At 42.4% G+C, this 71,596-nt stretch overlaps 4 protein-coding genes across 7 annotated transcripts; 2 read left to right on the top strand and 2 right to left on the bottom strand.

The window, feature by feature from the left end:
- The first annotated feature begins 14,135 nt into the window (after positions 1–14,135).
- Positions 14,136–47,205, top strand: cers4a (ceramide synthase 4a). 3 transcript variants are annotated; one of them, XM_021603682.2, is made up of 14 exons: positions 14,136–14,306; positions 20,750–20,920; positions 27,862–27,979; positions 31,202–31,320; positions 31,439–31,496; positions 31,609–31,659; positions 33,329–33,421; positions 34,199–34,327; positions 35,391–35,497; positions 35,822–35,978; positions 36,435–36,694; positions 43,641–43,796; positions 45,675–45,801; positions 46,398–47,205. In XM_021603682.2, the coding sequence occupies exons 2-11, from the start codon at positions 20,751–20,753 to the stop codon at positions 36,627–36,629; spliced, it is 1,197 nt and encodes a 398-aa protein (XP_021459357.2). In that variant the 5' UTR covers positions 14,136–14,306; position 20,750; the 3' UTR covers positions 36,630–36,694; positions 43,641–43,796; positions 45,675–45,801; positions 46,398–47,205. The 3 variants fall into 3 exon arrangements, with proteins under 3 accessions (XP_021459357.2, XP_021459356.2, XP_021459355.2); XM_021603681.2 differs by having other exon boundaries at positions 45,675–45,852; XM_021603680.2 differs by having other exon boundaries at positions 45,675–47,205.
- Positions 47,204–48,888, bottom strand: LOC110524226 (mitochondrial import inner membrane translocase subunit Tim13). Its single transcript, XM_021603683.2, has 3 exons — positions 48,630–48,888; positions 48,273–48,341; positions 47,204–48,119 (listed from the first exon to the last, which is right to left on the bottom strand). Exons 1-3 carry the CDS (start codon positions 48,747–48,749, stop codon positions 48,021–48,023), a joined length of 288 nt encoding a protein of 95 aa, XP_021459358.1. The 5' UTR covers positions 48,750–48,888; the 3' UTR covers positions 47,204–48,020.
- A 1,456-nt stretch (positions 48,889–50,344) lies between these two features.
- Positions 50,345–52,635, bottom strand: LOC110524224 (vimentin-type intermediate filament-associated coiled-coil protein). The gene is made up of 2 exons (XM_021603679.2): positions 51,943–52,635; positions 50,345–51,788 (listed from the first exon to the last, which is right to left on the bottom strand). The coding sequence occupies exons 1-2, from the start codon at positions 52,131–52,133 to the stop codon at positions 51,443–51,445; spliced, it is 537 nt and encodes a 178-aa protein (XP_021459354.1). The 5' UTR covers positions 52,134–52,635; the 3' UTR covers positions 50,345–51,442.
- Positions 52,636–60,224: 7,589 nt separating this feature from the next.
- On the top strand, positions 60,225–64,410 carry ndufa11 (NADH:ubiquinone oxidoreductase subunit A11). Of its 2 annotated transcripts, none has more exons than XM_021603677.2 (4): positions 60,225–60,540; positions 60,925–61,017; positions 63,719–63,841; positions 64,232–64,410. In XM_021603677.2, the coding sequence occupies exons 1-4, from the start codon at positions 60,462–60,464 to the stop codon at positions 64,342–64,344; spliced, it is 408 nt and encodes a 135-aa protein (XP_021459352.1). In that variant the 5' UTR covers positions 60,225–60,461; the 3' UTR covers positions 64,345–64,410. The 2 variants fall into 2 exon arrangements, with proteins under 2 accessions (XP_021459352.1, XP_021459353.1); XM_021603678.2 differs by having other exon boundaries at positions 60,402–60,486.
- The last annotated feature ends 7,186 nt before the right edge of the window (positions 64,411–71,596 follow it).

Genomic DNA, 71,596 nt, shown 5'->3' with positions numbered 1-71,596 from the left:
CCAGAGCAACTTACAATTAGGAAAATTCCACCGTAAAACTATCTTTCGGTATTTGTTTCATTAGTCCATTGTTGATATAGTGGGGCGGTAGGTAGCCTAGTGGTTAGAGTGTTGGACTAGTAACCGAACGGTTGCAAGATCAATCCCTGAGCAGACGAGGTAAAAATCTGTTGTTCTGCCCCTGAACAAGGCAGTTAACCCACTGTTCCTCGCCTGTCATTGTAAAATAAGAATTTGTTCTTAACTGACTTGCATAGTTAAATAAAGGTTAATTGAGGTAGTTATATATAGGTATAGGTAAACTGACTAGGCAACAGAATAGATAATAGACAATAGCAGCAGTGTGGGTGGGGTCAGTATGCATGTGTGTGTGGGCATATGTAGTGTAGGTGTGTGTTGGGATGTCAGTGTAAGTCTGTGTAAAGCAACACGACACAACGCCTCTCTCCTATTTGACCGAGATATTTTATGTGTATGTATTGATATGTAGCAATGTGTGCCATTTTTAAATGTATTTCTGTCCTTGTGTTGTTCTTGTCTAATAATGTTCTGTATTATGTCATGTTTCATTTTTTATGTGGACCCCAGGAAGAGTAGCTGCTGCTTTCGCAACAGCTAATGGGGATCCTAATAAAATACTAAATACCAAACTCGACAGAACATCTTCGTTTTGGCGAAAACACCGCCACTTAAATGCATAGCAGAGGTGAAAGACACACCTTCCAGCACTGATTGTTGATTTGCCTGGCAAGAAAACCACAAATTAGCAAGAGTGCTACAGAAATATGTCTGAAACTAATCTATGTGTACAACTAAGAGTCACAAGTACTGAGCAATCAGACAGTTCAAACAGCAGTGATTAAGTAGGCTACTAGGTAAAAGACAGCACTAAAATGAAATTGCCCTAGCAAGAAAATACCAACAGCTACTTACTGAATAAAAAAAGAGACTTGCTACCCTTGTTGGATCTGATGTTCTTCCAAACTATAGATGACACTTTACAACTACTGTAATTCCTGTAAATCCATTCATATCTGGCCTAGGTGGAAACCCATTAATATCTGACCTAAGTGGAAACCCATTCATATCTGACCTAAGTGGAAACCCATTCATATCTGACCTAAGTGGAAACCAATTCATATCTGACCTAAGTGGAAACCCATTAATATCTGACCTAAGTGGAAACCCATTCATATCTGACCTAAGTGGAAACCCATTCATATCTGACCTAAGTGGAAACCAATTCATATCTGACCTAAGTGGAAACCCATTAATATCTGACCTAAGTGGAAACCCATTCATATCTGGCCTAAGTGGAAACCCATTCATATCTGGCCTAAGTGGAAACCCATTAATATCTGACCTAAGTGGAAACCCATTCATATCTGACCTAAGTGGAAACCCATTCATATCTGACCTAAGTGGAAACCCATTCATATCTGACCTAAGTGGAAACCCATTCATTTCTGACCTAAGTGGAAAACCATTCATATCTGACCTAAGTGGAAACCCATTCATATCTGACCTAAGTGGAAACCCATTCATATCTGACCTAAGTGGAAACCAATTCATATCTGACCTAAGTGGAAACCCATTAATATCTGAACTAAGTGGAAACCCATTCAGATCTGACCTAAGTGGAAACCCATTAATATCTGACCTAAGTGGAAACGCATTCATATCTGACCTAAGTGGAAACCAATTCATATCTGACCTAAGTGGAAACCCATTAATATCTGACCTAAGTGGAAACCCATTCATATCTGGCCTAAGTGGAAACCCATTCATATCTGGCCTAAGTGGAAACCCATTAATATCTGACCTAAGTGGAAACCAATTCATATCTGACCTAAGTGGAAACCCATTAATATCTGACCTAAGTGGAAACCCATTAATATCTGACCTAAGTGGAAACCCATTCATATCTGACCTAAGTGGAAACCCATTCATATCTGGCCTAGGTGGAAACCCATTAATATCTGGCCTAAGTGGAAACCCATTCATATCTGACCTAAGTGGAAACCCATTCATATCTGGCCTAGGTGGAAACCCATTCATATCTGACCTAAGTGGAAACCCATTAATATCTGACCTAAGTGGAAACCCATTAATATCTGGCCTAAGTGGAAACCCATTCATATCTGACCTAAGTGGAAACCCATTCATATCTGACCTAAGTGGAAACCCATTCATATCTGACCTAAGTGGAAACCCCGAACTGACTGGAAACACTGATACCGGCTCTCTCAGTCTGTGTCCTGGTCTGGGGGAGATAGAGAACCAGGCATGTGACATATAGGACATGGCAGGGCCAGAGATCTGGCAGGCATGCTGAACCGAGGGAAGAGAGAGAGAGGGGATCCAAGGAGCCAGACAGACGAGAGGAAAAAATGACTAGCTCTCTGGGAAAGCCATCTGAGCAGTGAAAGGAGAGATATAGAAACAAAACAGAGGAGAAAGAATGGGATATCATTCATTTAAATAGCATTGAGGGTTATTACCTAAAGATGTCGTTATACTGTATGTATTTACTTGTGTCATGACGTTACCATCAATTGAGTCTATTAACCATTTTAATATTTCTGCTTTGTGAAATGGATGTTGTCATTTCTGGATTCCTTTTGGAACCACTTAATTTGATCAACTAGATTAGAGTTGAATTAAAGGTTAAGTTGAATTAAAGGTTTTAAGGTGGAAAAACATTTCAGTTCAGATTTAGGTAACGTTTTAGAAAAGGAGAGCCACCTACTGGCCAGTCAGTCAACTGAACTGCTTTGGGTTACTTTATGTGAAGACAATCAGATTCTGGACATTACATTTACATTTTTGTCATTTAGCAGACGCTCTTATCCAGAGCGACTTACAGGTAGTGAATGCATCTTAAGATAGCTAGGTGGGGCAACCACATATCACAGCCATAGTAAGTAAAATGTTCCTCAATAAAGTAGCTATCAGCAAAGTCAGAGCTAGTAAGGGGGGGGGGGGGTCAAGTGCGAGTGTTCGTTTTTATTATTATTACTTTTGGCCAAAAAACATAGCCAACCACATGTTTTCACTTTATAAAGTAACCTTTAGAAAAAACATGACAATACCTAACTTTACCATCCTGGGTTTAGTGTCCTTTTAGCTTCCAATACATACCACCATTTAAGCACTGAGACAATGTTATGGAAAATGCACAAGAATGCAGAATAAACTCACATTTATATTTACATTCCAAACAGATGACACACAATGTCTCCATTGTGCTTGCTGCCTCACAGTGAGTGTGTTCTATTATCTCCACTGAATTCCACTGTGGGGACAAAAACAGAACTCTTGGGCTCAATTCAATCAAACCCACATTGCAGTGTTTACATAGTAACGAGTAAACATATTTTTTCTCCCTTGTTAAAACAAATTTCGAAATTGGTTTGATTGCAGAAATAGCAGGTACACAACACTTCCCTAGCAGATAGATGCTTCAGGTTTCTGAATACGATGAGTGTATATGTGTGTGTGTGGGCACTGATGTACATAAACAAGTTGCCTAGCCTGAATTCACCCCTACTGTAATCAAGAAGTCATAAATCCAGAGGTCAGTCAGAGCAACACCACACCCATGCCCTTGCAAACCGATAAGATGATCTGACCACCTACAGTGGCTTACAAAAGTATTCACCCCCTTGGCATTTTTCCTAACCTGGAATTAAAATTGAATTTTGGGGGGTTTGTATAATTTGATTTACACAACATGCCTACCACTTTGAAGATGCAAAGTATGTTTTATTGTGAAACAAACAATAAATTAGACAATAAAAACAGAACTTGAGCGTGCATAACTAACCCCCCCCCACCCCCCCCCCCCCAAAGTCAATACTTTATAGAGCTACCTTTTGCAGCAATTACAGCTGCAAGTCTCTTGGGGTATGCCTCTATAAGCTTGGCACATCTAGCCACTGGGATTTCTCCAGCTCCTTCAAGTTGGATGCGTTCCTCTGGTGTACGTCAATCTTTAAGTCATACCACAGATTTTCAATTGAATTGAGGTCTGAGCTTTGACTAGGCCATTCCAAGAAATGTAAATGCTTCCCCTTAAACCATGCAAGTGTTGCTTTAGCAGTATGCTTATGGTCATTGTCCTGCTGGAAGGGGAACATCCGTCCCAGTGTCAAATCTCTGGAAGACTGAAACAGGTTTCCCTCAAGAATTTTCCTGTATTTAGCTCCATCCGTCATTCCTTCAATTCTGACCAGTTTCCCAGTCCCTGCCGATGAAAAACATCCCCACAGCATGATGCTGCCACCACCATGCTTCCCTGTGGGGATGTTGTTCTTGGGGTGATGAGAGGTGTTGAGTTTGTGCCAGACATAGCGTTTTCCTTGATGACCAAAAAGCTACATTTTAGTCTCATCTGACCAGAGTACCTTCTTTCATACGTTTGGGGAGTCTCCCACGTGCCTTTTGGCGAACACCAAACGTGTTTGCTTATTTTTTTCTTTAAGCAATGGCTTTTTTCTGGACACTCTTCCGTACAGCCCAGCTCTGTAGAGCTTAAACTGGTCCTATGGACAGATACTCCAATCTCCGCTGTGGACCTTTAAATCTCTTTCAGGGTTATCTTTGTTCTCTTTGTAGCCTCTCAGGTTAATGCCCTCCTTGCCTGGTCCGTGATTTTTGGTGGGCGGCCCTCTCTTGGCAGGTTTGCTGTGGTGCCATAGTCTTTCCATTTTTTTTATAATGGATTTAATGGTGCTCCGTGGGATGTTCAAAGTTTCAGATATTTTTTTTATAGCCCAACCCTGATCTGTACTTCTCCACAACTTTGTCCCTGACCTGTTTGGAGAGCTCCTTGGTCTTCATCTTGCTTGGTGGGGCCCCTTGCTTAGTGGTGTTGCGGACTCTGGGGCCTTTCGGAACAGGTGTATATATACTGAGATCATGTGACCGATCATGTGACACTTAGATTGCACACAGGTGGACTTCATTTAACTAATTATGTGACTTCTGAAGGTAATTGGTTGCAACAGATCTTATTTAGGGGCTTCATAGCAAAGGGAGTGAATAGATATGCACGCACCACTTTTCCGTTTTTGTTTTTAAATAATTTTTTGAAAAAAGTAATTTTTTTCATTTCACTTCACTTCACCAATTTTGACTATTTTGTGTATGTCCATTACATGAAATCCAAATAAAAATCAATTTAAATTACAGGTTGTAATGCAACAAAATAGGAAAAACACCAAGGGGGGTGGATATTTTTGCAAGGCACTGTAAGCTCAAAGTAGCAGCCAGACAGACAGAGGTTGGTAAAGAACTGCTGAGGCAGGGAACACAGCCATCTCTTCAGCCTCTCCTCTGCCTCGAACCCACCCACTCCTCTAATAGAACCGATAAGGATAACCAGAAGAAAGGTTCTGCATTGTTTCAGATGGAGGAAACATGAAACCAGGGTGAAAGTCGATGGAAGGACAGATAGGTCATTCATTGCATGATGGGAACTGTTTTGGCATTTGTCCAAGTAGGGTTCATTACAGTAATACAGCAGTATCAACACCAGCTCAGCTTTTCTACTTATACACTATATATACAAAAGTATGTGGACCGCCATTGGACTCTGGAGCAGTGGAAACATGTTCACTGGAGGGATGAATCACGCTTCCCCATCTGGTAGTACGAAGGACGAATCTGGATTTGGCGGATGCCAGGAGAACGCTACCTGACCCACTGCATAGTGCCAACTGTAAAGTTTGGTGGAGGTGGAATAATGCTCTGGGGCTGTTTTTCATGGTTTGGGCTAGGCCCCTTAGTTCCAGTGAAGGGAAATCTTGACGCTAAAGTATACAATGACATTCTAAATGATTTTGTGCTTCCATCTTTGTGGCAATAGTTCCGGGAAGGCCCTTTCCTGTTTCAGCATGACAATGCCCCCATGCACAAAGCGAAGTCCATACAGAAATGGTTTGTCGAGATCGGTATGGAAAAACATGAATGGCCTGTACAGAGCCCTGACCTCAACCCCATCGAATACCTTTGGGATGAATTGGAACGCCAACTGCGAGCCAGGCCTAATCGCCCAACATCAGTGCCTGACCTCACTAATGTGCTTATGGCTGAATGGAAGCAAGTTCCCTTAGCACTAGATGCTGCAACATCTAGTGGAAGCCTTCCCAAAAGAGTGGAGGATGTTATAACAGCAAAGGGCGTACCAACTCCATATTAATGCCCATGATTTTGGAATGAGATGTTCGACCAGTAGGTGTCCACATACTTTTGGTCTTGTAATGTACCAGACATTCCTTAGAATACAAAACAATGGCATGCAGAGCCAAGTTGATAAACATTTTCTGACAAATACTGTGTGGCAGTACAGGATATATTTGGACACATGAAATAATTTTGATTCCACTTATTGCATTCTAAATCTGAAACACCTATTACAACAAAGTCCATTCACAAAGTCATGCATAGAAAAGCCAAATGGGTTCCTTTCCTATGTAACACAATATAACAATGATAGATTTCAGCAGCCAAGGGGTTTTAAATAATGTGTTCATTTGTTTTTGTCGAAGAACCATTTTCCATGTCATTAATCTCAAAGAGCTGTTGGAGAGCCACAATGCATCAGCCCAAGGCTCATACTCATGTGTGCTCTCTGCTGGACGATGAAGGTATAGCAAAACCGTAATGTTATTCACAATGGAATGAGGTCAATTTCTGAGCTCTGTCAGTGAGTGCGATTTTCAATTAACTGGCCCCAGAGCAGCATTCATGTCTCCCAAGTTGTTGTGTTATTCTTTGCCTTAGAGTGTGTGTCTTAAGGGTTAGTGCTGATTTTTTTTTAGCTCAGTGTTAGAGTGCTTCCTCTGGGGGTCAGAGAGGGTCCACGCCAAAAACAACAGGATGAAAAACAACACTGGGTGGAAGGGTTGAGCAAGGAAGGAGGGGGGTCAGGGACAGTGGGGGTTAGAATTTAGGAGATTTTTCTCTCTGAGTGAGAAAAGTACCCAGCAATGTTTTATAGGCAGTTTGAAACAGTGGTCCTGTTGTGTAGGCAACCAGGGAGCAGTCCAGACACCTGGCACACACAGACAGAGACATTGCTCAGCTTGCCTCTGCCTTGTTGGGGGCAGGACTGTGATACTTCGGGTGGACAGTCATAGGAGCATGCGGACTGGCAGTGAGGAAAGATGGAACCAGGCCTGAAGGGTTTGTGTGTGTTAGCTTGCATACATGCTTGCTTGCGTGTGTGTGAACCTGGGTCAAAAGGATCCTGTGGGAAAGCAGTGTGTTTCCTGGAGGACCTCTCTCTCGGTGCAAAATGTGACTCCATTAGGGCCAGGTCTTCAGCAACTCAGCGGCGATGTGAAATATTGGTTTCCTGTCCACATTCCCTACCTCCCCGGCTGTGTTATCGTTGGCCCTAAGAGAGGTACCAGGCTGTGAGGCTGCAGCCTAGCGGGGCCTCCCCAACCTCCCCACGGCCCCTCAGGACTGCCTGCCTGTGGTATTGCTTAACCAACAGAATCCTGGCAGCCAGTTAGGTCCACTTTATTTTATCTGACCCCTTTCGACTTGTTTCACACCCTCTCTGTCTGTTTAATTGTTGTTTCCTCTCTGAGGGTGAGGCTGGGCTGTCTGAGTCTTAGCTGGATCCATGTGAAGTCCAGCCAGAGCAGAACAGCTTGCATCACTGGGAGACTAGAGGTGTCTCCTCCATTAACAAAGGCTATGAGAGGACAAGAACTATGGTCAGTTTTACCTTCCACCACACATCACACCATCATTTGTAATAGTCAAAAAACTTTATTCAGAAAGGTCTCATCACTGTCTACAAGGCAACACACTGAAGATGTGGAAAACAGTGAACTATGTTGAAATGTTACCGATTGTTTCTGTACTGTATTCCAGCTCAGCTTTGTAATGGCTGGTATTGATGCCTTTGACTTTGAACGCGAAAGCATTAATAATGAATGTAAATGCATTTCTCTGCATATTGGGTGACTTTGTTTTCTTTTCCCTACTCAAGATCAGACAGATGGTCTGAGACAGGTTCACTTTGTACACAGACATTAGTCATCGCTGCAATTTTGTAAATTTGATCACTTTGGTTCATTTTAGAATCCCAACTGTATTTTTATATCTATTTTGTGATTGGCTGTGTAACAGGACATGAGCTCATGAGCGCAGGGCTCATATGCTTGGACACTGGTCCCTGTCGGTAGTAAAAACCATCTAACAGGCATACACCCACACCCGCCGGCCCGCGCACACACACACACACAAACACACACAACCCCTCCGAATGACACACTGTTTTCACAAAGGTTATTGGCCATGTTGATCATGAGAAAGCCACACTATAAAAAGCTCTCTGGCTTCATGTCAAGACCAACACCAAGCAGAGTTGTTTCCCCCTCCTCTCCCTACAATGTTTCAAGAAGTTACAACCTCCAGGCTCGACAGGGGGAAATGTCCATCTGTCCTTCTCAGGTTGTTTATTTTCCCCCTCTGCCTCTGTCTGTGTGTGTAATGACTCAGGCCTTCAAAGGGTGCTTTGATAATTTTTTCCCTGATGCTGTCTGCAGGCCGGCTGGTTGGCTGGCTGGCAATGGAGGCTGCCTGAACACCCCAGTCCAAGTCAGACTACATTCCAGTGTGGGTCTAATAACACCATTACGTCTCACAGATTCGCTGATTGCTTTGAGGGTATAAATCACATCGCTGCAGTCGGGGCTCCATGGCAAACATGCCCTGTGACAGCTTAACCATCGGACTGATGGCCCAGAGCGATAGCAGTGTGAAAAAGGAAACACAGAGGAGGAGGTGTGTGTGTTGTGTGTGTGTGCGTGTGCGTGTGCGTGGAGGCATGAAAAGCATTATACGAATGTACCAGGCAATTTCCCTCCCGGTGGAGATGCAATCGAGGTCTCAGCCCTACAGTTCATACTGACGTAAACCCGTCAACAAGAACAAGCAGCACTATCATGTTTGCTGTGGTCACAGTGCCCCCACGGTGACCTGTGTAGCTGATGACTTGGGGACAGTAGTAAAAGAAACATAAATCGTACTGTTGCAAACAAATCACTGTAAATCACATTTAAAGCGGTTGTGATAACAAAGGCATTTAATGTTTGGTTAAATTACATGTGTGTCGTGTTAAATAAACACAAGGATTTGATGTACATCTAGTCTAAAAACTTGGTCCATGAGCTTGTGTTTATTTAGTGGTGATTCCATTTGAACTGATAGTTTCTCCAAAAAGATCTCCCCAAAAATATAGCTATTATACTTAATCACTATGCAGCATCAACCTGGACTCAGGGGTAAATGTAACATAGTGAACGAGACACTTCAATTAGTATGATATGTTACAATTTGTATGGTATGTATTCATTTGTGGATGTACAGTCGTGGCCAAGAGGTTTGAGAATGACACAAATATTAATTTTCACAAAGTCTGCTGCCTCAGTTTGTATGATGGCAATTTGCATATACTCCAGAATGTTATGAAGAGTAATCAGATGAATTGAAATTAAATACAAAGTGCCTCTTTGCCATGCAAATTAACTGAATCCCAAAAAAACACATTTCCACTGCATTTCAGCCCTGCCACAAAAGGACCAGCTGACATCATGTCAGGGATTCTCTCGTTAACACAGGTGTGAGTGTTGACGAGGACAAGGCTGGAGATCACTCTGTCATGCTGATTGAGTTTGAATAACAGACTGGAAGCTTCAAAAGGAGGGTGGTGCTTGGAATCATTGTTCTTCCTCTGTTAATCATGGTTACCTGCAAGGAAACACGTGCCGTCATCATTGCTTCACAGGCAAGGATTTTGCTGCCAATAAGATTGCACCTAAATCAACCGGCTCATCAAGAACTTAAAGGAGAGCGGTTCAATTGTTGTGAAGAAGGCTTCAGGGCACCCAAGAAAGTCCAGCAAGCACCAGGACCATCTCCTAATGTTGATTCAGCTGCGGGATCTGGGCATCACCAGTACAGAGCTTGCTCAGGAATTTGCAGCAGGCAGGTATGAGTGCATCTGCATGCACAGTGAAGCGAAGACTTTTGGCGGATGGCCTGGTGTCAAGAAGGGCAGCAAAGAAGCCACTTCTCTCCAGGAAAAACATCAGGGACAGATTGATATTCTGCAAAAGGTACAGGGATTGGACTGCTGAGGACTGGGGTAAAGTTATTTTCTCTGATGAATCCCCTTTCCGATTGTTTGGGGCATCCGGAAAAAAGCTTGTCCGGAGAAGACAATGTGAGCGCTACCATCAGTCCTGTGTCATGCCAACAGTAAAGCATCCTGAGACCATTCATGTGTGGGTTTGCTTCTCAGCCAAGGGAGTGTGCTCACTCACAATTTTGCCCAAGAACACAGCCATGAATAAAGAATGGTACCAACACATCCTCCGAGAGCAACTTCTCCCAACCATTCAAGAACAGTTTGGTGACGAACAAGGCCTTTTCCAGCATGATGGAGCACCTTGCCATAAGGCAAAAGTGATAACTAAGTGGCTCGGGGAACAAAACATCGATATTTTGGGTCCATGGCCAAGAAACTACCCAGACCTTAATCCCATTGAGGACTTGTGGTCAATCCTCAAGAGGCGGGTGGACAAACAAAAACCCACAAATTCTGACAAACTCCAAACATTGATTATGCAAGAATGGGCTGCCATCAGTCAGGATGTGGCCCAGAAGTTAATTGACAGCAGGCCAGGGCGGATTGCAGAGGTCTTGAAATGGAAGGGTCAACACTGCAAATATTGACTCTTTGCGTCAACTTCATGTAATTGTCAATAAAAGCCTTTGACACTTATGAAATGCTTGTAATTATACCTCAGTATTCCATAGTAACATCTGACAAAAATATCTAAAGACACTGAAGCAGCAAACTTTGTGGAAATTAATATTTGTGTCATTCTCAAAACTTTTGGCCACGACTGTACATCATCAATTTTGTATGATATGTTACGCATTACAATTTGTAAGATATGTTACAAAATGCAATTCATACAATAGGTTATGAATTTGCAAAATGTATGATAAGTTACGAATTCCAACTTGTTGTTGCTTACGTTAGCTAGGAGGCTAGGTGGCTAACGCTAATGTTAGCTAGGTGGCTTACATTAGCTAGGCTAGGGGTTAGCGGTTAGGGTTTAGGTTAGTTTAAATGGTTAAGGCTAGGGTCAGGGTTTGGGGAAGAGTTAGCCAACATGCTAAGTAGTTGCAAAGTAGCTAAAAAATGGGAAGTAGTTGTAAAGTTGCTCATGATGAGATGTGAATGTGCAACCTTTGGGTTACTAAACTTCACGTTATATGCCTATCCATCCACCGCAACCAACTACCCTACTTTCATTTTTGTTTTATTAAGTAACTTTCTGTCTCATGTAATCATACCAAACGTAACATATCATACTAATTTGAGTTTCTCGGATTTAATGTTTCGTCTAGTCTATGACACCAGGCTGGCAACATATTAAGAATATACAAATCCAAACACTAATAACATCTAATCTAGTCTCCAGGTTATTATTTGGAATCTGATAGGAGTATAAATATTCCCTAGACAGTCAGGTATTCGGAGAGTAGACAGTACACACATGCTGTATCCCCATCTCAGGTGCCTCGACTCACAGTATATATAATCTGAATTCCTGAGGAGAGCATTTTTACAGGGGAGGGGCTATCTTTAACAGTGGAATATGAACAGACGGAGCCATGCATTGTAGAGCCATGGTGGTCCTCTAAGGAAACTCTGGAGAATCCCCTCCTGTCAGAAGACTGTTGGTTTTGGGCTGAAGCCACCTATAATCTAGAAGCATGGGGAAAAAAGCTGGTTGTCAGATTGGCTAGGTTATGTACTGTACATAATGCTGTACTGATGTCATTAGAGTGGGTAGTAGTAGATCATATGAAGGCAGGGCGTAACTCAAGGTTTATTCTAGGACAGAAAAACGATTATTCACTATTAGCAAAGGGAAGCTCCTTATACAGTGCATATACAGTTCAGAATATGTATAAAGTGTTTCTATACAGTATATATGTAACGTGTTTCTAAATCCCTTTTCCTGCTGCCTGATAGTTTCATCTGTATGACTAAACCTATCTAGTTCTGCAAACTTTCACTGGGAATTGTGTAATATTACTCACTCTTTCCTGGGTGAGTATGACTTGAGTCATCCTTTTCATTGATTCCTGTGGTTGTCCTTGGAGTTCCCAGGGTTTGCTGTTGTGCAAGTGCCAATTTATTTCATGCGGTCATAAGCTGAAATGATAGTTACACAGCCATGTGCTTATTCATTAGTGCGCATGCTCAAGCAAGGCTACAGAAGGTGGGCACTCTGGAGGTATAACAAAGTGAAAAACGAATCAATTGCAAAGAAACTATTCACATTTGCATGCCACATCTGTATGCCCATATGTTTCTTCAGATTGGGAAATTACACTGAGTTTACAGAACATTAAGAACACCTGCTCTTTCTATGACATAGACTGACCAGGTGAATCCAGGTGAAAGCTATGGTCCCTTTGATGTCACTTCTTAAATTCACGCCAATCAATGTAGATTAGTTATATAATGGTTTTAAAGTGGAGGAGACAGGTTAAAGAAGGGGTTTTAAGCCTTGAAACAACCGAGACATGAATTGTGTATGTGTGCCATTCAGAGGGAGAATGGACAAGACAAAATAATTTAAGTGCCTTTGAAAGTAGTTGCCAGGCACACCGGTTTGTGTCAAGAACTGCAACACTGCTGGGTTTTCCTAATGTTTGTTATGCTCAGTGTATATACCTACCAGTAAAAATAGTTGCCTAGGATTACAATTTTTTTTTTTTTTTTATTCAAACCCAAAAGAAATCCTATCAGATTCTGGAACCTATCCTATTTAATCCTATCTAGTCCAATAGGACTGGTTCCAAAATTGGATAGGATTTTCTTTTGGATTATAATAAGATTTTTTATTATTGGAATCCTGTAGGATTTTTGGACTAGGTTCGAATGATATTATTATTACATGTTTTGGGAGAGCTGATTTATTTTGTTTTTCTGACAGGACAGATGTAAGTACAGGTAGGAAGACAGATGCAGAAAGTGATTAAGGGCACAGACTCCAACACAATGATGTTTTCAAATAGATTATTGTATATAAAATCCTTTAGGATAGAATCTTATGGGAATCCAAAAGAACTGGTTCCAAAATCAGACATAATTTTTCTATTGGATTCTAATTGGATCCTTGTATTAGAATGATATAGGATTCTATAGGATTTCAACGTTTTTTTTCTCCTATGTTTTTTTTTCTCTCATTTTGTCAATGGGAATTGTATAGATATTTACATCAAATTCTAAAGGATTTATCCTCAAGACTTGGCTGTAAACTATAGTTAAATTGGCTGCTTAACTTATGGAGCACCCACCCTCCAAACCTCTTAGACAATTACCTATGAAGGTGGACAGTGAACATGTGAACTATAATAACATCATAAGCAACCAATATTGAACTGTCACTTGAGATGGTACAACCTCCGGCCCAGTAGCTACCTCATAAGGGACATAATGTGAGTAAACATTTGCATCTGGTGCATGTGTCACACATTGAAATTATTGTGCCAACTGCAACACCAATAGCTGTGAAACGTACTGAAATTGTCTGCACGGTTATTTACATTTGTGCCAAAAAGGATTCTATTGGAAAAATCACTAATCCTATAGGATTTTTTTTACTAGTGTTCTATAGAGCTCGCCATTGTAGTCCTAAAAAAGCAGAAATTATTTACCTCTGGTTCGTTCAGCCATTCCTATGGGCAAAATTAATGGGGAAAGAATACGGTTTTGGAATAAATGCCGAAAATAAGTTTAACACAGAGATGTTATAAAAAAAATATATAAGATAATATCAGTCAGTTAACATGACCTTTATGAATTATGAATCCTTTTTTATTATTACATGATTACTTCAGAAATCACAAAAAGTGACGTTAACTGATGAAGATAATCTCATTGAACAAAACATAGGTGCTCTTCTATTTTCGACGTTTATCCAGAAACCCTACAACGAACCATGGCGGAGTTCGTGCCTACAAAAAGACGCCATTACTATTGCTCTCTATTGCCTAGATGGGAAAAAAGGGGAAAGCGCCATATGCCTTATGTTCAGCGTGTTGGTGTGAGCAGTGCTTTTTCCCGTGTTCGGTTTGAAGGATACGTGGCGCGCGCCCGCCACAAACAGAGGCAGGTTGCGTCAATCGGCTCCTGCTTGCCGGATAACCGCTGTGACAACACTGTGCTCCCCATCCCATTATTCGAGAGTGGACAGGTAATCTCAATGTTGTTGTTAATTTAAATCAATTTCAGTAACACCGAACGTTTTCCATGATGCCTTTTTGCGAATGGATGTTGTAGGCTACCCAATAGATTGCTATTGTTGATCTATTATCTATTTGTTGTAGGTTATTGAGACAGGTTTGTTGAAGATTGCGGGGCTGAACCAATGGGCTATACATCGTTTTATTATGTAATCGATTTAAGGCGTATCCTGCGCTTACTTTCCATTTGACTGAAACCGTTGCTTTCTTTGACTGGGCCTTGTTTTGGTCTCTATCTCAGACAGTAGGCTACATTAGGAGCGATTTATAAATTAATCAAAGGGCCACGCCAAATGTTTAATTTAGTAATTGAGTCGTTATGGTAGGAGAATGCATTGGTATTTATCACCACGCTGATAAATGCAGAGAAATTAGCTGAATAAGGCATATTAAGGCAAGTGATCTCCAATCGCGCAAGGTTGATGGAGGGATGTGCGCAAGAATACTGGAACTGTTTGCATTGCTGTTCAGTGAGGGGAGGTCCATATCCACACAACAACAACTATATCAGCTTGATCAATCAAAATCAAATCAGTTTATCGGTCAGCTAAATGCTTATTTTATTAGCTCCTAACAATGCAGTAAAACAATTAAAAGGGGGGGGGGGGGGGGGGGGTACAAGAAATCAAGAACCACGGGACTAATATGATTAACAACCCAAATAGCGCTGAAGCAGGAATCAAATGCAATCTTTAAGTATGTGTAAAATTAATCGTGGTCTCCCATGGGGAGCAAGTTCCAATATGACCATGAGACCAAGAGGAAATTCCCCGATCTGGCAGACACTGGTTTTGAAGTTTGCAGGTGGGGCTGGCTACCTCATCACTTGACAATACTCATGTCCGCTACATAGAGCCCCACAGTGGAGGTATCATAATACCCATAAAACATAATGGTCAAACCAGGAAATGGTTCCAAACGTTTTTTCCACCATTCATTTTTCATATAGGGGATTTTAGAAACACTTAAAATAAGGGCTAGGTTTTGTTTAAGGTTACCCTGGCATGATGTTTTAATAACCATGTAAATATTTCTCGGACAAGGTGATGTCTAATATTAAGGTAGTATTGAGGTATTGCTCGCCTGAGGTAGAGTACCTCATGATAATCTGTAGACCACACAATCTACCGAGAGTTCTCATCTATATTTTTGTAGCCGTCTATTTACTACTACAAACCGATGCTGGCACTAAGGCCGCACTCATTGAACTGGAGAAGTCCATGAGCAAACAAGGAAATGCTCGTCCAGAAGCGCCGCTCCTAGTGGCCGCGGACTTTAATGCAGGCAAACTTAAATCTGTTTTACCTCATTTCTACCATCATGTCACATGTGCAACCAGAGGAAAAACAACTCTAGACCACCTTTACTCCACACACAGAGATGCGTACAAAGCTCTCCCTCGCCCTCCACCATAATTATATCCTCCTGATTCCTGCTTATGAGCAAAAACTAAAGCAGAAAGTACCAGTGACTCGCTCAATACGGACCTGGTCAGATGATGTGGATGCTACGCGACTGTTTTGCTAGCACAGACTGGAATATGTTCTGGGATTCATCCAATGGCATTGAGGAGTATACCACCTCAGTCACCAGCTTCATCAATAAGCGCATCGATGACGTTGTCCCCACAGTGACCGTACGTACATATCCGAACCAGAAGCCATGGATTACAGGCAACATCCTCACTGAGATAATGGCTATAGCTGCTGCTTTCAAGGAGCAGGACACTAATCCGGACCCTTATAGGAAATCCCATTATACTCTGACACTAACCATCAAACAGGCAAAGCGTCAATACAGGACTAAGATTGAATCCTACTACACTGAAGTTCTGATGTGGCAGGGCTTGCAAATTATTACAGACGACAAAGGGAAACCCAGCCGCGAGCTGCCCAGTGAAGCGAGCCTACCAGACGAGCTAAATGCTTTTTATGCTTGCTTCGAGGCAAGCAACGCTGAAGCATGCATGAGAGCTGTTCTAGACAACTGTGTGATCACGCTCTCCATAGCCGATGTGAGCAAGACCTTTGAACAGGTCAACATTCACAAGGTCGCGGGACCAGATGGATTACCAGCACGTGTACTCAGAGCATGCGCGGACCAACTGTCAGGTGTCTTCACTGACATTTTCAACCTCTTGAGTCTCTAATATCTTTCAAGCAGACCACCATAGTCCCTGTGCCCAAGAAAGCGATGGTAACCTGCCTACCTACCGTCCCATAGCACTCACATCAGTAGCTATGAAGTGCTTGAAAGGCTGGTCATGGTTCACATCAACACCATCCTTACGGAAACTCACTCCAATCCGCATACCCCCCCAGCAGATCCACAGATGACGCAATCTCAATTGCACTCCACACTACCATTTCCCATCTGGACAAAAGGAACACCTATGTGAGAATACGGTGGTAGGTCTGAACACCGACAACGACGAGGCAGCCTATAGGGAGGAGATCAGAGATCTGGCAGTGTGGTGTCAGGACAACAACCTCTCCCTCAACGTGAGCAAGACAAAGGAGCTGATCGTGGACTACAGGAAAAGGATGGCCAAACACGCCCTCATTCACATCGGTGGGGTTGTAGTGCAATGGGTCAAGCGTTTCAAGTTCCTTGGTGTCCACATCACCAACAAACTATCACGGTCCAAACACACCAATAAAGTCGTGATGAACGCACGACAATGCCTTTTCCCCCTCAGGAGACTGATAAGATTTGTCATGGGTCCCCAGATCCTCAAAAAGTTCTACAGCTGCACCATCGAGAGTATCCTGACCGGTTGCATCACCGCCTGGTATGACAACTGCTCGACATCCGACGTAAGGCGCTACAGAGGGTAGTGCGTACAGCCCAGTACATCACTGGGGCCAAGCTTTCTGCCATCCAGGACGTATATACTAGGTGGTGTCAGAGGAAGGCCCAAAAACTTGTCAAAGACTAGTCACCCAAGTCATAGACTGTACTCGCTGCTATCGCACAGCAAGCAGTACCGGAGCGCCAAATCTAGGCCCAAAAGGCTCCTTAACGGCTTCTATCCCCAAGTCATAAGACTACTGAACAATTAACCAAATGGCCACCCGGATTATTTTCATTGACCCCACCCCCATCCATTGTGTTTACACTGCTGCTACTCGCTGTTTATTATCTATGCATTATCACTTTACCCCTAGCGACGTGTACAAATTACCTCAACTGACTTGTAACCCCGCACATTGACTTGGTACCAGTACCCCCTGCCTCATTATTGTTGTTTTATTGTGTTACTTATTTTTAGTTTAGTTTATTTAGGAGATATTTTCTTAACTCTATTTACTTAAAACTTCATTGTTGTTTAAGGGCTTGTTGTATTCGGAGCATATGACCAGTAACATTTGATTTGATCTCTGTCTTAGACCGTTAGACCAAGAGGAAATTCCCTCGTAGGTCGTGGTGGGCTACCTCATCACGTGACCATGAATGACTCATGTCCGCTACATATGTACAACGGAAGAATTTACACAAGATCATTTAAGAATGATATGTACAGCAGTAGATACAGTATATTAGATTGAACTATGTCAAGAATCCAGTGTATAAATACATGTCTGGTATATATAAACAGTCTAACTAAAATAAAATGTATAGTAGTAGAAATATTATGATGAGCTATGTCGGGGATACAGTATTTAAATACACAGTGTGAAACAGGAAATGACCATGGTTCAATTTCTCTACAGCAGTGGTGAAAACTTTTTTCTGAATCAAGATCACTTTCTGTGTCAAAAGCCGAAATTTTTTTAAATGACTTAAAAAACATAAGCTTATGCAACATTAAACAATTAAAAACAGTTCTGTAGGCCAGTGGATCCCAACCTTTTTTGGTTACTGCAACACCAAGTACATTTAGCTCTGCCCAGAGTACCCGTGAAGTACCCCCTCATGTGCATTTTACCATTAAGCCAAGTGGTGCAACTTTCACTGGGGACGAGGGGCACGCCCCCCCCCCCCACATTCTGAAATTGCATTTCTGTCCCCCCCAGTTTTATAATTGGAATGTGATACAAGACAAGGCAACGGTGTGCTTTAGGACCATCCGGACGCCTTCGAGCAGTCGAGTAGGCTGTTTTGAATGTTTATCCGACTGGATAAAAAACGTGGTCCCCCCACTTCAAAAAACAAAGTTGCAGCCCTGATTAAGCCTATGGTTTCATGAGTCTTCTCAAGTACCCCTTGTGGAAAGGCCAAGTACCCCCGGTTGCAAAATACTGCAGTAGGCTATAAGCCCAATACATTATCACTACGCTTGAATTGCCCTGTCAAGGTTGTTCTTAGACCATTTTGAAATAATATTTTTTTACTGGACTGATGGCCTTCATCTGGTCAGTCTGAGGGGAAGGAGGGAGCAGCAATGAGGCCTCTCATCCGACTCACAGTCCCCCCCCCCCCCCCACCCCACGCTAAAAAAAGGGTACTCAGTCTTCCAGTTGATGCTGAAACTATGTGAAAGTGAAATATTCCTCAATATTAAAAAAGGGTAGCAAATAATAACAACGCAAGCTTATCTAAATGCACATTTTATGTCTTTTAAAACAAACTGTTGAACAAAGTGTTGACAGTGCTGAATAACAACTTAAACATGAACTTATTCATAAAAACAGCAGGTATTTGCTGTATTCGTTGAGTCTCTCTCTAGTCATGGTTTTATACGTTTTGGAATCTCGCATTATCAACTTTGCTGTGTGTTCGAGGCGTCTTTTTATAGTCTATGGCGCAAGGAAACTATGCAGGCAAAGTGATTTGAGTTATCTGATTGGCCAACGGTAAGTCTATAGGTGCACTTGAAAAATCCAGAAAATCACACTGTAGGATTTTTAATGAATTTATTTGCAAATTATGGTGGAAAATAAGTATTTGGTCAATAACAAAAGTTTATCTCAATATTTTGTTATATACCCTTTGTTGGCAATGACAGAGGTCAAACGTTTTCTGTAAGTCTTCACAAGGTTTTCACACACTGTTGCTGGTATTTTGGCCCATTCCTCCACGCAGATCTCCTCTAGAGCAGTGATGTTTTGGGGCTGTTGCTGGGAAACACGGACTTTCAACTCCCTCCAAAGATTTTCTATGGGGTTGAGATCTGGAGACTGGCTAAGCCACTCCAGGACCTTGAAATGCTTCTTACGAAGCCACTCCTTCATTGCCCGGGCGGTGTGTTTGGGATCATTGTCATGCTGAAAGACCCAGCCACGTTTCATCTTCAATGCCCTTGCTGATGGAAGGAGGTTTTCACTCAAAATCTCACGATACATGGCCCCATTCATTCTTTCCTTTACACAGATCAGTCGTCCTGGTCCCTTTGCAGAAAAACAGCCCCAAAGCATGATGTTTCCACCCCGATGCTTCACAGTAGGTATGGTGTTATTTGGATGCAACTCAGCATTCTTTGTCCTCCAAACACGACGAGTTGAGTTTTTACCAAAAAGTTATATTTTGGTTTAATCTGACCATATGACATTCTCCCAATCTTCTTCTGGATCATCCAAATGCTCTCTAGCAAACTTCAGACGGGCCTGGACATGTACTGGCTTAAGCAGGGGGACACGTCTGGCACTGCAGGATTTGAGTCCCTGGCGGCGTAGTGTGTTACTGATGGTAGGCTTTGTTACTTTGGTCCCAGCTCTCTGCAGGTCATTCACTAGGTCCCCCCGTGTGGTTCTGGGATTTTTGCTCACCGATCACCGTTGTGATCATTTTGACCCCACGGGGTGAGATCTTGCGTGGAGCCCCAGATCGAGGGAGATTATCAGTGGTCTTGTATGTCTTCCATTTCCTAATAATTGCTCCCACAGTTGATTTCTTCAAACCAAGCTGCTTACCTATTGCAGATTCAGTCTCCCCAGCCTGGTGCAGGTCTACAATTTTGTTTCTGGTGTCCTTTGACAGCTCTTTGGTCTTGGCCATAGTGGAGTTTGGAGTGTGACTGTTTGAGGTTGTGGACAGGTGTCTTTTATACTGATAACAAGTTCAAACAGGTGCCAAATAATACAGGTAACGAGTGGAGGACAGAGGAGCCCCTTAAAGAAGGTCTGTGAGAGCCAGAAATCTTGCTTGTTTGTAGGTGACCAAATACTTATTTTTCATTTTTGTAATTTTGATGAATTATCCCTTTTGTCCTCACACACAGACTTCATGTTGGCTCTAATTATGATTCTGTCTGTGAAGTGTGAATCAAGGACACATACCATCTTGTTCACTCTCTTTAACTTGTCATATTTCATTTGGAGCTTCCCAGCTGCTGTCTTCTCCATAAATATGAATAACAGCAGCATCAATGTTTCAGCAGGCACAGACACTTCTGAGGATCGAGCTCTCAAACATTATCCTCTCCTTTCACCCTCCCCTCTCCTCTTCTCTGTAGGATGGAAGGACTGCTGGACCAATGGCTTTGGAAGGAGGAGTACTGGCTGCCGCCGGGGGTCACCTGGAAGGACATAGAGATCGAGGGGGACCGCTACCCTCTACCCCGGGACCTCTTCTACACCCTGCCGCTGGCTCTGGGCTTCATCGTCCTGCGCTACGTCTTTGAGAGGTGAGGGGGCGCGGGGGTCCTCCCCCCTTTTTTAAAGGAACTCAGTCCGGCTTTCAACTTATTCTTAAAATATTTAATAGAAGAATGCACAAGGTGTAATTTCGAAATTGGGTGGTGCATCATCAGTTTTCCTCTTGTCGTGTTCGTCATTTCATACCTTAGAGAGAGCTATTTCTAACTTGTCAGAAATGTGTTCATTCAAATATCACATGACTACATGTTAGAAATGTCTAAACTTATGCAAGAAAATGAGCATTAACTGCAAAAGTATGGGAACCCCTGTCTTATTGGATAGTACATCCCCGTTTTGTCCCGTTAACTTTGTGTTTAGTGACTATGACCCTGTCTGCTGTCAGCTTTTGCCCTTTGAAAGTATTCCAAGTCGACTACATGCCTGATGAGTAGTCCGTTTTTGCTGGGGCTGTAAAATGTATTTTTGTTAGGTTCACATTGACTCAGGCTGTGGCAGAAGGCTGATGGTGTGTCTGTCTGTCAGGCTGATGGACAGTAGATAGACATGGGTTGGGTTACAGTAGACGCTGAGGATGATATGCACTCAATGGTTTCCCAGAAGCCTCTGGATATCAAAAATACGATTCTTCCTCATCTTAACTTGTATTTATTCAGGGGAGCCCAATTGAGACCAGGGTTTCATTTTCAATGGTGCCCTGAAAACAAACCGTTCCCAAATCAACATATTCATTCAATTAAACAGCAAAACAAAGAAACTACAAGATACAAGAGAGACACTACATTTCAACAACACAAATAAATGATTACAATCAACCAAAACACTTGCAAACTTCAGTGAATTAATTCCTCTTCAGCGTTCTAAACTGGTCTATTGCCACCAGGGATTCAAGATGTAATGAGAATGGTAAATTATTCCAAACTCAAGGCTGGTTTACCTACTGTAGGTTGGTAGAGACACGAGGGACCTCAAGAGTTAACCAACACTGTGAGTGGGTTTGGTGCCTCGTATAATTATACTTTAACAGAGAAGTGAGATATTTTGGAAGCTTGTAGAGCTTTGTAAACAAAAAGGAAGAAATTAAGGAATTTAGAGCGGTCTAGTCGACCTTCTGATAAAGGATGCGGTGATGAGCGAATCCACACTACTTACGATAGAATTCTGTAGTAAACTATAGTATACTGTCGAATACTATACTCTACACTGTAGTAATCCTCAATCATGTGTAGTACTTAGTATAGAATGTTGTAGTATACTATAGAATACTATAATAAATACTACAGTATTATCCACCAAAAAAACACTATTGTAAATACAACAGAAATGTTCACACAAACACTACAGTCTGAAAAAAACGTTTTTTTTTCAACTCTAGTAAATACTACAGTATTTTATTTGCATATACCCTGCCTATCCACACACACACACACACACACACACACACACACACACACACACACACACACACACACACACACACACACACACACACACACACACACACACACACACACACACAAAGATTCCATTGGTTGTATACTTATGAGGGGTGTTTGTCAGAATGATACCCCCCCCCCCAAAAAAGGTTTGTGTGTTTTAAATTGGGGCGGGTTTTGTTATCAATTAATTTAAATGTAGCTCAGTACAAATATCTTTCAGTTTCTCTGATACTGGCATCAACTGATCTGATCTGATACTGATCTCACCAAGTTACAGTTTTTTTCGATTGCTAAACGACAGTGGGCACAACTGGAGTCACATGTGCAAAACTCTAACTACAGTCTGCACTACCAACAGTCACCTGAGCTAAACAGTTCACATCACCTGCAAAACTCATTCCAAGCAACACAACTCTTAACACATGGCTCAAAACACGCTCAGTGCAGCCAAATACTATGCACAACCCTCACTGAGATAACACACACTGTCACTCAGAACACACTGAGAGTAAAAACACTAGCATCAAACACCAATACAGAAAATACAAACTTTTCATCTTTACAGTTTGAACAATTTCAGTGACTTCATACAAAGTAATATTTTCTTCAAAGAAAAGAGTGACATTCTTTCACATGATTTATTAAAATTTTTAGAACATAACAATTCTTTAAGGTAAATGAAAATTAGCAGTTTGCTTCAATAGTCTGTAGTAATTTTCGGAATTACAATAATGAGAAAAAAAGGGTAGAACCTAAAAGTACATACTGTAATTCGAACAAATAATTGAGGGGCTAATCCTGCCTCTCTCTAGCATCAGGCCACAGGTTTTCTTCAACATCACATCTAATGTTTTCTCTTGCCATGCACCTGGGGAAGAACCTTCTGGAGTGCCTTATCCATCCCTGGCAGTCCTCTGGACTCGTGTCCTCACATCCGGCACGCATGGTTTCCAAAAGAGACATTTGGTCATGTGGGTGGTGACCAAACACTTTCCACCTCCAGGCAGAGAAAAACTCCTCTATTGGGTTGAGGAAGGGTGAATATGCAGGCAGGTACAAAACCATAAATCTGTGATGTGCTGCAAACCAATCTGTGACAGCTGCAGAGTGGTGAAAAGCAACGTTATCGCAAACTATGACAAAAACTTGGGGGTTTCTTACTGGCTCCCCCTGTTCTGCTGGCACTAGCTGAGCATAGAGCTGTTCTAGGAAAGCTATACGCCTTTCTGTGTTGTATGGGCCAATGAGTGGTGTGTTGAGAAGCAAACCATCATTGGCCATTGCAGCACACATGGTGATATTTCCCCCCCTTTGGCCTGGGACCTCCATAGTGGCCCTTTGACCTATAACATACCTTCCTCTGCGCTGTGTTTTGGCAAGGTTAAATCCAGCTTCATCGATAAATACAAATGAATGTGGTCTCTCCAGTGCTTCCACCTCCATTACTCTCTGAAAAACAGTAAGTCCACAGTTTTACTGTAGAAATGCTAATGTTTTTTTTTACTGTAAATATTTTGTATAGCTGTGTACGTAACCTCAGACGTCTTACTTGGACATATTGGTATCTTTGCTCTTTTACCCGTTCACTGTTTCTCTCGAACGGTACAGTGTATAACTGTTTCATTGTAACTTGGTGTTTCTTTAGGACTCGAGCAATAGTTGTTGTGCTGACAGAATTAACATTTTCAAATATATCATTATCAGCCAGCACTCTATCTTGAATCTCCCGCAGTTTTATTGCATTGTTGACAACAACCATGTCAACAATAGCATTTTCCTGCGCATCTGAAAATATTTTTCCTCTTCCCCCTGTTGGGGGCAGCCTTTGGGTCCTGTTGTAAAAATATAATTTACAGTCAAACTTACTGTAATATATATCTGTGTAAATATTCTATAATGTCAAATCGGAGGGTCTGCTGTCCAGACCTCTGGCAGTCTCTATGAGGGTGCCACAGGGTTCAATTCTTGGACCGACTCTCTTCTCTGTATACATCAATGAGGTCGCTCTTGCTGCTGGTGAGTCTCTGATCCACCTCTACGCAGACGACACCATTCTGTATACTTCCGGCCCTTCTTTGGACACTGTGTTAACAACCCTCCAGGCAAGCTTCAATGCCATACAACTCTCCTTCAGTGGCCTCCAATTGCTCTTAAATACAAGTAAAACTAAATGCATGCTCTTCAACCGATCGCTACCTGTACCTACCCGCCTGTCCAACATTACTACTCTGGACGGCTCTGACTTAGAATACGTGGACAACTACAAATACTTAGGTGTCTGGTTAGACTGTAAACTCTCCTTCCAGACCCATATCAAACATCTCCAATCCAAAGTTAAATCTAGAATTGGCTTCCTATTTCACAACAAAGCATCCTTCACTCATGCTGCCAAACATACCCTTGTAAAACTGACCATCCTACCAATTCTCGACTTTGGCGATGTCATTTACAAAATAGCCTCCAAAACCCTACTCAACAAATTGGATGCAGTCTATCACAGTGCAATCCGTTTTGTCACCAAAGCCCCATATACTACCCACCATTGCGACCTGTACGCTCTCGTTGGCTGGCCCTCGCTTCATACTCGTCGCCAAACCCACTGGCTCCATGTCATCTACAAGACCCTGCTAGGTAAAGTCCCCCCTTATCTCAGCTCGCTGGTCACCATAGCATCTTCCACCTGTAGCACACGCTCCAGCAGGTATATCTCACTAGTCACCCCCAAAACCAATTCTTTCTTTGGCCGCCTCTCCTTCCAGTTCTCTGCTGCCAATGACTGGAACGAACTACAAAAATCTCTGAAACTGGAAACACTTATCTCCCTCACTAGCTTTAAGCACCAACAGTCAGAGCAGCTCACAGATTACTGCACCTGTACATAGCCCACCTATAATTTAGCCCAAACAACTACTTCTTTCCCAACTGTATTTAATTAATTAATTTATTTTGCTCCTTTGCACCCCATTATTTTTATTTCTACTTTGCACATTCTTCCATTGCAAAACTACCATTCCAGTGTTTTACTTGCTATATTGTATTTACTTTGCCACCATGGCCTTTTTTGCCTTTACCTCCCTTCTCACCTCATTTGCTCACATTGTATATAGACTTGTTTATACTGTATTATTGACTGTATGTTTGTTTTACTCCATGTGTAACTCAGTGTCGTTGTAGCTGTCGAACTGCTTTGCTTTATCTTGGCCAGGTCGCAATTGTAAATGAGAACTTGTTCTCAACTTGCCTAACTGGTTAAATAAAGGTAAAATAAAAAAATAAAAAATAATTGCAATACAAAATAGATTCCTGTAATGTTTTCATTTACTGTAAGGATGTAACTCTCACCTGTTTGCATGATGGAAAATTCGCATTACAGATGCCACTGTGGATCTTTGCAGATTGGGTTGCACCCTCAACCCTGCCTCTCTCAATGAGAGACCATGGTTCACGACATGGTCTATAAGTGTAGCCCTTATTTCATCTGAAATAACAGGTCTTTGTCTTCTTTGTCTTCCTCCACGCATCCGCCCTCTCCCTGCCACCCTTCTCCCTCCACAAACCCATCTTCCTTGTTCCATTTCCAAAATGAGTCTTTCTGAGCTCTACCTATATATACTGTAATATGTGTGTGCGTGTGTTCACTAACAAGTCTAAAACAAGACACCTGCTTAGCCTTTCAGCTGAAATTGCAATCAGCAGTGTTTGAACGGCACAAGGCTGAAATCTATTCCGTTTTGAATGTGTGGTTCACAGTTTTGACAGCAGTGTGTTAGCATTTGAACAAAGTGCTGTAAATCCACAGTGTTGTGCAGGTTGTGGTTAAAGTCATGGGATAAGTGTGTAGAGTTTTGAAAACTGTGTTCAAGCAATGAAAAACAAACTAGAGTTTGGTCCACATGAACTGCTGCTGTGCAGACTGTAGTTAGAGTTTTGCACATGTGACTCCAGTTGTGTCCACTGTCGTTTAGCAATCGAAAAAAACTGTAAGATCACCCAATATTAATAATTCAGATTTAGCATAGTTAGACAGCAAGTCAGACAATTTGCTAAGAGCAATTGGGAGCAAAACAGGAAAACACTGCACACAGAGATCTGTTTCCCAGGTGTGTTATAACAACATTATTATAACAACGTTTCAACGGTTTAGAAAACGTTTTCTAAAACCTGATGACGATCATAGGGTCGAAACATTGTTATAGTAAGGAGTTCTATAATAGGGCCAGGAGTTCTATAATAGGGCCAGGAGTTCTATAATAGGGCCAGGAGTTCTATAATAGGGCCAGGTGTTCCATGAGTTCTATAATCCTGACACAGATCCTTTGCAGTCAAATTTGCTAATAAACCCATGGGAGCATTCTAACAATGCGATTAGATGTAGATGTTTGTACTGTACACTACATTAGAGCTGGGAGCCATGTAGAGGCAGAGGCCAGAAATGTAAAGTGGAGGGCTCAAGCATGGAGACAGGAAGAACAGAAGTCTGATGGAGCGATCGATAGGACACTCATTTTTTGCATGTTTTTCCTTATCAGTTATTTCCTCATGGTTTTTTGGTGTACTGTACTGTACCTGGGCAGGGCTGAGCTGTGTGTCAGTCACAACACACACACGTGCAGGCATATGTGTTTCACGAGGTGAGGTGAGATACGCAGGGCCAGGGAAGGGAGGGGTTTGTTTACATGCGAGTACTAGTCATCAGTGGGGACTTCATTGCCAGCAGGTGTTTCCTTTGGGGTTCCTGTAACTGGAAAGCCCTGGAGTCTCCTAGCTAAATTACTCTGAACTTCCATCACTTCTAATCTCCCTGCCTGCCCACTTACCTATGATTATCTCTCAGGTAGAGGTGCACACACTTATACTGTACACACATACTGTAGAAATACACACACAGGTACGCACACACACACACACATGCACACACACACACACACACGCACACGCACACACACACACACATACACTCTTACCTGTACCCTTTCCCACCCATGCGTATACACACGAGCACATGCACACCCCCTCACTCAGACACACAAACATAGATCTAGTGTCCCTGGAGGTGTTGTATCAATTAAGCACAAAGATTGTCTGGCCCAATGTGACACTAAGTGTATGGGAATGGAACAGGCTCCAGCGGTTGTCAGTTCATTTGTTATGTTATGTTGAAGACTGACATGGAGTGACATGAGGAGCTCTCGTGTTCTTGCTCTTTGTTGTTGAGGAGATAATGGTTATGCCTTAAGTGATATTCTATTCCAGGAATTTTTCTTAACCACCTGACTGTTTCTCACCCCACCTGACGTATCCAATGAAAACTCTGGGGCCTGTTATAGGCTATAATATCACTAGGGCCTGGTGTTTTTTGTAGTACGCAAAACACCCGGTCTTAAGCTATTCACCAACAGTGCACTTCCTTTGACCAAAATACTGCAGCTTTGGTCAAAAGCAGTGTGACATATGGAAAATAGGGTGTAACTGACATTTGCCTTTGCATTGAACTACTGCAGAACTCTATTTTCTGTCTGTCTTCTCTACAGGGTCATAGCCATGCCACTAAGCAGACAGCTGGGGGTGAGAGACAGGGTGCGGGTTCGAGCCCTGCCTGTCCCAAAGCTGGAGACATTTTACAAACAGAACAAACAGCAACCCTCACAGGTCAGTTATACATCTCCTTCATCCATCGCTGTCACTCTTTTAGTGGGATATGGAATATTCCTTTATAGAATTGTAGAAACATATATGATTGATTCTGAAATTGATAAGTATGTTTAGCAGAGATCTTATACAAGCCTATAGCATTACAGATATTGCAGCTAGCACTCATGAGATAAGATGAGAGATGAGATACAATTTCTCCCCTGGAGAATCTATATTGCTTCATTAGTATAGCCCTCAAGTAGATTTATAAACTGGGTGGTTTGAGCCCTGAATGCTGATTGGCTGAAAGCCGTGGTATATCAGACTGTATACCATGTGTATGACAAAATATGTATTTTTACTACTCTAATTACATTGGTTACCAGTTTAGAAATATAAACTCTATTGCTTCATGAGTATAGCCCTCAAGTAGAATTAGAGCACTGGTTGAGTTGTAATTATATGGTTTACTGGGTGAATGGGGATCAGGTTGAAGTTAAAGTAGTTTCTGCTATAATAGGGAACCGTTATGTGGAACTCGTTTAGGGGTGTCAGGTTAGGGTTGGGTTTAGGGTCTACTATTGTGGGTTGTAGTACACCAGGAAATGATAAGATAGTTGTTTATTAGCCAGGTATATTTGGTGGAATAGGATAAATAGTAGAGTACATCCTTGGGTAAAACCCTTAAATGCTTTGGCAGGCATTGTTCTAGTGGCCTATCCCTTCCTTGTCAGTCAGGTAGGTGCAGGTGCAGGTAATATTTTATGGCCAGGCTCTGTTCACATGGAAATGTTCCACCCTTTTTACTCGTTAGGAGTAACAAGGCAGAATTTGCAAATGTTGACGTGTTGGACTGTACATCTGCTGAGGCATGTGTCTCCTCGTTTACATGTACAAATCTCTGATAGTAGAAATACCATAGTATATGGATATGCACAAATCCTATTCTCTCTGTGCATTTAGACATTGTCTTCTGTCTGAAACAGCTCATGTTGTTGGTGAAGTATTACCTGGCTGTCAGTCTCTGTGTTAGAACTTCTTCCTGCCTCATTTGTAAACCTCACATTTTCATGAAGCGCACGGGCTCCCTATAGACGTTCCCCGGATTTTCCATGAAGGTTAATGCTCTCAACATATGCAATCACCAGGACTGCACTAGCCACACCCATATTGTGTAACCACCTCATTGGTATGTCACGATGATCAAATCAAAACAAGTCAGTTCCAAACAAGGTTTAGGTGAGCAGTTTGTCCTTATCTGTGTGCTGCCGTTACTCAGGAGTGACATACTCCTACTAATACTAGGAGCCCTCTAGAGTAATTAGGTATCTCCCCACACAAGAACCATTCTACAGTACAGCAGAAGTATGAGCCTAAGGTAGTGTAAAGTGCCACCCACATGAAAAAATGCTATACTATAAATACTGTAATATTCACTCGTGTTTTTGCTGACTTTACTGTAGTATTCACTGTAGTAGTTTTGCAGACTAGTGTGTAAGTGTGTTTACTGTAGTATATGGTAGTATTTACAGTTAACTATAGTATAAATACTGTACTAAAAAGGAAACTGTAGTATATACTTTAGTAAATCCTTGTAGGTTTTGTGCAAACTGTAGTATACTGTAATATTTACTGTAGGGTTTTTGCAGACATTACTGTAGTATTTACTAGAGTTCTGTACATTTGTATTATATTTGACATAGAAATGGAGGCTTTCTCTTTCAGGAAACCTACTGGAGAAATACTAAAGACCACATTTTGCATAACCTGTAGGACTGGGATCTGAACCAATAGTTCAGCGCTTCTGTGCTTTTCTATGACCTGTAGGGAGCACAATATGGTCTATACTTGGCATGTAGATTTCTCACTTATGGATTGCACAAAATGTTGTATGGGGAATGGGCAGGGTATATGCAAATGAAATACTGTAGTATTTACTATAGTACAAAAAAAGTGTAGTGTTTTTGCAGACTGCAGTGTTTTTGCGGACATTACTGACAGTGCAGTGTTTTTTTGCAGATAATACTGTAGTATTTCCTGTTGTATTCTATAGTATACTACACCATTCTATAGTAAGCACTACACATGATTGAGGGATACTAGCGAAAGAGGAAAGGGGATACCTAGACAGTTGCACAACTGAATTCATTCAACCGAAATGTGTCTTCCTCATTTAACCCCAATCAGAGAGGTGCTTGGTGCTGCCTTAATCGACATCCACGTCATTGGCACCCAGGGATCAGTTGTTGTTAGGGGTTAACTGCCTTGCTCAACTGCAAAACGGCAGATTTCTACATCTTGCCAGCTCAGGGATTTGAACCAGGGACTTTTCGGTTACTGGCCCAACACTGCTAAGCTACCTGCTGCCTGCTGCAACTGCTAAGCTACCTGCTGCCTCCACAGTGTGTAGTAGAAAGAAAGAGGGAAGATGTCCCCCCTACCCCCCCCCCCCCTATCCCTCCCCCCCCCCAACTGCTCGGGTGACAGGGCCAGCACATGCTGCCCAAAGGTAGATTAAGATATTACAATTGAGAGTGCGTTAATAAGTACAAATTCACAGCGCCGACTGGTCCATGGTCCAAGTAGGAGAGGAAAGGCTGCCAGATTTGATCAAATGTTGATAATTTATTGTTCAGAGTATATCTAATTCTTTCTAAGTGTACAGTGTTTGCCAATTCACTGAGCCATAATTTGGTAGAGGGCGCTTCCCTCATTTTCCAAAATAACAAGATTAGTTTTTTTGCCGAAATGAGACCGTACGAGATTAGTTGTTTTTGGGGGTTGGTTAATCCGTTTAGGGACTCAGATACTCCCAGGATTATCAGAAGCGGGTCTGGATCTATTGAAGTCTCCAAAACCTCAGAGAGGATCCCAAAAACTCCACACCAATAGCCATGCAAGCTAGAGCATAGGGCAAAGCAGTGGAGTAGTGTACCCTGCGCAGCCTGACATTTATCACATGTAGGGGATGTATCAGGAAATATCCTATGCAGTTTAGTTTTGGAATAGTGTAATCTGTGTAATACCTTGAATTGAATGAGACGATGTCTGGAATTAATGGAGCAATTCTGCTCTAATGAAGCTGTGATAAAACACCTATTGAGATCATTTAAGGTGCTGAAGAAGGTAATGGATTATCTCCCTGACAAATCTGTATATGAAAGATATGTTGAGGGTCTTCTTGGGAAAGGAACAGCGGAGCTTCTCTCTCTGAGGTGATTTGGTCCTGTCTGTGTTCAGAGTGAGGTCCTGGGCCTGGGGAAGCATTGTGGTCTCAGTCAGCGCCAGATAGAAACGTGGTTCCGCCAACGCCGCAACCAAGACAGGCCGAGCAACACCAAGAAGTTTTGTGAAGCCTCGTGAGTCAGCTCTCATTCAGAGTTCTATGTATTCGTGCGATCTGTTTCATTTCAATGTATAGTTCATAGAAAGCATATTAAGTTATCTTATGACAAATATTTTGTTTTGTTTTTGCAGTTGGAGGTTCGTTTTCTACCTCATTGCATTTGTAGCAGCGCTTGCCTCCCTGATTGATGTGAGTATATTAAGCACATTCACTTTGGCTACCTTTACCCTCAACAGTGCTACTGCTTCTTGTATTACTACTACCTCACTGTGACTATTTGTTCTGTCCCTCCATCCCTCAGACCCCCTGGTTCTGGGACCACAGAGAGTGCTGGCAGGGCTACCCCAAACAAGTGAGTAGAACAGTTCACTTTAACTTTCAGTTGACCAGTGGTTTCCTAAACATGTGTGTCCTGTCACTCATCAAAAGCCTATGGAATTGTGCTGTCACCCACTAAGTAAATACATCCAATGTTTCTAGTGACAACCCAATCTACTGTATAGCCACAATAAGCCGCATCCCACACCATTGAGTCTCGAGTCCCAACACACAATTTGGGAATCTGGAAAACACGGCTTTGGACAATCTCAGGAAACGTTCTCTTTCTGCTGTGCTGCACCGTTATTGACAGCTATGTCTGGAGGAATTGAACAACGCCCCTCCAGATAACAGTTATGACATTCCTACAGGAGACTTAACCCCTCCTCCTCCTTCCCTAGAAGGGGATGACCTGAAACAGAAAACACTACAAGGACAAATGACACAGCATCTCTTTCCACACTTAAACCTCTTATAGCACTGTAACTCCCTAATGCTGTAGACCTTCCCTTTGTTGAAGCCAGGCTGTGTTCTGTGCCTTGCAGGGAGGGAGGGAGGGATGTCTAGGGGTTAAATGGCTCAGTAAACTTCCCTCTATTGTCTATGGAGTCTTGGAGAGTACCGTTTGGTGGTGGGTGTTTGGGTCACTTCACGGCCATTTTGATGTATCACCCCTTTCTATACATGTACACACCCGCTCTGATTTTAATGTTAAACTTTGACTGTGGAAGCGTGGGGGAACGCTTGCTAAAGGGGGTTTCAAAGCTTCCACTTTAAAGCTTTGGTTGGGAATATGAGGGGGTTTAAACAAAGCAGCAATCAGCAATATACATTTTTGTCATTTAGCAGACAGTCTTATCCAGAGTGACTTACAGGAACAATTAGGGTTAAGTTCCTTGCTCAAAGGCACATAGACAGATTTTATTTGTATTATTTTTTCGGTTCTGGGATTCAAACCAGCAACCTTTCGGTTACTGGCCCGCCCCAGGGGTGCGTTGCTTCAAAGCCTGTGCTTCACTGTGTGTGGAATCCTGAGTTTCTCTATTTCAGTCAAGGGTTACCCCCCAAACATAGAGCCCCCAGTTGTAAATGCTCAGCTGTGTGGACTCTCAGGCCTGGCAGTGGGCTGGGTGTCGATTTGCTGCTGCTGGGAAAAGGCCTCCTTGGTAAACTCCCTGACTGACTGATCTCTCCCAGTGCACAGGTGGGGGATGGAGTCACAGTCAGTCCACACGTTAACTCCTTCTTACCTGGGCTGTGTCTCACTAGTCTCAAAAGGCCTCCTTCCTCTCCCTGGTTTCCTTTTTTTTGTCATCTACCAGTGGAGGCTGCTGAGGGGAGGAAGGCTCATAATAATGGCTGGAACGGAACAAATTGAATGGCATCAAACACCTGGAAACCATGTGTTGGATGTTTTTGCTACCATTCCAGTCATTCCATTCCAGCCATTACCGCTTAGCCAATTAAGATGCCACCAACCTCCTGTGTCATCTACGCTTTTGTGTGAGAACCGGACAGGTGAAAGCAAATCCCCCCCCATGTAGACTTCCGTTCCCATAAAGCCTTCAACTAGACTTTTCTGTCAGATCGGTGCAGATAAAGGTGAGGAGGAAATTAAAGGAAGTCACTTTAGACTATTGGGATGCATGCTCGGTCACCTTCAACCCCCCTGGTGTTTGTTTTGTTTCCGTCTGTCCCTGCAGCCTGTCGCTGAGGCTCACTACTGGTATTACATCACAGAGCTGGGTTTCTATTGGTCCCTGCTGCTCTGTGTCACTGTGGATGTGAAGCGGAAGGTATGTGTCACTCCTGTCTCCACACACACGCACACACACACACACACGCACACACATGTACGCATGCACGCACGCGCTGGCGCACACACACACACGCACACGCACACGCACACACACACACACACACACACACCTGTCTCCATTCACAGTGACTCAGTCCCATCCACAGAACAGCATCAGCTTTCACTGAAAAAAATCATTACTTTCCCTTCCAGATTACAGTTAGTGTTCACAGCAGATTCCCAGCTTGTTTTACTGAAACGTTCATGTCATTTTTAAAGTCATGTTTCCCTACAGGAACTGCCCACAGAGGTGGTTGATGTTTTCAAGGATAACTATGTATCTGGACGATGTCCAATGAGGTTTAGTAATTAGAAACAAGTCCAGCCCCCCCCCCCCCCCCCCCCCCGTCTCCTCATCCTCTCCTGCTATTCCCTCCCCTCATGGGGACCAACCCCTCCTGGCCTGCTTTGGTCTGACTCAGCTCTCTGTCCATAATCTGAAAAACAGTCAACCTCTCTACTCTGAAACTCATCAGGAACACCCTGTAATGATAAACTGCTATACAGATAACCAGCAGACGCAAGCAGGAGGGGTTCACAGATGTTGTCACGTATATCTGATTTGTACGTTTTTTAAGCAACTTTTTCTGTATTCTGCACCATTGATAAATCACTCCATACAGGAGAAAGATTACTGATTTACGGCACCAGAAGCGCAGAACTGCTGAAGCCCAGGTTATAGTATATCCTCTACAGCTGTGTGGTTTGTTTTCAGGATTTCAAGGAACAGATCATCCACCACATCGCTACCATTTTGCTCATCGGTTTCTCGTACTGTGCCAATTATGTGCGCGTTGGCACACTGGTGATACTAGTCCATGATTCTTCAGACTTCCTCCTGGAGGTAGGAGCTCAGTCTCAGTTTTCAAGTCACACACAAATCATACAGACACAGGGAACTAAAGGGGGAATGATATCTCTAATCATAAATGCATGTGGTCAAGCTAATTTGCACTACCATTTTCCCACAGACTGTTTTGATGGGTTGTGTGGTTATTTAAGCAAGGTTCTTTGTTTACATGTAGGTCACTGTAAGTTTGATTTGAACACTGGGATTGTTTATTAACATTACTTCATCTTATTATGACCGCGAATCACACGATTTTCTCCATTCAGATGTAGGATCTTAATTTGAGCCAGTTTGCTACAGTGGGAAAATGATCCTGCAGCAACAGGAAATGTGGATTATGATGTGGATTGTAATTAATATACTTTTTTTTGTAAATGTTGATACATTTTTCCATAGGGCAAATCAAGTCTGAAATTTCAAAGTAGAAATTACAAACTTTAGAAGCCTTTTTTTATAACTCAAATACACTACAAGTTTTCATTTCCAAATGAAGATCCTGCATCTGTAGGTTCATAGAGATCGAACACGTGATTATATTTAGCAATTGTATGTGGTAAAAGGAAAACATGTCTTGGGGGTGAACTTCTCTTTAACTCTCCCAAGAGACTTTCAGCTCTGAAATAGAACTCATATTATCACATGTATTCCTAAAGATGTGTTTAAATGACCTCAGTAAAGCAGTGTAGTATTGCCCTGATGTTATCTCACAATAACCATTGTCTCCGTCATCTTGGGCCTGATGAAATATGTATGGCTTGTCATGTCAGGATCATGACATAATGCTTCCTTTAGAAGCAGTCTATGGGAGGCAAGGGGTCAGCAGGGGGCATTGGTTGTCAGTGTGTGCTAGAGAAAACCACTCCATCAGAGAGTATGGACTGGGAGGTCATACAATATGTTGGAAAACACCATTACTGTATGCTATCATTTGTACAGCCACTGTGCTATATTGGTCAACCCAGCTGGTAACACATAATGACTGTATCGTTACAAGTGCCTCATGAGGGTCGTGCATAAGGCCAACTGTGATAGGAGTATTATTATATTTCACTTGCAGTCTGCCAAGATGTTCAACTACGCTGGCTGGCGGAAGACATGTGACACACTGTTTGTCATCTTCGCCCTGGTCTTCCTGCTAACACGACTAGTGGTTTTCCCTGGCAGGTGAGACTGGAGGCTTTCTCACACAGTCATTTGACAATTTATTAGGAGTGTATTACAAAGGTCAATCGTAATAAAAGTAGTAATAAGATTACTCAGGGACTATCCTTTTCTGACAGTTTACACTTGTAACTCAAATGTAGGCCTACATGCAAATATTCCAATACATCTGATGTACGCACATCTCAAGTCAGAACATAGCACATAGTGTGTACTATAAATCAGTTAAGGGAATGTGTTCAGAAGTACCAATTAGAGAATGTTAAAAATGCAAGGCTTGAGGTTGGATTCATTTCCAGTTTTCTATGCCCATTCTTGCCCCTTCAGAATAGTCCACTCCACCCTGGTTGTGTCCTTGGATTTCTTCCAGCCTTTCTTTGGCTACTACTTCTTCAATGCCCTGCTGTTGGTGCTGCAAGCTCTGCACATCTTCTGGGCCTGGCTGATCCTTCGCATGGTCTACAAGTTTGTCTTTATGGGCAAGGTCAGTAGACTAAAGTCATTATCCGCCTTACTTACTAATGGTTATTTCATCGGATGCCATGACACGGTAGAATAATAGATCACATGCTCACTCGTATTATTTGTCAGAAGTAGTTGGGTGATGAATCATCTTAGGAAAGCCCACAATGAAATAAATGGACAGTGCACCATGCTTCAATGATTCATTTATTCTTTGAATAGACGCGTTTTCGTTCAACTGCGGCCAAAACACGTCCGTACAAAGAATGCATTCATCGTTGAAGATGATTATGGTGCACTGTCCATTTCTTTCATTGTACACCTTGGAAGTATGACAGGGGACTGCCTTTAAGGCATAGTGTTTGTACGATTTATTGGCATTATCACTACATTATCTGCTATACAATCTGGTTATGTTCCGTTTGTTGATTTATTTTGCAGCTGTAAACGGTCACTTACATGTATCTTTCTGCTGTAGGTGGAGAAAGACGAGCGCAGCGATGAAGAAAGCGAGCCAGAGGAGGAAGAGGAGGCAGTGGAGGAAGAGGAGACTAGCTGGGAGCAAAGAAAGGGTGCACTCAATTCCAAGTTGGCTTCGCTTGCCAACAATTGTGTCCTGAACAACCTAACCAACCAGAGAAATATGAACAGCAGACTGCCCAAAGCCAGATAGTACCACTCTCTTTTCGCACTAGATTAAACTTAGAACGTTTTCCTCTCCTTCCACAGTATTTGCTGGTAAGATATAATTCATTTATATGGCTTACATATTACCAATGTGGTCCATTTATGATTTCATTAATGGTTTCAGATAATACTTCTCTACGTTTGGAGTACATAACTGTTCACTGCACTGTCAAAATAGTGGTCTGGTCAAACAAGAAGAACGCTGGTTTTACTGAAGTATGTTGAAGTATGTTTTTCTAGATTTTATATTCAGAATTGATTTGTTTTTGTTTGGATTGTGTGTAAATAGTTAAAGACATGAACTCAAATCAAATCAAAGTTTATTGGTTGCGTACACCAATTAGCAGATGTTATGGCAGGTGCAGCGAAATGCCTGTGTTTCTAGCTGCAACAGTGCAGTAATACCTAGCAATAAAAAAAACTATACACACATAATCCAGAAAAAAAATAAACATTTAATTTTTTTATTTTTATTATGATCTGAATGAGCAATGTCAAAGACTGTTATATATATAAAAACAGTATCAGTCAAAAGTTTGGACACACCTATTCAAGTTATTTTTTTTGTGACTATTTGCTACATTGTAGAATAATAGTGAAGACATCAAAACTATGAAATAATACATATGGAATCATGTAGTAACCAAAAAAATATATTTAAAATGTTAGATTCTTCAAACTAGCCACCCTTTGCCTTGATGACAGCTTTGAACCCTCTTTGCATTCTCTCAACCAGCTTCATGAGGAATGCTTTTCCAACAGTCTTGAAGGACTTCTCACATATGCTGAGCCCTTGTTGGCTGCTTTTCCTTCACTCTGCGGTCCAACTCATCCCAAACCATCTCAATTGGGTTGTGGTCGGGTGATCGTGGAGGCCAGGTCATCTGATGCAGCACTCCATCACTCTCCTTCTTGGTCAAATAGCCTGAAGGTGTATTTTAGGTTGAAAAACAAATGATAGTCACTAAGCGCAAACCAGATGGGATGGTGTATTGCTGCAGAATGCTGTGGTAGCCGTGCTGGTTAAGTGTGCCTTGAATTCCAAATAATTCACTGACAGTGTCACAAACAAAACACCCCGACACCATTACACCTCCTCCTCCTTGCTTCACGGTGGGAACCATACATGGGTAGATCATCCGTTCACCTACTCTGCATCACCTAAACCAAAATTTGGACTCATCAGACCAAAGGACAGATTTCCACTGGTCTAATGTTCAATGCTTGTGTTTCTTGGCCCAAGCAAATCTCTTCTTCTTATTGGTGTCCTTTAGTAGTGGTTTCTTTGCAGCAATTCGACCATGAAGGCCTGATTCACATCCTCTGAACAGTTGATGTTGAGATGTGTCTGTTACTTGAACTCTGTGAAGCATTTATTTGGGCTTCAATCTGAGGCTGGTAACTCTAATGAACTTATCCTCTGCAGCAGAGGTAACTCTGGGTCTTCCATTCCTGTGGCGGTCCCTCTGAGAGCCAGTTTCATCATAGTGCTTGATGGTTTTTGCGACTGCACATTTTCCGGATTAACTGACCTTCATGTCTTAAAGTAATGATGGACTGTTGTTTCTCTTTGTTTATTTGAGCTGTTCTTGCCATAATATGGACTTGGTCTTTACCAAATAGGGCTATCTTCTGTATACCACCCCTATCTTGTCACAACACATCTGATTGGCTCAAACGCATTAAAGAAGGAAAGAAATTCCACAAATACAATTTTAACAAGGCACACCTGTTAATTGAAAGGCAGTTCAGGTGACTACCTCATGAAGCTGGTTGAGAGAATGCCAAGAGTGTGAGAAGCTGTCATCAAGGCAAAGGGTGGCTACTTTGAAGAATCTAAAATCTAAAATATATATTGATTTGTTTAATACTGTTTTTGGTTACTACATGGTTCCATTTGTGTTATTTCATAGTTTTGACGTCTTCACTATTATTCTACAATGTAGAAAATAGTAGAAAATAACGAAAACCCTTGAATGAGTAGGTATATGAATAGAAAGGTGTGTACAGCAGTAGTTATATTTATGAGCCATGCGTAGAATACTGTATATAAAGTGGGTGAAACAGTGTGTAAACATTATTAAAGTGACCAGCGTTCAATGACTCTGTACATAGGGCAGAAGTTTCTTAAGGTGCAGGGTAGAGTACCGAGTGGTAGCCGGCTGCAACAGTGATTAAGGTTCAGGACAGGGTACTGGGCGGAGGCCGGCTAGTGGTGACTTTTTAACAGTCTGATGGCCTGGAGATAGAAGCTGTTTCTCAGTCTCTCGGTCCCAGCTTTGATGCACCTGTACTGTCATCACCTTATAGATTGTAGCTGGATGAACAGTCAGTGGCTCAGGTCCTTGATGATCTTTTAGGCCTTCTTGTGACACCAGGTGCTGTATATGTCCTGGAGGGCAGGCAGTGTGCTCCCGGTGGTGCTCCTGGCTAACCGCACCACCCTCTGGAGAGCCCTGAGGTTGCAGAAGGTGTAATTGCCGTACCAGGCAGTGATACACCCTGACAGGATTTAGATTTTGTTCATTTATTTAACCTTTATTTAACTAGGCAAGTCAGTTAAGAACAAATTCTTATTTACAATGATGGTTTACCCCGGCCAAACCGTAACCCGGACGATGCTGGGCCAATTGTGTGCCGCCTTATGGGATTCACAATCACGTCCGGTTGTGATACAGCCTGGAATAGAACCAGGTTCTGTAGTGACACCTCTAGCACTGCGATGCAGTGCCTTGGACCACTGCGCCACTCGGGAGCCCAGGATGCTTTCAATGGTGCATCTGTAGAAGTTTGCGAGGTTCTTTTGGGGCCAAGACAAATCTCTTCAACCACCTGAAGTTGAAGAGGCGCTATTGCTCCTTCTCCACGAAGCTGTTTGTGTGAAGGGACCATTTCAGGCTGTCAGTGAACTGCATGCCGAGGAATTTGAAGCTTTTGACCCTCTCCACTGCGCCCCGTCGATGTGGATGGGGCCGTGCCCTCTCTGCTGTCTCCTGTAGTCCACGATCAGCTCCTTAGTTTTGTTGACGTTGAGGGAGAGGTTATTTTCCTGCCACCACTCCGCCAGGGCCCTCACCTCCACCCTGTAGGCTGTCTCATCATTGTTGGTTATCAGGCCCACCACTGTTGTGGGATGGGTTCAGACCCAGGGCCCTGAGCTTAGTGTTGATCTTGTAGGGCAATATATTGTTGAAGGCTGAGCTGTAGTCGATTAACAGCATTCTTACATAGGTATTTCTCTTGTCCAGGTGGGATAGAGCAGTGTGCAGTGCAATGGGGATTAACTCTGGTACAGTCAAAGGGTGCATTCTTAAATTGCCTCCAGTGTGTCAGAGTGCTTCTGGGTCGTACGTAAATTCAGAGCGTTGTCAGATTGTCAGTTCGTAAATTCAGAGCGTTGTCAGATTGTCATTTCGTAAATTCAGAGCGTTGTGAGATTGTCAGTTCGTAAATTCAGAGCGTTGTCAGATTGTCAGTTCGTAAATTCAGAGCGTTTCGCTCTCGGAGTGTTCAGAGCGCACACTGGATGCTCTGGCCGAGGAGTAGGGTTGATCTGAGTGTTCTGACCTCAACGGCAGTCAAGCACCCAAGCTAACTGACTAACGTTGGCTAGCTTGCTAGCTACTTCCAGACACAAATGAGAAAACACTTCACTCTGACCATTTTACTCGCCCTAGCAGAGCTGGTTAGGCTGTTTTCATGTTATCCAGAGCGTGGTGACTGTAACAAGTGTGTAAATTCTTCCCTGGATAATTTCTCCCTGGATTTTCTTTTTAATGAAAAATGGCGCAATCTGGATTTTTACAAAACCCAGATTAATCTATGGAATTCTTATTCGTTATATCCACCACTGTGGCACTAATAACACATGTAAGATAATAGATTTTGGATAAAATCATGTATTTATTGAACAGTTAGCTTTTTATTCAAATTAAGGATATCATAGGCAACAGTATGACAGCCTCTAGATTGAAATGTGCAGATAATATAGCTTTGTAGCTGATAGTTTTTAATCAGACAATTTTGTCTGTGGAAGCTAATACAAACTTCCCAAAAGTGCTCCAAATTGTACAGGATTGAATTGGTCATATTACTCTTGTTGGAATGGTGATAGCGCCTTCTAGCGAAGAAAAGAAGAACATGCCTATTTGTTAGGAAAGGGTCCCAAGTAGAAGTTGCCATAGGATTGCAGGTGACAAACACAAAACAGACCTTAGATCAGTATCTTGGGCTAACTACTCCTGCTCCCTTATAAAACATTTTACAAGTAAAGCCTTGGGGAAAAAATATTATGTGTTTTTCTATAATCAATGTGACAACAGAGAAGATCTTGCAGCATGTTTCTCCACAAGGTGTTTTACTCTGTGCTACTGAACTTTGTTATTTTGTGCCTTGGCTGCTATTTTTTTTTACTTTTTCTGTCACAAGCACTTGTTATGTAGCTCTATGTATTAGTATATCTTTACAAACTATTGGGAAAAATCTTCACTTGCTGCTCTTGTTCAAAGGGTTTTTATTGAGAATCTGGACAGCCATCCAGTGCCTAGGTACAGATGTTGGAGCTTAATTTGAGCCAGTTTGCTACAGCAGGAAAATAATCCTGCAGCAACAGGAAATGTAAAGTATTATGTGGATTATAATTATATAATTATAATTATAATATTAATGGACATTTTTGAAAGGGTTGATACATTTTTCTTAAGTGAAAATCAAGTCTGAAATTTCAAAGTGTAAATTACAAACTTCAGAAGCCTTTTTAAAACTAAAATACACAACAAGTTTTAAATGTTGCATGTCATTGCGCTTTCTCTCTCTCTCTCAACAAATCAAATTCTTAATACACATAGGAAACTGTTGAGCGTGAAAAACACAGCAGCGTTGCAGTTCTTGACACACTCAAACCGGTGCGCTTGACACCTACTACCATACCCCGTTCAAAGGCACTTAAATATTTTGTCTGCCCATTCACCCTCTGAATGGCACTCACACACAATCCATGTCTCAATTGCCTCAAGGCTTAAACATCCTTCTTTAACCTGTCTCCTCCCCTTCATCTACACTGATTTAAGAGGAATTAACAGTTGACATCAATAAGGGATAATAGCTTTCACTTGGATTCACCTGGTCTGTCTATGCCATGGAAAGAGCTGGTGTTCCTAATGTTTTGTACCCTCAGTGCATAGTCTCAGTGTGCATAGAGTCATTGGAGATAGTCCGGGTAACCCTTAATGAACTATTTAGCAGTCTTATGGCTATTTAGCAGTCTTATGGCTATTTAGCAGTCTTATGGCTAGAAGCTGTCTCGGAAACTGTTGGTCTGGGAGCCGATGCTCCGCTAACCGTTTGACAGACGGTAACAGGGTGAACAGACTATAGCTAGAGTCTTCATCAATTTTTCGGGCCTCCGCTGTGTCCACTGAGCCGTTGGGCTTGCCCTGCAAACTCATTGGATAACGCTGAGCAGGCCTCTTGCTAGATGTTACTCAAATGGGGCGCAGCACAGCTTCAAGAAAACAGTTGTTTTCACACTAGGGATTTCATGGCTAATTGAGGTAAGACAGTAATTCTGCTCATCCATTATGCATGTGTGAACTACACATTGACACATCCAGCCCAAAGCAGGAGGTTTGAACAATTATTTTTTAGTCGTCAAAGTAGCGGAGCATGTCTTTAAGATCTTACATCTTTAGGAGAGCCATTACAATGTAACCATGCTGATGGGTACCCTCAAAATGTAACAATGTTTTAAGATTCTGTCTAAATCTATACGTATGGAATAATGTCTGGATCAATACAAATTTACTATTCATATAACTGACATGCACTTTTGCAAAAAAAAAAAAAAAAATGTCTAGTTTGAAATGTGACAAATCGTTCTTGCACTGAAAGATACTACTGTGCAAGATGGGGGGGGCTTGAAATTACCTGTCATTTTCTTTCGCCCAGAGATGTGTCGATCACAACCATCTCTTATCTGTCTCACACTGAAATACACTAACTAGCCTGGTGCCAGATGTGTATCAGGCAAATGACAATGAGGATCAGATGAGTTGACTAAAGCACATATGGACCACGGTAGGAACACACTTCTTTGTTGCCAGGGTCCGTGTGCCTCACTCTCTGTTCTATTGTCTCCAGTATGGCACGTTCACACTGAGTGTCTGTGGATTTTTATCTGTGGTCTGTTTCTAGAGCACCAAAAGGGCTGATACACTCAATGGCTCACTTTAATCATGATTATTGGATGTTTCTTTTATTAAAAGTTCAACTATTGCAACAAGAGAAATGCCAGGGTCATCATGTCAATAACATATGACTGGTCTTTTTGTTCTGCGTATCATGAATGCACACACCCAATAAGTTTGTTCACTCTGTGGCCAGTTCAACACAATCAATAAATGACTTTTATTGAACTATTGATTCATTTGTTTGTACCTTTTCATTCGAAAGAAAAATCAATAGCTGAAAAGTGCTTAACCATTTCAATATATAAATATATCTTACATTGGTGAGAGGGAGTTGGTGAGAAGGATGTGAACTTCAAACTAGTTTACTGGCAGCTCACCAGTGTCATGTGACCGAGCGCATGGTGACACAGCCATGGAGAGGCCCAGGACAGGTTATGGCATTGTCTATTCCCATGCAGTTGTCGATATAAGGATCCATCAGTACCATGTTGGGGAATGCTTTGTTCATCTTTCACTCGCTCAGCAGGTAGATCTGGCCATTGACTGTGGTGCATCCACCAAATAACTTTCTGGTCAGACATTCTTCTTCTAGAACTGTCCATTTGTCTGTCTCCACATCCAGCCTTAGCGTCTGGCCTATCAGGAGATAGAGGGCCCCGTTGAGCTCTGTTGTGAGAAGGTCATACCTACGGGACATAAAAATCTATTTTATAAGGAACCTGTCCCAGACAAAAGTTTGTTGGTGCAAATTCTGAGTTCACCTACCTGGTCACTTACCTGACCAGGTCCCTTTGGTCCTCCTTCACCAGGTATCTCTGAATGCCGCTGTACACCTCCCCATTTTCATCCAGTCCACAAGCCACATAAATACACAAACCCAGAGTGACGGTGGCAGCCCTCTCCACAGCCCGCACCATGGGGCTGACCTCCTCCCAGCCCTCTGCTCCCAGCAACCGCTTCTTCACGTGAGCTTGGCCTTATTTCTATTACAGCATATTGGATGACTGTCATTCAGATTCCATTCCACTTGTTATATGTAAATTCGATAGGTTTAGGCTACAACATGATGCTACAATTTGCCCTATACCCATCATGAGGTTTCTACAACCTAGCCCATGAATGTAAGGTTACAACGTATGTGCACACAGGTTGAGAGAAACACTTGACATGACAGAGATTGACACATTCAATACCGCCTTGTAAACTCTTGCCTGCATCTAGCTTATCTAGGGTGTAATCATTAGTCCAACAGTTGCAAACAAGAGTTTTTATTGGACAAATTCAGGTATTATTTTAATCCCTGTTTCGTTTGCTTCCGTTTAGGAATCATTTTTCAACAGAATTGAAAGAATGAATACACCCTTGATCAGGCATGAACACAGTTCACTTTCATAGCAGCCATGTTGTATTCCTTCTCGTCTCTATGCACTCTTCTCCTCTCACCTTCTCCCTTTGTTTGTGGACTTCAATGAACAACACAGCCGCTGTATGTGACCAGGCGAAAAAACCTTTCTAAGCCGAACCAGATCATGACCGCTACACACAGCCTACATCGTTGTCCCCATATTAGCTAAAGTAACGTCCTAGTCAACATAAATAATATAACTAATACGTTAGTAAACCCACTACAATCGTGCAGAACGTTACAGTGTATAGTCCCGGTGGCAATAAATTAATAAAACCAAAAGCTTACCCTGACTTGGAGGAGTTCCAATGTTGTGTTGGATAGTCATAGCTAGCTAGCTAACATAGCATTCCTCTGTTTGAGCTGGGTGTTCGAGTAATTAAACTAGCCAGCTACATTTGCGAGTTAAGTAAGTGAAACTGAAAGTGAAAAAATAAGTGATTAATTTTTGAAGAAATTAATTTGTCTTTCTCTCTCTTTGAGTCAACTACTACCACATTTTATGCACTGCAGTGCTATCCAGCTATAGCTTATGCTTTCAGTACTAGATTCATTCTCTGATCCTTCTCTGATCCTTTGATTGGGTGGACCATGTCAGTTCATGCTGCAAGAGCTGATAGGTTGGAGGACGTCCTCCAGAAGTTGTCATAATTACTGTGTCCTCTGACATGTGCTACCATGGTGCTACCCTACAGAGTGCTGTTGAGGCTACTGTTGACCTTCATTGCAAAACAGTGTTTTTTAATCAATTATTTGGTGACGTGAATATATTTTGTGTAGTTTTGTCTAAAAATATCTTAGCTTCTGGGCCTGAGTAGCAGGCAGTTTAATTTGGGCACGCTTTTCATCCAAAATTCTGAATGCTGCCCCCTGCCATAGTGAAGTTGAGGCTCAAGCCGTACGTAACGCCCTGGACGAGAGCTAGCATTTTTCCAATCCCCACATGACACATTGATTCATTGTTTATTTCCTCTGCAGGATAAAGAAAGTATATTTGACGTGTCAAAATATGTTTACAAACCAGTCAGTGACATTTCAGGGAGGACGAGAAGGTAGCCTAATTGTCTAGCTAACAACTAAGCAGCTATTTTGAACTAGGACTGGTCATTCATGTTGACAGTCAATGCACCTCAATTGCAAACACATTTTATTCACTAACAATATTCACAGCCAGTGGTGTCCTGAAAGGTTTCGATCATCTGTTGTACCTGGTGTTGGATGGAACAATTGAATGAATGTGTGGTAAGGGATACAAACTCCTCTGACAATAGTCCTTGTCAGGGTGCTGAGGGATGTTATTTTTTTTACTAATGAAACACATCCCTCAGCACCCTGACGAGGACTACTAACAAAATACCAGTTTATGGGAAATGCATGCTGTTGAACTTACATTTTCCTCCCAGAGAGTGGCTGACATACTTTTCTTCTCCCTCACCAGTCTCAGATAACCAATTCAAGCTGACAGAGACAACTGGGCTTAGCAGTGTGCAGAGGGACCTCTGGTGCTCATCTGCCCACAGGATGGCTCGGAGACCATTCCTAAAGCCCCTTCTTACAGCTAGCTGGTAGCAGCACCTCTGCCTCCTCTCCTATAACAAACTGTACTGAAATGACAGGTTCGGCGAAAGCTGTATGACAGATGAATGGTTGTTGAAATGGTTGTTGCTATTATTTGAATGCCGGTGACATGATGAGTGGTGCTTGGCTGCTAATTATTAAATAAAATGATCTTATCTCATCATAACCCCCTGTCCACTTTATCAGCTAACTGTTGTCTAGAGAGCATGCACCAAAACCAGATTGGTCAAGTTTGCCATTTATTGCAACAGTTTTTGTAACAAAAACATCCATAAGTTGAAAATGTGATGGAAACCCATTTTAACTTGTTTTTTTTCCCGGTACATGATAACTTAACTGCAACAACAACAAGAAAAGTGCAGTCATCACACAGTTTTTAAAAATCTGCAACGAATATGTTTGATGGGAATACACCTCTGGTGGGAAAATGCACACATCGTCCTTATGCAGATTTTGTTTTTACGCGTCAATTGGATGGAAATCTAGCTACTGTTCCCAAATGTACATTTACAGTCTGTATGGTGACAAATATTTAAAATCAGGTGACTTCTTTTTGTTCTTATGCTTTTATCGACCTTCCTAGGACCAATGCACATTTTGGGAGATTCCGGGAGATTCTGGTGGCCCCCTCACGCGTTGTGAACTCTCTGGCCAGTGGTTTGTTGCCAGGGTGACCGGGTGGGGACATGGCTGTGGATGGACTGGTTTCCCAGGAGTCTACATGCGGGTCACTGCCATCAGGGAATGGATATCTAACTATCTGCCCTTCTGAGGCTATGGAAAAGAGGCGGAATTGAGACATCATACAATACTTGAGGACACAATGGGTTTTCTACTTTGCAGCCACCACTGGTATTTCTTGTGCGCTACTCGTCAAGGATGATGTATGCACACCACCATCATCATCATGAAACTACCTGGAGATATCAGGAGATCCAGATGAACTTTTGGACTAGTAAAATGGTGGTCTGTGGACATTTTACTAAAATATGCATATAAACATGTAGAAGTTGTGTATTTATTTTATTGTTTTGAGAAAATATCTATACGGTGTAAGCATTTTGATTTCTGTGGGTTCAAAAATTGTATTTATTGACATTTACATTACTGTCATTTGTCATATGTGGCCAACCAGCTTTTTAATGTAAATTCTGTGGGCCAACCATCTAAAAGTTGGAGAAGCTACATTTTTATAGCAGATGCTCAGGAACTGAGCCTTGCATGAAAGCATCTTTATGTAGTGTAGCTAGATCTACACTTCTGGAAGCAGTTCAGGCGCTACAAGAAATATGACAACTACACTGTTTCCCCCAGCATTGGAGAATGTATATGAAATATGCAAGGAATAAGTATTTAAAAAAGTAAAAAAATAAAACAGGGCACAAATGCTTGATCAGAATTTATTTATTTACGACTCACAAGTGAAAAAGGCAAATCCAGTCAGTCACAAACACACTTCTGAGCAGCGGCACCTATCTTTAAGCACTCACAGGCCATTTATCTTTTACTTCCTTACACAAATCAAAAGGGATGAATGAAGGAGAGCTGTTCCCAGTAATCTAACAAACGAAGCACACAAAGCAGCCAGGTTCAAAACAAAGTCTGCACCACAGCAGACCCTGTTAAACAGATCCACTAGGGCAGATAGTGACAACTGGAACAACTGAATACTGTTTTGTTCTCGACACATATTATATAGGATTGTTTAGCTGGTCCGAGTGCCTTGTTCACAGTTATGAAAACCAAAAAAATTGTTCCTCAGTTCTTCCACAGGGAAGAAACCAGGTTTAGCAAGGTGGTAAAAGAAGCCATGCCTAATCCCATCAGGGAACTGGGGTTTCACCCACACTCACAGCCAGTAGCCAACTGAAGAATAGGTACCTGGCATTGAACTTTTAGGGGACAGTTAGAGAGTTTTACATTATAATTGCAGAGAATATTTCCTTTTTAACATTATTAATTCATGACACTTTTAATAATAATAATAAAAAACATTAGAAGATATCCATTTGTTAAAATATCCTTTTAGTGAAAGGAAAATGTCCACTATCATTATTGCTGCCATTCACAGTCTCCAAACCTGTCCGTTGTGTTCTCACAGAAGTTTGTGTGTCATCATGCCACATAAGCTCTTGCAGCCTCTAACACCTTCCCTGCCATACGTTTTGGCTTTGCAAAAGGTGTGGCTGGCAGAATAGGACAATGTTCATATACGAGCTCTTTCCCTCTGTAGTCTGGAGTTGTAGGCACGGGACACAGTATTCCATGCATCCATATATCGATCCATGCACATAGCGATGCATTTCTGCAATAAACAGACAAATATATCAGTGAGCATTACCCAGTCCCACAGCATAACATTAGCATGTTAAAATGTGCACCTTATCTGAGGTTTGAAATTACACTTCATTTACCATCCCATCAATCTGCAAATAAAATACACTGGCATAACAGTTACCTGTTCAGAGTTGTCCAACGTGCCTCCAGGTTTGCCTATGCATTTCTTGAAACATTTGTCTGTCATTCTCTAGAACAAAGAAAAATGAAAAAAGTTTAACCCACCTTCATGTCAGTGAGCTAGAAAGTCATTCTCACCTCATAGTTCACGCTCAACGACCTCGGACAAGGAGTTTAAGAAGATAGCAAGTTAAAGACCATGCAAATAAAATCATTAGCTGGATATGCCCAGTTTGGATATGGTCTATTAGCTAGCTAGCTAACTAACTGTTGATTTTGCATTAGTTAGCTATATACCTGGATACAAACAATTACAATCTTTCTACTACCTAGCTAGCTCAAAACAATTAAACGTTACCTGCAAGAGCTCTTGCGCATTAGCCACCGCAATCTGTACCTTTACTTGCTCCATGATTGTGCCGGTATCCATTTTACCGGACCCAGCACCTGATGAAAAATCGGAACCAAATCCGTCCATATCTAATTGCTATAATATTATATTTAAGAAATTACACTGTTGTTAGTAATTACACGTGTTAGCTAATGTAAACACTTCGGAAAAATTGCCCTTGAAACGATATTGTTCAACCACGTGACTTCCTGTAATTGTGATTCCAACGTGGGGAATGTAGTTTTCAGTACCATGGACAGTTCATCAATACAAAATTGTAGTCTACACGAAGCGTGATCATTTTATCTTGATTCACTCATTTAAATAAAAACATAATAAATATAACATGTCTGAAATGTATTTTGGCCCATCTAAAAGTTTGAGACACATGAGTGTGTTATATTCCAACACATAGATTTGACTGACACAATGTTTGTTCATTATGCAGAGTAGCAGTCATTCAATCTTCTTGGTGTAACAATTGGGATAATGGGACGATACGTACCACGCATTTCTCATCCCTGGATTGAGGTAAGGTTTCCGAGCCATATTTTGCACCGGCTCCGTAGTGTCAAGCCTGTCTGACTCCAGTTCCACTGTAAGCAAAGCCTAGGCAGTTGTAAGCAAGCGTTGGGTCAAAATCTATTCTGTCTAGGGCCAGTTAGGTCATTATTTATTGTATTTTCTTTCTTGTTCAGGTGTAGCCTGTTCACTAGGCAGCAGATTGTAAGCAGCATTTTGAGTAAAGCACCAACAGCAGTCACCCGGCTTCAGGCTCTGAACGGCAGCCACCTGGCCTTCCCCTGGGTGTCTTCCTTCTGCTCAGATCATTACAGGAACCCAGTGAGTAGCCCTGCGGTGAGCCCCCTCCTTCCTCGCAAAACTGGTCCCCAGTAGCCACACTCTCTCCACGCTGGTTGCTCCAGTGTTCCTTGACCAGTGGCAACAGGCCCTTTGTCAGGAGCAAGTGCTCTGGGGACTATTCCCAGGATAGTGTGGGATTAATGGGGAGCTCCAGGCCACTAGGCATGGTGGAGGTGCTGCGCCAGCCGCTTGGCCCTGATTGTGCTTAAGGCTTCTACAACTGCATTGGCAGGTGGAAGCTGGTACTGCAGCAACGATAATGCCTGGCCAAAATGATCACTACCTTATATAACGAACCATATATTGTGCAAAATTACTTTTTGTCTCAATGTTTATCTAAATTAATGGGGGGGAGAGGTCACATTGGTCACTCCTGCTATGAAAATGTTTTATATTGAAATGAATAAAGACTGTGTACTTTCAACAGTGTTAAATGTTGTTCTTCTTTCCCTTGATATGCCCACTAGGAACTTTTCTAAAAATCCTTCCCAGAATATACAATGAAGTCTCAGTACATTAATATTCTGGGGTAAAAACAAAAAAGACATTCCTGCCTATAGGTATCTAGAGCAGTTATCTGAACTTCCCTCACATAACTTCTAACGGGTGCATCTCCATAGGGATAAAGTTGTCAAAATAACATTGCCACCATAGCCTGTGTCAGACACCATACCCCTTCTAGAAAAGACACAGGCACGGGGAATGTTTTACAAAGATTTAAGTATTGTTTTTCAGTCACATTATCCATGAAGTAGGAAAAGTAGCTAGTGACACTGCCAAGCTATTAACTTTGTCTTTTTCCAAATAAATGAAGTAAATATTGTAGAAATAAATCATTTATTTATGTAGCAGACTGGTCTGTTGCTAAAAAAAAACTTCCTCATTGAATCAAAATACCACTTCTCAAAAAATATTTTCTTAAATGAACAGAGCAACACACATTGACATTTCAAGAGGAACAGTTTAAGCTGCACAATCATGCAGTTGTACTGAAAGACACAGCAGACATAACACAATACTTTTAGCCACCTGATGATTTAAGCCAAAACAATATATAATATTGCTTATATAATGACTAAGCAAAACAGTACAGTATTATTATGAGCACAAGGCATGATTTCCCCTGCTTTTGACCCTACTGGAATGTCACATCTATGTAGCATCTTATGTAATGCAAGAGTGAGTGTACTGTAAGAGTGACGCAAACTTCAATGTTGCATAGACTTTGCTTCTCTGAAGCAAATATTGACGCCAACAAGAGGCGAATGTATGTCTTAGATTAACCATTAAATGCCATGCTTACATGGGTTACATGTAGAGTAAGTACACTCCCCGAAAATAACCTCAAGCACTTTAAGTTTAATTGTCACTTCAAAAAAAACTTTGTCAGTGCAGAATGACTGATTCAATGTAAACTGTATACTATATAGTCAAATGCATGGGATGCAGTAGAACCTAGCCTTGCATGTGCAACAGATGTATTTTCTGAACTCTGACCTTCTCAACACTTTTTGACCTTTGAACACTTTGAGCTGAACATAAACAGAGGTAATTTTTACACCATTTCCAAATATTACAGTACAAAAATACAGCAGTTAAAACAACAGAAACTGATGTCAAATGGACACCTGGTTATTGTCTGGTTAAGATGTGGAATCAAGGCAGATTAGTTTCCCTTTATTTGGTTAAACCAAAGTCTTCATAACGTGTCAAGCAGTTCCCCCATGTGACATCATGTTAACTTGTAAGTTATCTGCAGAGTATAAAGAACTACTTAGAGCACAAATGTTCTATTTGAGATTTTTTAAAATTCAATAACAACATGCAGATGTTTTGAAATGACTCATGCCTCTACTTCAAGTACCACCCTCTTCTAGAACCTCTTCACTAACCTAACTCTTCTCAGGGGCCTTGTACTATACAGTTGTTCCAAACACTATCTCATCCAGCTCCTGGTCATCCTCACTGAGAGAGAAGTCTTTGTGGTTAGAGATGCGGTTGGGACTGCAGTTTGACTCCCCGTCTGTGAGGGATGTTTTGACAGTGGGTTCACCCATCCCCACCACTGGCCCAAGTCTTTCTGCCTCAGCCATATGGAACAGCATACTGTCTAGTAAAGGCCTGCTCTTACAGATGTTGTCCAGGAGCTGGCAGCGATGTTGCAACTGGCCTATCATAGCATTCTTCTCCTTGATCATGTTCTGAAACCTCTGGATGGTGTCCTCTGACTTGCACAGCTTCTCGTGGAGGTAGTAAATCTCTCTAGAGAAAAGTTAGATAAAAAGAGAAATCGATGATAAACTCAGCACATTTTTCTGCAGTCTCAGCCACCCAATGCACATATGAAACAACAATAATTGGCAAATGAAAGGGGAGCTTTGGCAATGCCTGAAGAGACAACACCTCCATCACTTACTTATTCTTGGCCTCGGTGATCTCCTGGGTAGCAGCCCTCAGTTGCTCGTCCTTCCTGATGAGACTCTCTGCTTGCTCCCTCACGGTGTTCTCTGCTGCCTCGAGCCGCTGCTCCAGTTCTGCTACCCGCCTGTGCACCGCGGCCAAGTGTGCGTTCGCCTCTCGAATTTGTACCGGTGACGGCGAGGACATGTCACATGAGGAATATGACACGACCTAAAAGTAAATGTACACTAGCTCACCGTAGAAGACTGATCGTGACTATTGACTCATTGCTCGTGAACAAGCATTTCACCGGAGGGCTGGTGTTTACTCTTCCTGCCATGGCTGCACTTTCTTCAGCGTTTAGTATAGGTCCTCCTAGTTCGGTAAACAACTCTACAATTGCACCAAAAAACATTGTTCCGTGTCCAGAAAAAACTGCTTGATGATGCTATGCTAGAAACCGAAACAGCAAGCTAACTAGTTAACCAGTTACAGTACCGATACGCCATCCTATGATATATCTAATATCTGAAACTCATGAGAAACGTAACAATAGATATAATTCCATGTAATAATTACGAACAACATGACTCGTGCAATCTAATAGTTCGTTGTCTGCACTGTTTTGATATAAAAGGCTGGATAAATGCAATGAATTTCGCAACAGTTTTGTAACCTGTGGCTTAAACTTCGCCCCGGAAAGAATCACTGGTTATTTTGTCTTCTTCTTTTAAATTTTATGGCAGACTACACATCTTGTTGTATTGCCGCCATCTACTGTACGGGGTATTGAAACAAAAAACTAAAAAATACAACAACAAAAAATCTAACAACCATCGCAGTCACATCCCTACAGGCTCAGGTACCTGTAAGGACAGAGCATTCATTGACAGGATTCCTTGTAATGCCTCTGCAGAAAAATCCTTGAGCCCCCCTTAAAACGCTAAACCCACACACAATGATGCCTATTTTCTCATATTTCCTCTCCATTTGCACTGTGCAATTGATAACCAGGTGATGAGGAGGATTATTTAAGATACTGTTTGAAGAGGTAGGGTTTCAGATGTTTTCGGAAGATGGGCAGGGACTTTGCTGTCCTAGCTTCAGGGGGAAGCTGGTTCCACATTTGGGGTGCCAGGACAGAGAAGAGCTTGTACTGGGCTGAGTGGGAGCTGCCCTCCCGTAGGGGTGGGAGGGCCAAGAGACCTGAGGTAGCAGAACGGAGTGCTCGGTTTGGGGTGTAGGGTTTGAGCATAGCCTGAAGGTAGGGAGGGACAGTTCCTCTTGCTGTTCCGTAGGTAAGCATCAAGGCCTTGTAGTGGATACTAGCTTCAACTGGAAGCCAGTGGAGTGTGGGGAAAAGCGGGGTGACATGAGAGAATTTGGGAAGGTTGAAAACCAGGCGGGCTACTGCGTTCTGGATAAGTTGCCGGGGTTTTGTGGAACAAGCGAGGAGCTCAGCCAACAGCGAGTTGCAGTAGTCCAGACGGGAGAGGACAAGTGCCTGGAGGAGCGTGTAATACTTCTCCCATCTACACACACCTGACATGACCAAATCATTTACATTTCTTACACTGTATGGGTTTGGGCATACACGTGAGAAGGAAGAGAATGGATGGAATGGGCTTTCGCACTCCATCTACCATGCGGGGCAGTCATTGTGCACCAAGCACTTGATACAATTCTATTCATATATCCTTTGCACATTTACTTCTAGCGCAACCCCAGAGGTAACACCCTTGATAGGCGCCCTGCTTTGAAGATCCACACAGGACACATTCCAACTCACCATCTTCTTGAGGCACAGAGCACGCTCCTTCTGTTCCAACACACAAAAAAACAAAATAAGGCCACCCTTTTGTTATTCTCATCGACGCCACCTCATCCAACACATCCATGATTTTAAGAGACTTCAAACAGATCTCCCAGGTAACATCAATCGAAAACCCTTATTCCAACCAAAAAATAATCAGAATTAGGTTTGGATTTACTAGTTTCCACTACCACTTTAATTATCTTATTTCCTTTCCAATTCTTCTCACTCTCGCCTCCACCTGATTCAAACAGAACATCCGCTTCCGCCATTTCAGCATCTTCAAACGACCAGCGCCACTTCTTCTTCCCATATTCTACCTGTTGCATGTTACACACCTCCACCTCCGTCTTTCTTTCTTCGATGAGGTTTAACGGCAGTTGGCATCCAATAAATGTTGCATTACCGCCACCTACTAGACTGGAGTATAACTCCCTTATACTTTGCTTCAAAAAAACAATTAAATTATATATTTTTTAAATCAACAAAAAACGAATACAACAAATATCCGACCATCTAACACTACACTCACACAAATTATTAATAAATACCATGCTCCACTATTTAAATTTATTTAGTCCTACTTCAGGCCAATAGCCTGAAAGGATGGGACACCACCACTTAACACATCCTGTAACTCTTCTGATGTGAAGTCTCTTACACCCAAATACCTCTCTGCAGCTGCCACCACAACCTCAATTTTCTGCGACTTCCGTTCCATCCCTGCAGTACAGTTGAGAACCATTACTATAAATGCCAAAAATCCAATCTTACTGAAACATATATCACTTGTTGGTTTATCCCTCTGTACTGGTACAGATCTGCTAGTCACACCACTCCTCGCAGGATCCCTCCCCCTTGAACCATCTTCCTCTACTTTCTTCACTGCCTCAGCATATGACAACTTCTGCACTACTCTAACCTTGGAAACCTCAACCTGCCTCTCTAGCACAGGACATTTCTGATCCAAGTCCCATGGGCACCCCTACAATTAACACATACCACTACTTTCCCCAATGCTACACATTTATTTGTCTCATGCCCTTCTGTACACTTCTCACACCTAGAAACCTCCCTCCTACACACTGCTGCCACACTGCCATAAGCTTGACACCTGTAACAATGTAATGTAGTCGGCACAAAAGCTTGTACAGGATAACTTATATATCCTAACATCACTTTGTCAGGCAAAGACAACATCAGAACTTAAAAGAACAGACAATGACTCTTCGGTTTCTCCACTCACACCACCCTGTATCCGTCGCACACAACGACGAACATCACAAACACCAGGAATCTTCCCCTTCAGTTGGTCAGCTTTAACATTTACCACTACCCCAGCAATTACTCCTTTCAATGGCACCATTTCCTTAAGAGCGAAACAATTCACACCTCTAGCCCCCATTCGTTTAACACGGAGTGCCTGCTCCCTCTGACCAGCAGAAACACAAACGATTAACACAAGACCGCTTCAAATCAAATCACATTTTATTGGTCACATACACATGGTTAGTAGATGTTAATGCAAGTGTAGCGAATTGCTTGTGCTTCTAGTTCCGACCGTGCAGTAATATCTAACAGGTAAACTAACAATTTCACAACAACTCCCTTACAAGTGTAAAGGAATGAATAAGAAAATGTACATATAAATATATGGATGAGCAATGGCTGTGTGGCATAGGCAAGATGCAGTAGATGGTATAGAATAAAGTATGTACAGTGGGGAGAACAAGTATTTGATACACTGACGATTTTGCAGGTTTTCCTACTTACAAAGCATGTAGAGGTTTGTAATTTTTTATCATAGGTACACTTCAACTGTGAGAGACGGAATCTAAAACAAAAATCCAGAAAATCACATTGTATGATTTTTAAGTAATTCATTTGCATGTTATTGCATGACATAAGTATTTGATACATCAGAAAAGCAGAACTTAATATTTGGTACAGACACCTTTGTTTGCAATTACAGAGATCATACGTTTCCTGTAGTTCTTGACCAGGTTTGCACACACTGCAGCAGGGATTTTGGCCCACTCCTCCATACAGACCTTCTCCAGATCCTTCAGGTTTCGGGGCTGTCACTGGCCAATACGGCTTTCAGCTTGCTCCAAAGACTTTCTATTGGGTTCAGGTCTGGAGACTGGCTAGGCCACTCCAGGACCTTGAGATGCTTCTTACGGAGCCACTCCTTAGTTGCCCTGGCTGTGTGTTTCGGGTCGTTGTCATGCTGGAAGACCCAGCCACGACCCATCTTCAATGCTCTTACTGAGGGAAGGAGGTTGTTGGCCAAGATCTCGCGATACATGGCCCCATCCATCCTCCCCTCAATAAGGTGCAGTCGTCCTGTCCCCTTTGCAGAAAAGCATCCCCAAAGAATGAGCTACAATTTTATCCCTGATGTCCTTACACAGCTCTCTGGTCTTGGCCATTGTGGAGAGGTTGGAGTCTGTTTGATTGAGTGTGTGGACAGGTGTCTTTTATACAGGTAACAAGTTCAAACAGGTGCAGTTAATACAGGTAATGAGTGGAGAACAGGAGGGCTTCTTAAAGAAAAACTAACAGGTCTGTGAGAGCCGGAATTCTTACTGGTTGGTAGATGATCAAAGACTTATGTCATGCAATAAAATGCAAATTAATGACTTAAAAATCAAGCTTTTTTTTTTTAGATTCTGTCTCTCACAGTTGAAGTGTACCTATGATAAAAAAATTACAGACCTCTACATGCTTTGTAAGTTGGAAAACCTGCAAAATCGGCAGTGTTTCAAATATTTGTTCTCCCCACTGTACATATGAGATGAGTAATGTAGGGTATGTAAACATTATATAAAGTGGCATTGTTTAAAGTGACTAGTGATACATTTATTACATCCAATTTTTTATTTTAAAGTGGCTAGAGATTGGAGTCAGTATTTTGGCAGCAGCCACTCAATGTTAATGATGGCTGTTATACAGTCTGATGCCTTGAGATAGAAGCTGTTTTTCAGTCTCTCGGTCCCAGTTTTGATGCACCTGTACTGATCTCGCCTTCTGGATGATAGCGGGGTGAACAGGCAGTGGCTCGGGTGGTTGTTGTCCTTGATGATCTTTTTGGCCTTCCTGTGATATCGGGCGGTGTAGGTGTCCTGGAGGGTAGGTAGTTTGCCCCCCGGTGATGCGTTGTGCAGACCTCACTACCCTCTGACAAGACAAATTTATACAGCCTACTGAGGTTGAAGAGGCGCTGTTGCGCCTTCTTCACCACGCTGTCGATGTGGGTTGACCATTTCAGTTTGTCCGTGATGTGTACGCCGAGGAACTTAAAACTTTCCACCTTCTCCACTACTGTCCAGTCGATGTGGATAGGGGGGTACTCCCTCTGCTGTTTCCTGAAGTCCACAATCATCTCCTTTGTTTTGTTGACGTTGAGTGTGAGGTTATTTTCCTGATACCACTCTCAGAGAGCCCTCATCTCCTACCTGTAGGCCGTCTCGTCGTTGTTGGTAATCAAACCTACCACTGTTGTGTCGTCTGCAAACTTGATGATTGAGTTGGAGGCGTGCATGGCCACGCAGTCATGGGTGAATAGGGAGTACAGGAGAGGGCTGAGAACGAACCCTTGTGGGACCCCAGTGTTGAGGATCAGCAGGGTGGAGGTGTTGTTTCCTACCCTCACCAGCTCGGGGCAGCCTGTCAGAAAGTCCAGGACCCAGTTGTACAGGGTAGGGTCGAGACCCAGGGTTTCGAGCTTAATGACGAGTTTGGAGGGTGCTATTGTGTTAAATGCTGATCTGTAATCGATGAACAGCATTCTTACATAGTTATTCCTCTTGTCCAGATGGGTTAGGGCAGTGTGATTGCAATTGAGCCGTCTGTGGACCTATTGGGGCGGCAATGAAATAGGAGTGGGTCTAGGGTAGGGTGGAGGTGATATGATCCTGGACTAGTCTCTCAAAGCACTTCATGATGACGGAAGTCAATGCTACGGGGCGATAGTTGTTTAGCTCAGAAACCTTAGCTTTCTTGGGAACAGGAACAATGGTGGCCCTCTTGAAGCATGTGGGAACAGCAGACTGGGATAGGGACTGATTGAATATGTCCGTAAATACACCACATGCTCTGAGGACGCGGCTAGAGATGCCACCTGGGCCGGCAGCCCTGCGAGGGTTAACATGTTTAAATGTTTTACTGACGTTGGCTGCGGTGAAGTACAGCCTGCAGGTTTTGGTAACGGGCCGTGTCAATGGCACTGTATTTTCCTCAAAGCGAGCAAAGAAGTTGTCTTTCATACCGTCTCTAGGAGGGGTGCCTCACTTGAGTGGTCTTCCTCTCTGGGTTGGCGCCCCCCCTTGGGTTGTGCCGTGGCGGAGATCTTTGTGGGCTATACTCGGGCTTGTCTCAGGATGGTAAGTTGGTGGTTGAAGATATCCCTCTAGTGGTGTGGGGGCTGTGCTTTGGCAAAGTGGGTGGGGTTATATCCTTCCTGTTTGGCCCTATCCGGGGGTGTCCTCGGATGGGGCCACAGTGTCTCCTGACCCCTCCTGTCTCAGCCTCCAGTATTTATGCTGCAGTAGTTTATGTGTTGGGGGGCTAGGGTCAGTTTGTTATATCTGGAGTACTTCTCCTGTCCTATCCGGTGTCCTGTGTGAATTTAAGTATGCACTCTCTAATTCTTTCTTTCATTCTTTCTTTCTCTCTCTCGGAGGACCTGAGCCCTAGCACCATGCCTCAGGACTACCTTACATGTTGACTCCTTGCTGTCCCCAGTCCACCTGGCCGTGCTGCTGCTCCAGTTTCAACTGTTCTGCCTTGTTATTATTGGACCATGCTGGTCATTTATGAACATTTGAACATCTTGGCCATGTTCTGTTATAATCTCCACCAGGCACAGCCAGAAGAGGACTGGCCACCCCACATAGCCTGGTTCCTCTCTAGGTTTCTTCCTAGGTTTTGGCCTTTCTAGGGAGTTTTTCCTAGCCACTGTGCTTCTACACCTGCATTGCTTGCTGTTTGGGGTTTTAGGCTGGGTTTCTGTACAGCACTTTGAGATATCAGCTGATGTACGAAGGGCTATATAAATACATTTGATTTGATTTGTTTAGTTTGTCTGGGAGCAAGACATCGGTGTCCGCGACGGGGCTTTTGTAATTCAGGATTGACTGTAGACCCTGCCACATACGTCTTGTGTTTGAGCTGTTGAATTGCGACTATACTTTGTCTCTATACTGACGCTTAGCTTGTTTGATTGCCTTGCGAAGGGAATAGCTACACTGTTTGTATTCGGTCATGTTTCCGGTCGCCTTGCGAAGGGAATAGCTACACTGTTTGTATTCGGTCATGTTTCCGGTCGCCTTGCCATGATTAAAAGCAGTGGTTCGCACTTTTCAGTTTTGCACAAATGCTGCCATCAATCCACGGTTTCTGGTTGGGGAAGGTTTTAATTGTCACCGTGGGTACAACATCACCGATGCACTTGCTAATAAACTCGCTCACCGAATCAGCATATACATCAATGCTGTTGTCTGAGGCTATCCAGAACATATCCCAGCCCACGTGATTGAAGCAATCTCAAAGCGTTGAGCAGACCTGAGCACGGGCATTTCCTGTATTAGTTTCTGTCTATAGGCTGGGAGCAACAAAATGGAGTCGTAGTCAGATTTGCCGAAAGGAGGGCAAGGGAGGGCTTTGTAGGCGTCGCGGAAGTTAGAGTAGCAATGATCCAGAATGCTGCCAGCCCGGGTCGCGCATTTGATATGCTGATAAAATGTAGGGAGCCTTGTTTTCAGATTAGCTTTGTTAAAATCCCCAGCTACAATAAATGCAGCCTCAGGATATGTGGTTTCCAGTTTACAGAGTCTAATGAAGTTCTTTCAGCTCACCGATTCCACAGCACCCAACTCTGTTTTCACCTACCCTACAACCACAAATGGATCAGCCAAAAGGCAAGAGCCCAGTTTTTCTAAAAACTTCACTACTGTCACAGTCATCTTTATCCTGACCCCCAGTGCACGCCTCAGGCTTCGATAACTTCACCATACCTACCACCTCTGATACTTTGCCCTAATTCACTTCCATTTCTCCTCCTGTCTTCATCTCACTCTGCTTACACTTTCTACCATTCTTATTGAACAAACTGTCTCCCTTTTTTCTGCCATTTTTTCTGCCACTCGAGCTCACCCTCTTCCTCTTATTCCTCCTCTGCCTCTCTTTTCCCCTCCATTCCTCCTTATGATAATACTGCACTTCTCCTGATGCATATTGTTCTTGCCTTGTCAAGGGACGCCATTCAACCAGCTGTCCCAATCTCCATACAATCAGCACGAACCCTCCAGGATGTAGCGCTCAACAGTACATCCCACTTGTAAAGCAGGTGCTTCGTCTTGATGTTCTTTATCGATAGCTTCCGCGACGCTTCTCCATTTCAAATAAGCGCGCTCTCTTTCGCACATTTGACGTAATCACTTGATCCTCCGTTCTTCCTGCTGCCTCAGCCGTCACTAGTGTTGACAGCGTTACAGACCATTTAGAAATAGGTTGTCAATGTGAGATGGTGTTTTATTTATTATGTAGCTAATAAAACATGTACAAATAATTGTATATTAAACGTATAAAATCAAATTTGTCAACAAAGTACTATTTATAGAATGTTTGTTTGGTTTTAATAAAGTTTTACAATATCAATTCTCGTCTTCATATTTTTTTTCATCTCGCGATGTCTCCTTGTCCTTCATGTGAAATCCAAAATGGGTTATTGGGATCTGCAAGAAGGTAAGGATTGTGTCGAGAAAACATGGATCACCACCAAATTAGGCACAGCTCTAGGTAAGTCGTACACAAAGGAAAGCATTATAAATTAGCTAGTTAACTGTTGGTAAAGAGCGGTAACGCTAACTAGCCATAACATAGTTACCTGCCAATGCCATGCTAGTTCTGCTAACACACTAGCAGGTAACGTTAATGTTTTGTTTTTAACTAATGTAACGTCAGTTAACGTTGTTTGGTTAGCCAGTTGTTTAGCCAGCATCTTCTGTAAGACAGTACAGCTAAATAGGACATTAAACATTGGAATTTGAACGAGGTTTACCAGTTAGCTAGCAAGCATTTCATAGCTAACATTCTTGTAGCTAAATACTTGACAAGTAAGTAGCTAGCTAGTCAACTCTGGACACAGTAGTCTAACATTCTATTTTTTTTTCTTACACACAGGGTTGGTGGGTTCAGCCTATCACATTGTGGCATTCCAGCCTGATTCTGCAATCCAAGCTGTTCAGAGAGCCACAAATGGCACAGTAACCATGGGTATGTGTTTCTAGTCTCATATACAGCAGTAATAATAATAACCTTGCTTACTGCCATGAAGATATCATGATTACACCTGAAATCTGAATACGCAGCTACCCCTCCTAGATCAGTAGCCAATAGTGTTCAGGCTATGATCTAAAAGGCAACACTGATCCTGTATCAGCACTCCTACTCTGGGACACTGTGGATACGGACCTAGGTCCCCCCATCCATGTAATCTTATACATTGTGATCGCAAAAGTAAAACTGATCCTAGATCAGCGATCCTACTAGTAGAGGATTTGTAGATATGGGCCCAGGTCAAAATGCTGCAATTCACCTAATATTGCACCTGAGTCTCTATATTTTCCTTGTGTGAGTGATGGTGAAAGTGTGCTGTTTGATCTTAGTGTTTCAGTGGTAATAAGAAACATGTTTCTGTGATCAGATGTTTGTTATAAGGATTTGTAAACAACATACAGTTAAGGTGGGTTATGCTACTCAGGGTACCAATCTTTTTAGCTAACATTACACTCCTTGCCACTCTTGTCATTTGCCAAAGAGACTGGGCTTTTGGCAATCTCAATGTTCAATATGCAGCTGGATTTACAGCGCAGTTGCTGATTTGGTAGTTGGAAACCACATGCAATTTTTCCATTAAATACTATGGAACATGGGTACAATTATAACATTTTAAGAATAACAATAGAATAACAATAAACAATACCTTTATGACCTGCAGTCATTCTCTTGTGAGAAGGCGGTGTCAATGCAAGATCATATTGTTCAAAGTGGCTAGAGATGACTCAAATCAAAATCATCTAATTTTATTTGTCACATACATGTTTAGCAGATGCTATTGCGTATGTAGTGAAATGCTTGTGTTTCTAGCTCCAACAGTGCAGTAATATCTAACACTTTCACAACAATACACACATGTAAAGGAATTATAAGTATTTGGATGAGCAATGTCAATGGCATAGACTAAAAGATACAGTAGGATAGAATACAGTATATAATGATGAGTAATGCAAAATATTAGGGATGCATTATATATTGGTAAGGATATTGGAATCGGCCGATATTAGCTAAAAATGTCAGATGTCTAGTTTAACGCTTATGTGCAAAACCGATGTCAAAGCTGACGTGCAGTTGAAGTCAGAAGTTTACATACACTTAGGTTGGAGTCATTAAAACTTGTTTTTCAACCACTCCACAAATTTCTTGTTAACAAACTATAGTTTTGGTAAGTCGGTTAGGACATCTACTTGGTGCATGACAAGTCATTTTACCAACAATTGTTTACAGACAGATTATTTCACTTATAATTCACTGTATCACAATTCCAGTGGGTCAGAAGTTTACATACACTAAGTTGACTGTGCCTTTAAACAGCTTGGAAAATTCCAGAAAATGATGTCATGGCTTTAGAAGCTTCTGATAGGCTAATTGACATAATTTGAGTCAATTGGAGGTGTACCTGTGGATGTATTTCATGGCCTACCTTCAAACTCAGTGCCTCTTTGCATGACATCATGGGAAAATCAAAAGAAATCAGCCAAGACCTCAGAAAATAATTCTAGACCTCCACAAGTCTGGTACATCCTTGGGAGAAATTTCCAAACTCCTGAAGGTATCACGTTCATCTGTACAAGCAATAGTACGCGAGTATAAACACCATGGGACCTCGCTGCAGTCATACCGCTCAGGAAGGAGACGTGTTCTGTCGCCTAGAAATTAACGTACTTTGGTGAGAAAAGTGCAAATCAATCCCAGAATAACAGCAAAGGACCTTGTGAAGATGCTGAAGGAAACGGGTGCAGAAGTATCTATATCCACAGTAAAACGAGTCCTATATCGACATAACCTGAAAGGCTGCTCAGCAAGGAAGAAGCCACTGCTCCAAACCTGCCATAAAAAGCCAGACTACGATTTGCAACTGCACATGGGAACAAAGATCGTACTTTTTGGAGAAATGTCCTCTGGTCCGATGAAACAGAAATAGAACTGTTTGGCCATAATGACCATCTTTATGTTTGGAGGAAAAAGGGGGAGGCTTGCAAGCTGAAGAACATCATCCCAACCGTGGCGGCATCATGTTGTGGAGGTGCTTTGCTGAAGGAGAGACTAGAGCACTTCACATAATAGATGGCATCATGAGGAGAGAATTTTCGTGGATATATTGAAGCAACATCTCAAGACGTCAGTCAGGAAGTTAAAGCTTGGTCGCAACTGGGTTTTCCAAATGGACAATCACCCCAAGCATACTTTCAAAGTTGTGGCAAAATGGCTTTAAGGACAACAAAGTCAAGGTATTGGAGTGGCCATCACAAAGCCCTGACCTCAATCTTTGCTGTTCCCTTGCACAATTCATACATCTCCGCTGGCATCTCCATTGGCCTCTCTCTTCATTCCTCTCATAGATTTTGAACCAGTAGCCTAGACCAAGTATTTATACATTTGAGGTGGTTGTGGTAAAAATGCAACAAATGGGAATCCTCTGTTCTTCCCGTGCCCTATGTTTACAATGAAATGTATTACGTCAGAATGTCCAATGTTAGGTTTCCAATCAAATTTATGGATTAAGTTTGATAGAACATGTTCCTGTCTAATTTGCATAATATTGGATGATAACTATAAGGGGTTATTGAAAAGAGGTGACAACCAGGCTAGGTTTATGCCAGTGTAAGTATTTTTTTTGTCTTTCCTTCCTAAACAGCTGCCTTGGGGGCCATTTTTGGAATGACCACTTGTCTAGCTGCACAGGCCCGGGATGCTCCTGATGACCCTGTGAACTACTTCATCGGAGGCTGTGCATCAGGAGTCTTTCTTGGAGCTCGTAGTGAGTATGCTATATATTACACAGTATGCTGAATATCTGGGTTGCATTCAGTAGGAACAAATGGGAGCAAAGGTTTCAAAACAAGGAAAATTAGTCTTCTCATTGGGAACGTTTGGATGGAACATCCTGGTTCCAAGCATTTTCTTCCAACATTTCATTCCAAAAAGCAGTCATTTCTCTTCAGCGCTTGTTTTCCCTTCAGCGCTTGTTAACTTCCCTATGCATATCTAAGATGACTGGTTGTAAAAGCAATTGCTCTTTGTAGGGCTGTGAACTTCCTCTCATCGCTAGATGTTTGCTCACAGTACAGAGGGGCAACAAAGATAATATCCGGCCTCTCCATATCTTTTCCACAAATAACATGTATTTTTTTGTCTCTTTGATCTACAGCTCACAGTGCAATGACAGGCACGACGGCATGTATTGGGCTGGGGACACTGGCCATGTTCACCAAGGTGGGCAAGATGGAGGGCTGGAGATTAGCGGGACCACCGAGGATGTAAACAGCCTGAGACTATATATCAACATGTATATTGTATATTACTTGAATAAACTTGTGTAAAAGAGTAGTCTATTAGTCTGTATCCTGCACCTCCTTGCTTTAGCCACAAGGTGGAGACATTGGTGCAAATTGGCTGGGGTGTTAGCCAATCAACTCCAATTTGCAATGGCCTCTTAATCAGTCATTTAGATCACAGTTAATCTGAGAATGACATAAGAAGGCATTAGTCTCCCAAGCAAACACTTTAAAATAAGGGCTGTGTTTCATGTAGGCTTAACCTTGCTTGATGTTTTGATAAATAAACATGTAAATCTCTCTAGGACAAGGTGACTTGTATTTACCGGCCAAAAATAAAACGCTAATTAGCTGCTAATGTGACTATCATAAAGAACTACAAATGCCATGATGAGCTGGACAAGACTGTCAAATCAAGGCAACGGTAAGAATCTCTCGATCTAATGTTAGCAAAGTTTTGACAATTCTGTGAACTGTCTTGCGCAAGTTTTAAATTGACACTAGCTGTTCGCAAAGGTGTCAGCTAGAGATGACATGCAGGGATTTGTATTATTGCGTGATGTCTACTTGTCATTTTCAAATCAGAGTAAATGCAGCCGAATATATTGAAAGAAGTACCCGTGTCCGAGAGATTTACATGGTTATCAAAACATCACACCAGGGTAAGCCTACACGAAACAGACCTTATTTTAAGTGTTTTTTTAAATTCCCTATGGGAAAAATTAATATTGGAAAAATACGATTGGCACTGTTTGACCACTAGGCTTTATAGGTATTGTGGGGCTCTTGTAAAACATTTATTGCTTTTGTACACTGCTAAATTGGTGAATAACTGGTTGAGCAAAATCATTTTTAACTCATTCCTACACTGGTTGCCAACATCGGTGCAAAATAATGTCTTAGGGAAATGTGATGCAATTGTGATTGCCTAAAATGTATGAGAAAAATATATATTATTTTCCACTCTTACCTCTGGATTGGGCAAGGCAACCACACTGGACACTTCAAATTTAGACCTCATCAGGGTTGTTATTTTGCATCTGGATACCTTAGCTCTAGGTCAACTTCCACGGCGGTCTTAATTCTCACAATGTGTAAAAGAAATACCAAGAGATATATTAGGTGATATAGATTCAGTATGGATGTAGGGCTACAAGCCGGTCTCCTATTCTAGTAGTGAAGGTTGTCTAAACAAAGTACATCTGTGTCAGTGGAGGCTGCTGAGGGGAGGACGGCTCATAATAATGGCTGGAACGGCAACAAACACATGGTAACCATATTTTATGTATTTGATACCATTCCATTGATTCCGTTCCAGCTATTACCCTGAGCCCGTCCTCCCCAATTAAGGTGCCACCAACCTCCTGTGATCTGTGTCCCTTGTGTTCTACAACCTTGGTTTTACAATGTATAGCAATTATACTAGAAGGGTATTAGATGATACCATAATTATTTGCATGGTTTTAACAGTGGTAATAGACATTTTACTTTCTATCCCACTCTGCTTTCATTGAATTGAATGAAGGATGTTTGATGTTTCTTTCAAAAGGCTCACCTGATTTATTAATTGGACAGGATTTTGAGGGGAAGCATTGGTAAATCACATACAGTTCTTTTGAGAGAATCCAATCAGGATTGACAGTGTGTGTGTGTCAGGATGGAATGTGACCTTCCACATCATGCCATTCCCAGTCTGTGAGTCAGCTGTGACTCAGTGGTAGGCCCTCACCACTCAATAGGGCCACCCTACATCCCCTCATCATACGTAAATTCTGTTAGAATACTTTGACGTGTTTCTGATGTTTTCCCACTACTCTTTGAATAAATACTGATCTGACTTGGCTGGGATGGTGTAAGCAATGTAGTGCAATCCTTGCCTCTTCACCTACCTGGCACACTTGATCAGTTAGTAGCTTAGTCTTATGCTGGACCTTTCTCTCCATCCATCAATGCTTGGAAGTCAACTTCCTGTGACAGTCCCTGGAATGGATCCCTGTGATCAATCTGTTCTATCTCCATTGCGCAAACATTTTCATTAACACAATGCAATCATGTGTTCATGAGCCCTATCATACGTGTAAACAATTCATGGCTTCAAGTTGTTGTTTTTTGTTGTACTTTTCTCCCTAATTTCGTGATATCCAATTGGCTAAGTCTTGTCACATCAACACTAGGCCAATTGTTTGCCGCCTTGTGTCTCCCGGTCACGGCCGGCTGTGACACAGTCTGGGATCAAACCCGGGTCTGTAGTGATGCCTCGATGCAGTGCCTTAGACCGCTGCGCCACTCGGGAGGCCCTGGCTTCAAGGTTTACATATTTGTGTAGTCTAATTATTTACAGTGATGTGAAGTATCTTGCCTGTTGATCTGCATTGTTTTTAAGGCAGGTTATCCCTCAGTAGCTGAATCAGGCTAAGCATTCAGTCGGTTGGTCTGGCTCTGGCCGTGGGACGGTGTGGTGGAGGGAGGGCAGCAGAGGGGCTATAAAGGGGATCAAGCCCATTCAGAATTACACATCACATGTTTGGCAGCCATTTCCCAAGTGTTGAGGGAAAACTAAAGACTTGCACCTTACTATTGGCATGTTGAAGAAGGCCTTCATGGTGTTCAACCTTTATTGATGTAACCTGCAAGTAAAGGAGCCCCCCACCAAAACTGTATTTACAGGCAATTACTGTAAGTATTATGGTTCAGCACATAAGCACAGTGAATGACAAGTGAAAAACCAACTGCATCTTGTTTGTTTTCGGAGGTATCCTGACAGGAAAGACAGGATGATGGTGACATTTTGGAAGAAGATTGAGTGAACATTTGGCTATGCTTTAATCTTAGACATTATGGAGGTAGTACGTGTGTGTGAGACAGACAGACCAAGACTTGGCCCAAATTTGCTGCAAGCAGGTCGTCCATCTGTAGTGCTCAGAGTTGCTATAGTCAGAGGTGAGTAGCGCAATAATCCACCCGTCTACTGGTACATTAGGACGGCTGTTGACCCTCGTTACGATCCCAAATCACATGCCCCTCTCAATCAGGCTTTCAGTAATGAGGGGAGATAGGTAGGCAAAAAGAGGGGGAGAGACAGAAGTTGCTCAGATTTCATATCTGTTTGTCTGAGAGATGGGGGTTGTCATTAACCATTAAGCCGTGACTGAAAGAAATTGGTTCACGCAACACCCTCAGACCACATTTGGACATCTAATACACTTGGCCAGTGGAAAACTGCTAGGACCAGAGCAGTGGTGTCATTAAGCCTGGGCTTCTGGGGATTCAGTTCCAGATGGTTTTGGTCCAGCTCTGAACCTTTTGATGGTCCTGTGTGATCTTAAGTATGCTCCCTTGAATGCTCGTCTCTCTCTCCTTTCTTCTCTCCCCTCTCTCTCTCTCTTGGAGGACCTGAGCCCTATGAACATGCCTCAGGACTACCTGGCCTGATGACTCCTGCCTTTCCCCGCCCCCAGTCCACTTGTTTGTGCTGCTGATCCAGTTTCTGCTGTTCTGCCTGCGGCTATGGAACCTGTTCAACGGAGCTGCTACCTTATCCTGGACCTGCTGATTCAACCCTCTCTCTGTAACGCATCTGCTGTCTCGATCTCTGAAAAGCCAACTGACATTTACTCCTGAGGTGCTGACCTGTTACACCCTCAGGTCCTCTCTGACATGTTCAACCTCTACCTGACTGAGTCTGTAATGCCTACATGTTTCAAGCAGACCACCATAGTCCCTGTGCCCAATGAAGCGAAGGTAACCTGCCCTGATTACCGCCCTGTAGCACTCACGGCGGTAGCCATGAGCCTTTGAAAGGCTGGTCATGGCTCACATCAACAGCATCCCCCCGGATACCCTAGACCCTCTCCAATTTGCATACCTCCCCAACAGATCCACAGATTACGCAATATCAACCGCGCTCCACACTGCCCTTTCCCACCTGGACAAAAGGAACACCTATGTGAGAATGCTGTTCATTGACTACAGCTCAGCGTTCAACACCATAGTGCCTATGAAGCTCATCACTAAGCTAAGGACCCTGGGACTAAATACCTCCCTCTTCAACTGGATCCTGGACTTCCTGACGGGCAGCCCCCAGGTGGTAAGGGTAGGCAACAACACGTCTGCCATGCTGATCCTCAACACTGGGGCCCCTCAGGGGTGTGTACTTAGTCCCCTCCTGTACTCCCTGTTCACCCACGACTGCGTAGACAAACACGAGGAGCAGATTGAGAGCTTCAAGTTCCTTGGTGTTCACATCACCAACGCTCTATCATGGTCCAACGACGACAGCTTTTCCCCATCAGGAGACTGAAAAGATTTGGCATCGCTCCCCAGATACTCAAAGTTCTACAGCTGCACCATCGAGAGCATCCTGACCGGTTGCATAACCACCTGGCATGGCAACTGCTCTGCATCTGGCTGTAAGGCGCTACAGAGGGTAGGTCCTATTTCCAGGACCTATAAAATAGATGGTGTCAGAGGAAAGACCATAAAATTGTCAGAGACTCCAGTCACCCAAGTCATGGACTGTTTTCTCTGCTACCACACGGCAAGCGGTACCGGAGCGCCAAGTCTAGGACCAAAAGGCTCCTTAACAGCTTCTACCTGCAAGCCGTAGGACTGCTGAACAATTAATCAAATGGCCACCGGACTATTACCTTAACCCCCCCCCCATTTGTTTTGTACACTGCTGCTACTCGCTGTTTATTATCTATGCATAATCACTTCACCCTTACCTACTTGTACAAACTATCTCTAACCTGTATACCCGCCGCACGCTGACTTTGTACCGGTACCCCCTGTATATAGCCTCGGTATTGTTATGCTACTTTGTATTATTTTTTACTTTAGTTTATTTGGTAAATATTTTCTTAACTCTTCTTGAACTGCACTGTTGGTTTAAGGCTTGTAAGTAAGCATTTCACGGTAAGGTCTACACTTGTATTCGGCGCATGTGACAAAGATTGATTTGATTCTATAACCACTGATTATTATTTGACCCATCGAAAATCAAATCAAACACTTTATGATTGCGCAAGAAAATAGTTTTGATGGGATCATCCTCTTTTTAATAGAGGCCATCAGCTTTCTATAGGCTAGGCCTACTATATTTATTTAGCACCTTGCCTAATATTAAGCACATTGCTTCGCTTTACAACCAGAGTAGCCTACCTGGCTGGCATGAAAATGAACAGAGGGAAAACCTTTTGCTATTCAAGTACATATGGAAGACACGTCTTTTTAAACCCTGCCCCTGTTCCGACAGGTGCATGATAATGACCAAACTGGTTTCACACATATTATTTAGTATAGGAAAGACCAGATTAAATTGAGAATATTGCCTTAGAATATTATAAAGTACTTATCAAATTGTGAATGAGAGACTAATGAAGTGTGTGCAGCCTGCTCAAGAAAGAGAGTAGAGTGTTTCCCTTTCATGCAACTTTTTTCAAATCATAATTCGTCACATCATGCAGCCTTAGGCTATATGTTTCGATTTCTGATACATTCTAACGTTTGTATCACAACTAAATAACTCTAAGCACATACTGTAGGAGGACAAAGAATAGAAAAATAGCCGCTCCCTCAAAATCATTTGTGGAAAAAGATCCTTTCAAGTTTATTCAGCTGTGTTCAATTGTATTATTCTTCCTATAAAATATAAAATAATGGCACGGAATTATAAGCAAAATTAACAAGTGTAGCCCACAGCCATATGGCATAGCCAGATCAGGACGACTCAGCATATGCTATTCTGTTCTTCTGAAATAGGCTACATTTTCTTCATTTCATAATGTTTCTTTAGACCTGCCTAAAATAAATAATGGATTGATTGTGATGGTGTAGACTATATTAAATGGATTTATTAGACGTTTTAAAATGTAGATGTTCCAGCGGTCTGCATCCAGTAGGCTATGCGTGGAAGGCGGAGATGGTAAACATGTTTAAGTTAATTAACTGTCAATTACCATGAGACCGGCAGTAATTTGAATAATAATCACCAGCTGACAAAAATCCCTATCTGTAAGGTCCCTCAGTCGAGCAATTCATTTCAAACACAGATTCAACCATAAAGACCAGGTAGGTTTTCCAATGCCTTGCAAAGAAGGGAACCTAGTGGTAGATGGGTAGAAATACAAAAAAGCAGATATGGAATATCCCTTTGAGCATGGTGAAGTTATTAATTACACTTTGGATGGTGTATCAATATACCCAGTCACTACAAAGATACAGGCGTCCTTCCTAACTCAGTTGCCGGAGAGGAAGGAAACCTCTCAGGGATTTCACCATGAGGCCAATGGTAACTTTAAAACAGTTACAGAATGTAATGGCTGTGCTAGGAGAACTGAGGATGGATCAACAACATTGTAGTTACTCCACAATACTAACCTAATTGACAGGATGAAAAGCAGGAAACTTGTAAAATAACAAATATTCCAAAACATGCACGTTCATAAGAGACAATATCTCTTTCATTATCACTGTATGCACAGGTTTACCCCCACTGTATTCACATCCTACTATACCTTTGTCTGTACATTATGCCTTGACTATATTCTACCGTGCCCAGAAATCTGCTCCTTTTACTCTCTGTTCTGAACGTACTAGGCGTCCAGTTCTGTTAGCCTTTAGCCGAACCTTTATCCTACTCCTCCTCTGTTGCTCCGGTGATGTAGAGGTTAATCCAGGCCCTGCAGTGTCTACCTCCACTCCCATCCCCCAGGCTCTCTCATTTGTTGACTTCTGCAACTGTAAAAGCCTTGGTTTCATGCATGTTAACATTAGAAGCCTCCTCCCTAAGTTTGTTTTATTCAACGCCCTAGCACACTCCACCAATCCGGATGTCCTAGCCATGTCTGAATCCTGGCTTAGGAAGACCACCAAAAACCTTGACATTTCCATTCCTAACTATAACATTTTCCGACAAGATAGAACTGCCAAAGGGGCCAGTGTTGCAATTTACTGCAAAGATTTTTTTTTTTAAATGAACCTTTCCAGAAACAAGTCTCTCACCGTTGACGTTTGCTATAGACCACCCTCTGCCCCCAGCTGTGCCCTCGACACCATATGTGATTTGATTGCCCCCCATCTATCTTCTGAGCTCGTGCTGCTAGGTGACCTAAACTGGGACATGCTCAACATCCCGGCCATCCTACAATCTAAGCTTGATGCCCTCAATCTCACACAATTGATCAATGAACCTACCAGATATAACCCCAAATCTGTAAACACGGGCATCCTCATAGATA

The sequence above is a fragment of the Oncorhynchus mykiss genome, chromosome 5 (assembly GCF_013265735.2).
Source record: "Oncorhynchus mykiss isolate Arlee chromosome 5, USDA_OmykA_1.1, whole genome shotgun sequence".
In the NCBI taxonomy this organism is placed as follows: Eukaryota; Metazoa; Chordata; class Actinopteri; order Salmoniformes; family Salmonidae; genus Oncorhynchus; species Oncorhynchus mykiss.
The sequence above is the reverse complement of the archived record's forward strand: the minus strand, read 5'-3'. Positions and strand labels throughout refer to the sequence as shown.

Excerpts from the sequence above, each read along its gene's own strand:
- cers4a (XM_021603682.2), top strand. The coding sequence starts at position 20,751 with ATGGAAGGACTGCTGGACCAATGGCTTTGGAAGGAGGAGTACTGGCTG. Across the intron at positions 33,422-34,198 it reads CTGTGGATGTGAAGCGGAAG|GATTTCAAGGAACAGATCAT; the intron begins GTATGTGTCACT and ends GTTTGTTTTCAG. Across the intron at positions 35,979-36,434 it reads AGTTTGTCTTTATGGGCAAG|GTGGAGAAAGACGAGCGCAG; the intron begins GTCAGTAGACTA and ends TTTCTGCTGTAG.
- LOC110524226 (XM_021603683.2), bottom strand. The coding sequence starts at position 48,749 with ATGGACGGATTTGGTTCCGATTTTTCATCAGGTGCTGGGTCCGGTAAA. Across the intron at positions 48,342-48,629 it reads ATGCGCAAGAGCTCTTGCAG|AGAATGACAGACAAATGTTT; the intron begins GTAACGTTTAAT and ends TCTTTGTTCTAG. Across the intron at positions 48,120-48,272 it reads CGTTGGACAACTCTGAACAG|AAATGCATCGCTATGTGCAT; the intron begins GTAACTGTTATG and ends TGTTTATTGCAG.
- LOC110524224 (XM_021603679.2), bottom strand. The coding sequence starts at position 52,133 with ATGTCCTCGCCGTCACCGGTACAAATTCGAGAGGCGAACGCACACTTG. Across the intron at positions 51,789-51,942 it reads ATCACCGAGGCCAAGAATAA|AGAGATTTACTACCTCCACG; the intron begins GTAAGTGATGGA and ends ACTTTTCTCTAG.
- ndufa11 (XM_021603677.2), top strand. The coding sequence starts at position 60,462 with ATGGGTTATTGGGATCTGCAAGAAGGTAAGGATTGTGTCGAGAAAACA. Across the intron at positions 61,018-63,718 it reads AAATGGCACAGTAACCATGG|CTGCCTTGGGGGCCATTTTT; the intron begins GTATGTGTTTCT and ends CTTCCTAAACAG. Across the intron at positions 63,842-64,231 it reads AGTCTTTCTTGGAGCTCGTA|CTCACAGTGCAATGACAGGC; the intron begins GTGAGTATGCTA and ends TTTGATCTACAG.